This window comes from Lepus europaeus, chromosome X (assembly GCF_033115175.1).
Source record: "Lepus europaeus isolate LE1 chromosome X, mLepTim1.pri, whole genome shotgun sequence".
Taxonomy (NCBI): Eukaryota; Metazoa; Chordata; class Mammalia; order Lagomorpha; family Leporidae; genus Lepus; species Lepus europaeus.
This window is the reverse complement of record NC_084850.1, coordinates 19,488,175-19,560,263: the sequence shown is the minus strand read 5'-3', so window position 1 is coordinate 19,560,263 and position 72,089 is coordinate 19,488,175. Positions and strand designations below refer to the sequence as shown.

The 72,089-nt window shown below is 40.7% G+C and overlaps 3 protein-coding genes across 3 annotated transcripts in view; all 3 read left to right on the top strand.

The window, feature by feature from the left end:
• The first annotated feature begins 11,201 nt into the window (after positions 1–11,201).
• Positions 11,202–15,777, top strand: BRS3 (bombesin receptor subtype 3). Its single transcript, XM_062184266.1, has 3 exons — positions 11,202–11,635; positions 13,220–13,571; positions 15,367–15,777. The coding sequence occupies exons 1-3, from the start codon at positions 11,202–11,204 to the stop codon at positions 15,775–15,777; spliced, it is 1,197 nt and encodes a 398-aa protein (XP_062040250.1).
• Positions 15,778–21,331: 5,554 nt separating this feature from the next.
• On the top strand, positions 21,332–41,557 carry HTATSF1 (HIV-1 Tat specific factor 1). Its single transcript, XM_062183884.1, has 10 exons — positions 21,332–21,412; positions 21,660–21,854; positions 23,523–23,703; positions 24,502–24,549; positions 25,019–25,173; positions 28,255–28,418; positions 29,825–29,924; positions 38,029–38,118; positions 39,020–39,157; positions 39,997–41,557. The coding sequence occupies exons 2-10, from the start codon at positions 21,669–21,671 to the stop codon at positions 41,233–41,235; spliced, it is 2,301 nt and encodes a 766-aa protein (XP_062039868.1). The 5' UTR covers positions 21,332–21,412; positions 21,660–21,668; the 3' UTR covers positions 41,236–41,557.
• Positions 41,558–67,069: 25,512 nt separating this feature from the next.
• Positions 67,070–72,089, top strand: part of VGLL1 (vestigial like family member 1) — a 15,173-nt gene continuing 10,153 nt past the window's right edge. Inside the window, 1 exon segment of the mRNA XM_062182998.1 lies at positions 67,070–67,286. Coding sequence (XP_062038982.1) covers positions 67,070–67,286 — 217 coding nt within the window.

Below are 72,089 nucleotides of genomic sequence, written 5' to 3'. Positions count from 1 at the left end.
AGTTTATGGATTACAATGGCTTTCCCCCCATAACTTCCCTCCCACTCGCATCCCTCCCATCTCCCACTCCCTGTTCCATTCCATTCACATCAAGAATCATTTTCAATTCTCTTTATATACAGAAGATCGATTTAGTATATATTAAGTAAAGATTTCATCAGTTTTCACCCAAACAGAAACACAAAGTGTAAAATACTGTTTAAATACTAGTTACAGCATTACTTCACATTGGACAACACATTAAGGACAGAGATCCCACATGAGGAGCAAGTACACAGTGACTCCTGTTGTTGACTTAACAATTTGACACTCTTGTTTATGGCGTCAGTAATCTCCCTAAGCTCTAGTCATGAGTTCCCAAGGCTATGGAAGCCTTTTGAGTTCGCCGACTTCAATCTTATTTAGACAAGGTCTTAGTCAAAGTGGAAGTTCTCTCCTCCCTTCCGAGAAAGGTACCTCCTTCTTTCCATCCACTGTTTCATTTCCCTAGATGGCTGCAATGGTTGAGACTGGGCCAGGGAAAGCCAGGGGCCAGGAGTTTCTTCCAGGTCTCCCATGTGGTTAGCAGGGGCCCAAACACTTTGGCCATGTTCTGCTGCTTTTCCCAGGACATTGACAGGGAGCTAGATTGGAAATGGAGCAGCTGGGACTCGAACTGGTGCCCATAGGGGATGCTGGCATTGCAAGCAGAAGCTTTACCTACTATGCCACGATCACTTTGGTACTCATGGTTGTTGTGATTATATAACCTTTTCCAAATCTTCCAAGAAATCATCTTTGAGAGTAAGTAACTCTGCATCATGAAGTGTACTCTAACTCTGAAACAGTTCATTTCATTGCTCTTGTACAAAGCCATCTTAGATACTCTAAAATATATATTTCAAGGGTGAATGGTGGAATGAGTCTTGTTTTGATAGCCTTTTCCACATCCCACCTCTATTAAGCAAACTCAGGTAAATCTGGGGGTGTTTATACCCCCAACCTCATGTCCATCGTGGACCCCCTGGTTAGCTAAGGGCAATGAAATTCAGGCAGGCACTTGAAGCTCCTGATGAGCAGCCTGGCACATAGAATGACCTCCCTAGCCTTATATAGCTTCAAGAGGCAGGCCTGGACAGTTCCTCTGAGGGTAGGTCAGACCTATCAAACAAGAAGGGATAATACAAATGTTGGTGTTTGTAACAGTGGTGCACTGGGAAGACGTTGCCCAGCTGAGATCGTCTTCCTAGTGCAATGAACGCCTAGCTTATTTCTAGCTCTTCCTGGCTGCCCCCTGCTGGTGCTGAGTCAATGTTCTCCCCACTGGGGCTGTGAAAGGGCTGGCCTCCTTGCTTTTACGCGTGCCAGGTGATGCAGAGAGCTATTCGTCACATTGCTCTGCTGGAAGGAAAGTGAAAGCCAAGGGAAAAGCAGCTCAGAAGTAGCAAGAAAGAAAATGTGAATTAAAGTATAATTACAAATCCACAGTGCCACAGCAGTTCATCTTGCTTGGCAGGAGTCCATGGTCCACTTTGGTATTCTTGTGTGTCTCTGGAGCTTCAAAATCTCTTTATTATTCATGACTCTCAGCTCTGATCATCTTCATGTTTATTTGGCTAGTACTGCTATTAGTTTGGGACTCATGGCTTGTTTTATTACTCAGGTTCCTACCCTTAAATTGGAAATGTGTTATTGACACACAAATTATACTCAGTAATGAAAATTCAATGGGCCTGGTGTAGAGAGTCTGGGAGTCTATCTTCCAAGAGAGTGCTGTTCTGGGTGGGTAAATACTGTCCAGGAGAGTCACTCTTCTCTTGCCCCAGACTTTAAAGGGTTTACATGGCCGGGTAGATGGGCAATCCAGATCCTGTCACATCTTAGACTGAGACGTCCTCCTTTCCCCATTCCTGAGACCACAGGTGTCCCACTTATGCATTCAATCCCACACTTCCAGTGCACATGACTAGTCTTGGCTTTGAGGCAAAGGAGTATGTGAGGGGTCCTTAAAAATGTTATACAAATATGTATTATGAAAAAACTATGTATGAATTTCAAGATTTTTTTTGCAACAAAATAAATTTCTCATTTAATTCCAATTTCTATGAACTCTTTGAAGTGCTTTCATGTGTGGCACACTCACCCAGCATTGTGGGCTCAGCTTCAAGCTATTTTTCTTACTTTTGTAGCTCTGTCTCCGCCCTACCTGTCCTAAACTTGGACCCAAGTCCTTTGCTTGATAATTTGCAAAATACACTTCATCTGGCTCCCTAGATGAGGCATTCTCTTGGTTCTTGGGGAGGTTGGAGGTGGGTGAACTATAGGTCTGTGTGTTACTCTAGGGTTGTGGAAGAATCCCTTCAGGGGACTGGTGTTGTGGTGCAATGGATTAAGCTGCCACCTATGATGCCAGCATCCCATATGAGCACCAGCTGGAGTTCCAACTGCTCTGCTTCCTATCCAGCTCCCTGTTAATGATCCTAGGAAAGCAGCAGCAGATTGCCTGAGAGTTTTGGGTTCCTGCCACCCATATAGGAGACCTGGATGAATTTCCAGGCTGCTGGCTTTGGCCTGGCCCAACTCTGGACACTGCAGCCTTTAATAGATGGAGGATCCCTCACTCTCACTCTCTCCCTTTCTCTATAACCCATTCAAGTAAATAAATAGATCTTTTTAAAAAAACCTCCCATTAAACAGCTAGGGATCTCCAATCTCCATTCCCCCATTCCATAACGGTCCATCTTCTGTGACTGACCTGTTCCCACTTCCTCCAAAAGTCAGTTGAGAAGCTGTGGCTGCTTAGCTTCACTGTCGACCACCCCAACCCACTCAAACAAAACCAACTCATAGAAACCAGGCCAGATTCAGAGAGTTAAAACTTCCCCAAAGTGGGGAAGTCCCATGGCAGTGAAAAAATAATATTTAAAAAAAGATTTTATTTTTATTTATTTGAGGGCAGAGTGACAGAGAGAGGAAGAGACAGAAAGAGATCTTCCACCCACTATTTCGCTGCCCGAATGGCCGCAATGGCTAGGATTGGGCCAGGCTAAAGTCAGGAGCTTAGAACTCCATCCAGTCTCCCATGTGGGTGTCAGCAGCCCAAGTACTTGTGTTCAACATTCGCTGCTTTTCCAGGCACATTATCAGGGAGCTGGATCAAAAGTAGAGCAGATGGAACTCGAACTGGCACTCTGTATGGGATGCTGGAGTCGCAAGTGGTGGCTTAACCCACTATGCCACAAGGATAGCCCTAGGAATCTTATATGAAAATCATTCAGGTCACTAATCAAAAGGTTTATGATCTTAGGGAGTAGATATCTTAAACAGGAATGCAGTGCCCCTAAACTGTGCACCTTCACAAAAGGGAGTCCCCAGCACTGCCTCAACTATTATCAGCCTTCATTCCTTGATTCTGACTTTGTCCTGATGTCTGGCTTTGAACATAAATAAGAAAATGGAGCTTGGTCCTCTAAAGTTTTGGGTTTGAATTCTGGCTCTTCCATTTGTAGATGTGTGGGACCTCATGCAACTTTCCTTATCTTTTGAGCCTTAGTTCTTCACCTCTAAAGCACAAAAACAGATCATCTACATCTCAGAGCTGTCTCCAGATTAAATGGGATAACATACCTGCAGGACACATATAGCATTCAGCACACAGTGGGTGGGTGTTATTCCATCTCAAATCAAACCACTAAAGTGGTATCTATTTTGCCTCTATTTAAGGTTGGCATGGTCTAATGAGAGGACAAAGGAAAACATGTGTTTTGCTCTTCGTATTTGAACCTAGTTACTATTTTTACTTTCGCTAGAACACTGCCCTTGACAACTGTGTGGCTTAATCTTACCCAGAGACAGCTCTAGCACACAGGCTTTCCTATTGGCTTAGCCTGACAAATTTTGTTTTGAAGCCCTTCCTCATTCCCAGTCCCTCACTATATTCCAATAAGCCTTGCTTGTACTGGGCAGGCCCAGAAAACAGGGATCAGGTCTTAAAACTAAGTAAGACTTGGAGATAGTGTCATGAAGATAAGATGAAGTATGGGGGTGGACATTTGCCACAGCAATTAAGAGCCTGCTTTGGATGTCCACATCCCACCTCAGAGTGCCTTGTTTACAGTCTTGACCTTGCTTCTGATTCCAGTTTCTTGTTAACGTGCACCCTGGGAGGCGGAAGGTAGTGGCTCAAGTACTTGAGTTACTGCAAATTATGTGGGAGACCTAGATTGAGTTCCAGACTCCTGGCTTGGGTCTGGCACTACCCCAGCTATTACAGGCATTTGGGGAGTGAATCAGTGGCTGGAAGATATCTCTTTTCCTTTTCCTCTGCCATTCAAAAATAAATAAATAATTGTTTTTCAAAAAGAGATGAGGCATGAGCAGGTCACTGTGCTGTTCTGAAATGATCCCCCAGGAATATAAGAGCTCTGCCTTGGTACACCCCTCAGGTGTCGTTCAGTGCACCTATGGAAGGAGAAGCAGATACTTGTATGTGTTTGAAGAACCCGAGAGAATTCAGACACCTACTTTAATTCACTCAAGTGCATAGCCAAATCGCAAGTGCAATGTGGCTGCTATATCCCTAGATATATAACCAAAATAAACAAGAATGACCCCCTGTGTATCTGGCTTGAGATTGTGGAGATGGAGGTCTCCATCAATCATGCTGCTACACAAAAATTTGAGATAATTTCCTATTGCCTGTTGAATGAAGTAAAAACCCAGCCCATAGCATTCAAATGTTTTCTACAAGGTAGCCTCTATTGAGCCTTCCAGGTTTATTCACCTGGTTTCTGTATTCACACCCACACTGTGACGACTCTCAACTGTTCATCCCCTGAACATGCCTCTATCCACTCCCACTTCTGTGTCTGTGCTGGTCAGTTTTATGTATGACTATGTCCCTGTCCCCAGTCTCCACCTTCTGAAATCCTTCACAGTGCCTCTGGTAAATGGGCTCTCCCATGAATCCTTTCTGATGCCTCAGTCCTTCAACAGCCATGATCTCCTTCCTCTGAACCATGATAGAATTGCCTTTCTCTTTTGCTTGCAACTTGGGTTGTAGTTTGAGCCCAAATCGTGGCCCTTGCTGGGGCTCAGAGTTACACAGAAGGCCTGGACAGTTGAAGGAACGGTGGTGGAGCTGAGGGCCTCTAAGGAGAGAGCACTTTCCAAAGGGAGCTAATTACAAAGCATGGCAGAGCTGACTCAGGAACGAAGCCAAAGTTTGCAGTAGGAAGCAATTATTTGGAGTACAATACAATAGAATGAATCTGCCCCAGGACCATCCTCCCCAGGTGCTCACCTGTATCCTAGCCAGGGACCTATTTGTATCCATGAAAGAGGTTTGTGGTAGCAAAGCAAATGAGATACTGAACCCCTCTTCCTAACATGGCCCACTGAGAGATCAAAGGCATAAATAATGGGCAATAGCCCAGGATGGTCCCAACAAGGCCAAATTGCACAGAAGGAACATGGTGTAGTACTCTGAAAGGACATTTTCCATGGAGGAGGAATAAATCCACATCACTGGAGCAGGGCTCCTCTGAGGACACACAGTCATCCTGGACATCCTATGGATGCTTCTCAAAGACAAGTACTATATCTAAGCCACTAAGAGTCAGAACCCCCAGGGATTCAGATAGTTTTTCTCTAGGATATCTCTGGCCTGCATCTGTCAGAGTAACAGTGACACTTTGAAAAACCATTTTAATTAAAATGGATCAAGTCTTGGCCTGCGCCGCGGCTCACTAGGCTAATCCTCCACCTGCGGCACCAGCACCCCAGGTTCTAGTCCCTGTTGGGACGCCAGATTCTGTCCCGGTTGCCCCTCTTCCAGGCCAGCTCTCTGCTGTGGCCCGGGAAGGCAGTGGAGGATGGCCCAAGTGCTTGGGCCCTGCACCCGCATGGGAGACCAGGAGGAAGCACCTGGCTCCTGGCTTCAGATCGGTACAGCATGCCAGCTGTAGCGGCCATTTGGGGGGTGAACCAACGGAAAAGGAAGACCTCCTTTCTCTCTGTCTCTGTCTCTCTCTCTCTCTCTCACTGTCTAACTCTGCCTGTCAAAAAAAAATGGATCAAGTCAGCATTCTCTGCTGGAACAAACCAAAGCATGGGTGGGGACCACCTCTGTCTGATGAGATACTGGTTAGGACCCCAAACTCTAGAACCATTGACCTGGGTTCAGCTTGATCACTTGATTTGCCCTACACTTCAGCTTCCTCATATAAAAATGAAAACAATAGAATAAGTCAACTGAGAGCAACAAGTGGGACATACTTGATGTTGGCAATTGTGAAGCCCATTTCAAAAGGTGAGACTAAGTTGCCAATCCCCAGAAGACTGCATCAAACAAAATAGAGGACTATGGTGTGGGTATATGAAAGCAATGCTAGAGATTCTTGAGTCATTTAAAGAAGGGAGACCATTAGAATCTTCCTTGAAAAAATAGGTGAGGGAGGTCTCAATTCAATTGTAATTTTGATATTTAAGGATAAGAGATTTTATTTTTAATTTTCAGACTTGTCATCACTTGTCATGCTGACAGAGCCCAACAGACCATTGGTGATCACTGGAAAGGGATTTTTGTGCTTAGTGGAACAGTGGAAAAGACTACATGGCTTAGAGAAGCAGTGTGGAGACTGCAGGGCACAATGTGGAACAGCAACACTGACAGAGAAAATCTCTTTGCTTATGAGAAGAGGAAAGATCTCGGAAAAGAACTGAAGGACTCAACAATTGCCATTGTTTAGCCTCAAACTACATGTAAGACCCCCAGCCTTAGGCACTCCCAGAAGTGTTTGCGGTAGATGACTTGACAAGAAACTAAGCATCTTCTATGAATAATTGTATCAGTGCCAAAGAAATTCAGATTTCCTAGTTGCTTGTATCCTTACCTTATCTCCTTAAGTTCTGTGAGGACAGGTGCTAAGTCTTACTCGTCTCTATCTCCCCAGAACACAAAACTTCTTCCTGGCAGAGTGCTGTTGACACTGCTAGACATTTCTTATTCATCTCTGTCCCTCAATAGCATCTGGTCCTGGCCTTACTCTGTTCCCACCTTTTTAAGCTTCGTTGAGGTGTAATTTACATGACACAAATTCACCTATTTTTAAGTGAACGGTTTGAATTTTAATAAATTTATACAATCACACAACCATCATAAGCAACAGTTTAAATTTATTTATTTGTTTGAATTATTTATTTTTTGAAAGGCAGAGTGATGGGGTTGGAGGCAGAGAGAGAGAGAGAGAGATCTTCCATTCACCAATTCACTCTCCAAATGGCCACAACATCCAGAGCTGATGGAAGTTGGCAGCCCAAAACTCCCTCCATCTAGGTCACCCATGTAGGTAGCAGGGGCCTAAGCACTTGTACCACGCTCCACTGCTTTTCCTAGGCACATTTGCGAGGAGGTGAATCAGAAGCTGAGCAGCCAGGGCTCTAACAAGCACTCTGATATGGGATGTTTGTCTCACCCATAATTGTTTTTATTTATGAGAGAGAGAGAGAGAGAGAGAGAGAGAGAGAGAGAGAGAGAGAGAATTACCCATCTAACAGCTCACTCTCCAAATGTCTGTCAAAGCTAGGAACTGGGACCACCATCCAGGTCTCCCATGTGGGTGGCAGGGATCCAGCTACTTGAGACATCATCTTTGCCTTGCAGAGTCTGCATTAGCAGGAACCTGGATGGAGTTAGGAACCCGAGCCAGGAATCAAACTCAGGTACTCCAGTGTGGGACAAAGGCATCTTAACTAGCATCATATGGTTTTACAACACCGACATCATCCCCAGAATTTCCCTGTGCTCCTTGGCAATCAATTCTGTCTCAGGTTGCAAATCCAGGCAACCACAGATGTGTTATCCATCACTTTCAGCTTCATCTTTCTAGAAGTGTCATATTAAGGAACTGTACAGTATGTATGGTGTCTTATACTTCAGATGTTTAAGATTCAGCCATGTTGTCTTTTTTTATTGTTTTATAGTATTCCATTGCCTAGATAAGCCACATTTGGATTACCCATTTACTAATTGTTTGGCATTTGAGTTGTTTCCAATTTGATTTCATGAAAATGTGCCCATTGTTATTTGCATACCAGTCTTTGTGTAGACATGGGTTTTCAGTTATCTGAGGGTAGATACCCAGGAGTGGAGTTGTGGGGCCATATGGTAAATGTCTGTTCTTCATTGATTTGAAGCACCTTAATAGGGATTAACATTAGGAAGCTTTCTGAAAGTAAATCTCACAGGAATTGGACACAAGCAAGTCCAAGGAAAGGGAAGATAACTGAGAAGTGAGAAAGGCAGTAAGAGGGAGAGGCATGGGAGTTGTAGTCCAGAAGTTTAAACAGACGCTTGGGACACTTCCATTCCATAGCAAATTGCCTCATTCAAGTCCTGGTTACTCTGCACTTCCAATCCTTACTGGCTTCTGGCTCTTGGCCCACCCGTGGCTTCTGTAGGCATTTGGGGTCTGAAATCAGCAGATGGAGACACTCTCTCTCCCAGCCCCAAAATAAATTATACAAATATTTAAAAGGAAGAAATTCAGGGACTGGTGCCATGGCGCAGTAGGTTAATCCTCCGCCTGCAATGCCAGCATCCCATATGGGTGCCAGTTCTAGTCCTGGCTGCTCCTCTTCCTATCCAGCTCTCTGTTGTGGCCTGGAAGGCAGTAGAAGATGGCCCAAGTGCTTGGGCCCCTGTACCTGCGTGGGAGACCAGGAGGAAGCTCCTGGCTCCTGGCTTGGGATCGGTGCAGCTCCGGCTGTTGCGGCCATTTGGGGAGTGAACCAATGGAAGGAAGACCTTCCTCTCTGTCTCTCCCTCTCACTGTCTGTAACTCTACCTCTCAAATGAATAAATAAAATCTTTTAAAAAATAAAAAGAAGAAATTCAGATGCTCAGGTCCCATCCAGGCCCACCAAATTAGAAACTGCAAGTGAGACTCAGCAATCTGTGCTTAATCAGAAAACCCAATTTAAGAAAATTAGTAATCTAACTATTTAGTGTCTTTTTCAGTTAAAAAGATACACTAGAATTGTGTTACAACTGTTCAATCTATAACCAAGTAGTTTTGAAAATCTTGGAAGATTATATTGACAAATTATATACTAATGCCCCCCAAAAATTTCATCATGTTGCATAGTTTAAGTGCCCCGCAACTTTAGTTATAAATGATTAACTAGACATGGTTATGTTTTTGGGTGAATTATAAGGTTGTGAAAGAGGCAGATATAAAAGCAGGTACATTTAAATGATATACCATGAATTGCTGATTAGCCTGGAAATCTCTTGTCCTTGGGTTAATATAACATGCAGAAAACCTAAGTCTATGATGCCAAATGAGCAAATATGCCTCATTGTCAGGAGCGGAGTGTTTTTCAGCTCTTGTCTCTGATTTTAACCTTTCATAACCCAGGGAGAATCTGTGTTTCATTTTAACTCTGCCACCAAGTACTTGAGAGATGAGCTACTTTCCTCTTGTGGACCTCATTTTTGTCACTGAAAATTGAGAACATTTGATTTCATCATCTCTAGGGTCACCTCCATCTCTGATATTCTGGGATTCTAGAATTCTAGGGATCCAACACCCCCAATTCTCTGGCACCACTCTCTCATGACCTTTCCTTACCAGAAGGAAGAGAGAAGGAGAAGCAGGCTGGTGGCTGCAGCCTGCTGAAAGCATGACAGAACTTGGGAATTCAGATAATTTCAGAAGTCACATGCCAGCATCTGTTTCTTACAAAACAATGTTGTGTGGAGATCAACTGTGCTGTGAATTGAGAGATATTGTTTGCTTCTTGCTAAATGAGATGCAGAAATCCCAGAGGGATTTTTCACTGGTTTGGTGAGAACAAGATGTGACCTGGATAGATCCCCTTTTGGCAGGCATGGTCTTAAATAACCAGCCCAGTACATGAAATTACTTAAGTGATTATAATTAAAAACTTAGATATATAGATAGCTTATATGTAATATATGTAATATATTATATATAATATATATATATTTCACAGGATAGTTCTTAGCAAGTTTTATTATCAACTGCTTTCAAACTGCTCACCAACCACTCCCAAACAACCTGCACACAAGCCCCTAAGCACACCTAAGTGTACATACACACATAAATCACATGCATTTTCCATTTAAAAGGGCTTTTCTTGCTGATGCTAAGGTGATTACCTTAATTTTCTACTTCCTTAAGCTGATGTAAATGTCATCTATATGCCTATCATCTCCAGAGTAACTTGTAGCATTTCCTCATCTGGAAATAATGGTTTTCATTCTTACTAGTCCTTTTGTGTTGGGAACTTGAGTGGTATCCTATACTACTTTGTTTTGGAACAAGAGCAGTAATTTTAACCATTTCTAGATAAAAAAAAAAAACTCTAACCATCTCTTAAAAAAATCTGTGCCATTAAAGCAGACAGTCAGATAGTAAAATTGTTTTTATTAGGGCATTTAGATTCACAGCAACTAATGGTTTGCTTGGATTTTTCCTTTCTTAAAGGTTGCTTTGATGTTGTATAGCAGAGCCCCAGAAGTATGCAGAGTTGGGAATACCCATATGTCACAGTGAGGTAGCATGCTCAGGTCACCTGAATGGTGACTCCTGGGAGGTGGTATCAGTCCAGTTACTCTTGTGAATGACTTGTTGTCTCAACACCTCTCTGATATTAAATCTTGAAGAATGGGTTCAAGTTTGCATTGCAGGGGCCATTTACCCTTATTTATCATGTAAAAGACAATGCATTAGACTACCATGTGATTGAAGATGGAGAAATGGGGTGTTTTTTAGGAAAAAAATTGACAAGACCTATATGGACCACCCTGGGTAGAAGTGAAGACAGAGTGATTCTGACCAACAGTAGGGTGCTTTAATACTATGTATTAATTCAAAAGAGTCCCCAGTGGATAAGAATAAGCAACTGCAGAGCATTTCCTAGCCCCTCCCTCCCCTATGTCACAGAAACGCCAATAAAACTCCTCCACCTCCCACTCTTCAGTACCAGATCCGTAAGCGTTTAGCTAAGCATGCTGGGAGACACACAACCACTGAAGGAAAGGAATATCCGGATGTCTTGGATTTTCTTTCCATTCTCTTCTGTTCTGTTCTCCTGATACCACCTCATTACTAGACGTAGGCAATAGACGTGACAGTCAACTACATCTGAACTGAGCAGAAGAAATATTAAAGGCACACAATCAGGAGACAGGAGAAATGCCTCAAAGGCAGCCTCAGTCACCTAATCAGACTTTAATTTCAATCACAAATGACACAGAATCCTCAAGCTCTGTCGTTTCTAACGATACCACAAATAAAGAACGGACCGGAGACAACTCTCCAGGAATAGAAGCATTGTGTGCCATCTATATCACTTATGCTGTGATCATTTCAGTGGGCATCCTTGGAAATGCTATTCTCATCAAAGTCTTTTTCAAGACTAAATCCATGCAAACAGTTCCAAATATTTTCATCACCAGCCTGGCTTTCGGAGATCTTTTACTCCTGCTAACTTGTGTGCCAGTGGATGCTACCCACTACCTTGCAGAGGGATGGCTGTTCGGAAGAATTGGGTGTAAGGTGCTCTCTTTCATCCGGCTCACTTCTGTCGGTGTGTCGGTGTTCACGTTAACGATTCTCAGCGCTGACAGGTGGGTTTCTTTTCTCTGTTATATTTGTCGGGATGTGACATTTGACAAAAAGAAAGGGAAGCTTGTGCTTAGCATTTACTGGCTACTATTCTGCTTTTCTCACACTCGCTAACCTGGATGTAAGATTGGAAAATCGGGTGGCATTTTAAACAAACTTGGTGTTAAGTATGTTAAATTTCCTGCATTAACATCTGAGGAAAGGTTGCAATTGTATGCTTTAGGGATAATTTATTCTCTTTGAAATGTGATTGCTTGAAAGACTGTTGAATGGTGTTTTTATTTTCCTCCAGTTTATTAAGTAAGGGCAAATTGTTGCAGGTGTAAAAGAAAAGAAGTCATGCTTTATACATTAGTGCAGCCTAGTGGTACAATATAGTCAACATGAAAACATTAGTATAGGTGTGAAATTGACCACATATACGCTACTGCATACCAGGATGATGGTAAAAAAAAAATACATACATCTAATTGATTTGAAATTTAGCAAATTAGCTAATGGTAGAAAAATGGTGAGGTTTTCAGTTCCCTGGTAACTGAATGTAATGTCATCAGTAATTCTATGCATTTTCTCTATAGGCATTCAGTGACATTATCGTTTCCAGGGAAAGAAATTAATCCTGATTGACTTTTAGAGCTCTATGGACAGAGCGAGTGAGAACCTCTCTCTCACAGTCAGGGTGGTCAGACTCGGTGTTAGGATATTTTCAGTCTAAGTATCGTGTTTTTCTGTGTTCCTATTGTAGAATGATAACTGTGAAAGCATGAAAAAAATTGAGGCTCCAAATGTTAAAAGCGATGCTTTAAAAAGCCTTCAAGAAGCCTGTAAGTAATCAATGCCCAGTAGCACCAGAAGACATAGCTGCTTCAGAGTCTGCAGTCTGAGAGGAGGAAATGCTTTCCCCGTGTCTTTTTGAATTTTTACTTTGACTGGTCTTATATGCTATTAGAGGGCAGACTGGCAGAAAGGCTGGAGATTTTCGGGTAGATTTGTCTGAATGAGACGGCATCTTGCTCCAGCATAGGGCTTCCAATTTCACCCTTGCTTTGCCTAAATTTGCCCACTGATCAACTGGCTTCAGCAACAAATTAGCGCTTATGAATGGGGAAGAACTTAACTCTCCTCCTTACTGCGTAAATCCCTGGAATTCTTTTCTAGGAAGGTTGAAGACTTCTCACTCATGAAGAAAGGAGAATTAATTCGGTTTAACAGCAGTCACTTAACAAAAAGGAAGTCTTTTAGAGCACTGAAGGTAATACACAGGTGGTGAATTACTCTCAATGATACATAAAATCATGCCAACAAATATTTATTTGTCCTAAATAGGGGGCCTATGCATAGAATTATAAATTGGAAATCTGGAGAATCTCATAGGCATGAATAAAGGAAAAGCTGATTAGCATAAATAAAATACTGGGATGTAGTATGTATCTTTGAAACCATAACCAATTCTAGTTGGTTAATGTTGATGTGGCTGTGCACATATGGATAGAAGGTAGAGCTGATGACCACTGAGGTGACTTCTATCCCTAAGATTCTGTGGTTGTTATTAATTCTGACCTTTGCTTCTGATTATGTGTTTCTAGATACAAGGCGGTTGTGAAGCCACTTGAGCGACAGCCCTCCAATGCCATCCTGAAGACGTGTGCCAAAGCCGGCTGCATCTGGATCGTGTCCATGATATTTGCTCTCCCAGAGGCTATCTTTTCAAATGTGTATACTTTTCGAGATTCCAACAAAAATGTGACATTTGAATCATGTACCTCATATCCTGTTTCTGAGAGGCTCCTGCAAGAAATACATTCTCTGTTGTGCTTCTTGGTGTTCTACATTATTCCACTTTCTATTATCTCTGTCTATTACTCTTTGATTGCTAGAACCCTTTACAAAAGCACCTTGAACATCCCTACTGAGGAACAAAGGCATGCCCGGAAGCAGGTATGTATTAATCAGTACTAATACAACTGCGGTTTGAATTGAGAAGCGAAATTCCTACTTTTACACAGTGAGCAACTGTGCATTTACCTGTGTGTAAACACAAGAGGAATGTAGCATTTTTGTTGTGGGCATGGGCTCTGGTTTTAATCGTAAGTTTATCATATACTAGTTGAGCAATTGTGAGCAAGTTCTTTAATTTCTCTGCACTCCAAGCTCCTTGTCTGTAAAAATAAAGACAGGGACAAGATAATGTAGGTGAAATTCTTAGCATAGCCTCTGGTGGGGCAGCTATTTTTAGGGAGGGAACAGCTGAAGTTCGAAAGCAGTCAAAACTATTTTCCCTGTGGAATAATGAGGAACGTTGCATGAGGTGAGACTATAACGCAAAGCAGCTTTGGTTGTAGAAAGCATAACAGAATAGGAGAAATGGAGTAGAATAGAAATGGGATAGAAATTAGAAGTAATAGAGTGATAGAACTGGCAAGAACCCAGAACATTATTCAAGCCACTGACACACAGATGAGCAAACTGAGGTCAGTGTGTGTGTGAACCGGGGACATAGTGCCAATGACAAGAGAACATGGTGACTCATAGAAACTTAAGACTCTTGAAAGAGCCAGGTGTGCTCTTCTCCCAGAAATATAGACTGAGTAAAATGGATATTGCTAACACTGTTCTATTTGACTTTTTAAAAAGGATTTCTATCCTTTGGGGGAGGAGGGGAGGGATGGTTCCTTTGACCTTGTGAACAGTACCCAGAAAGCTGTGTCACCTTTTGGCACTAGTCCGTTCTGGTGATTCATGTAGGTTCAAGAAGCTGCAGTAGCATAGTGAATGCCCATATGAATATTTGCTCCACTGGTGGCCACAGGCTATATCTTTACTTAACCTGATTCATTTCTCTTGTGCAGATGTAGGCAGGATTATTTTCACATACGAAGGATACCACACTTGGTTTTTATTCATTTGACCATACGATTAGGATTCTGATAGATTAAAAATACTTCATGATACCAATTTGGCAACTTTCAAAAACCCTATAAGAATATTCTTATCTTGTCAGCCTCTGCTGATGGAGTGAAAGCAGTTTCGTATTGTGTCTTTCTCTGCTTTCAGTCCAATTAGAATTTCCGGAATTCCTGAATAGTCTTTGAGTTAACTGGAGACATCCTAGAGTATCTCAAAATCAGGGGAGGCGGGAGGTCTCTGAATTAAGGTTAATGAGACCAGGATCATGGAATACCATGCCAATTAACTTGCTGTATTCTATAGCCACAGGCTGACTTCCTGCATGTCCCAGCCAGTTAGCTAACAAACACATGTTCTAAGGGAGACCACCTATTTAACTGCAATTTTCTTTTTCTTAAAAAAAGATTTATTTTATTTTACTTAAAAGTCAGAGTGACAGAGAGAGAGAGAGAGAGAGGTCTCTGCTGGTCATCTGCTGGTTCACTCCCCAACTGGCCGCAATGGCCGGAGCTACGCCAATCCCAAGCCAGGAGCCAGGAGCCAGGAGCCTCCTCCAGGTCTCCCACACGGGTGCAGGGGCCCAAACTCTTGGGCCATCTTCTACTGCTATCCCAGGCCACAGCAGAGAGCTGGACAGGAAGTGGAGCAGCCGGGACTCAAACTGGAGCCCATATAGGATGCCGGCACTGCAGCTGACAGCTTTACCCACTACGCCACAGCGCTGGCCCCAACTGTAATTTTCTACATAAGCTTACAGAATGACTTTTAAAAATCTTTGCCAACTAAATGATTTTTTTTTTGGGTCATTTTTCTTCTTCTTCTGTAGATTGAATCCCGGAAGAGAATTGCCAAAACGGTGTTGGTACTGGTGGCTCTGTTTGCCCTCTGCTGGTTGCCGAATCACGTCCTGTATCTCTACCACTCATTCACTTATGAAACCTATGTAGACCCCTCTGCTATTCATTTTATTGTTACCATTTTCTCTCGGGTTCTGGCTTTCAGCAATTCTTGTGTTAACCCCTTTGCTCTCTACTGGCTGAGCAAAACCTTTCAGAAGCATTTTAAAGCTCAGCTATTCTGTTGCAAGGCAGAGTTGCTTGAACCTCCTGCTGACACCCCTCTTAACAACCTGGCTGTGATGGGAAGGGTCCCAGGCACTGGGAGCACACAGATGTCGGAAATTAGTGTGACCTTGTTCTCTGGGTGCAGTGTGAAGAAGGAAGAAGACAGAGTCTAGATCATCCTGTTCAAAAAGGTGTTTTTTCCCTCCAAGCGGGTATATCCAACTTTAAAGTGTACATAGGTGTATGGTGTCCGGATTTTTGTTGTTTGTAAATTGTGTTGAAATCTTAAGAGTGAAGGAACCCTATGAGTAAAAGACAAACCATGATTTTCTTCCTAGTAAAAAGAATAATATTATTGGGCTTTCTAAATAAAACGAAGTCCCAGTTAAGTGCAGGAAGACAAGTTTGTGTATGCCAGTAAATTGTAAGGGAGTTTGGATAGGAGGGAAAGTGAAACACAATGAAAGTCAAAAATCAAATTTGTCTCCATCACATCTCTGATGCCTCTAATTTCTCACAAATTTTCTCATGTTATTTGCATACAATTGTGTTTGTGTTTATTATGTGGTATAAATCTAGAGATCATATTATACTTTGTACATGAAAAGGGGATCAAAAGGAGAGAAAACATCTCATACAATTTTCTTAAAAAGCAAACCTTCATAGACTGACTGCTCTTTTCCATTCATCTTTACTCCATTATAACTAAATCAGTGCAATTGAAATGAAAATGTGTTGGAGTCAACAAGTAGAAATCACCGAGTAAGGTCCCGGGGCAGAGTGCTTGCCTTAACAAGGTCAACATTAACTGACTTAATGCAGTTTTATTTGCAACTGCCATTGATTAATAACCAGGAAATTTATTTCTTACAAATATTGTAAAGAATTTGCCTCATACACAGGCAAAATAAGCAGCTATGTTTGTGAGTGTCATTTGGACCCCCAAAGAGGACTGCTATCAAAAAAGTCTCTGATGCTGTCACAGTGTCTGAAATTCTTCCTTTAAGGAAATTCCTTTCTTTCTGGTAAGCAGTGCCCTCTTTCTAAAAACATGGAGAAGTACATGAAACTCCTAACACCTGAATCTGAGGTTGTTATCAGCTTTCTGATAACAAGCTTTCTGCTTGGCTTGCTGAAACCTGATTGGTGCCTAGGTCCTGTAAGTATCTGACTTATTCAGTCTCTCCTGTTGGAAATTAGACAGCAGGATCTCATGTTGTATCCTGTGTTCCTCCTACTTGTTAACACGATGCCCTTGTTACGGTCATTTCCCAAAACACTGTCAATAGATGTGTCAGATTTAGATGTGTGGTTTCAGAAAATGTATTCTTGGGGCAAATCAAAGCATATGTTTGGTACTATAGTTCAATTTGTATTTTAAACACTTGATTTTTGAGTATGTTTCTGGTAATTTTGAGCTTTCTCAATGGCTTGCATAGTTGTGAATTTTTGCTAATGATGTGGTTCAAAAAGGGGATATATATTAACACTAGACATCAAATCTCTGTAAAACTGGTCTGTTTAAAGTGGGGGGTGCCAATATTGTATAATATTAAGATAGACATTGTAAAAAGTAGGGGAAACAAATAAATATGAAATAAAATTTTAAATGACTTGTGAAGCTTTATAGTCTAAAAACAATATTTCTGACAGAATATAACAGAGAACCTATTTTAATTCCAAAAATTGTTTTCAAGCTCCAGAACCCCAAAATATTGTTACTGTTTTCCTCACCCTCAGCAAAAATTATACTTTTACTTCCTTAAGTGTAACATTTTAGAAATAACTTGATAGAAGCACCAGAATACAAAAGCCAAGAGAACACTTAGTAATCTGTAGGTGACTTAGAGATCTGATATAAAATAATTCCCTAAATGGTTTTAAGGGCATAAGCCAAGTCCCAATCAAACAGAAGAATTTATAATTAAAATTCACAGCCCTGTTTTGATTTTTGGGGAGGGGTGGCTTTTTTTTTTAGTAACAGATTATCTTTTTCAGTGCTCACCTTACAAATAGGACCAAGAATTCACAATTTCATTCATATCAGTTATTGTGATGTCAGAAATGCTCCTATGGAAGATTTAATTTCTTTGGAAAGTCCTAAAAAGGGGATAACAGATGGGACATAAGCAAAACAAATTTTGTATATATCACAACTTTGCTCTTTCCTGACCCAAAACTTCAAATAGGAACCATAATAGTACACTACAACACACACACACACACGGTCACAAAGGTAGGTACAACCAAAAGGCAAGTCTTCATCACTAAAGTTGAAATTGCTACAAAATCTTTAACACTGGAGTACATGCTGAAAATAGGAGAAATGAAACTCCTTCTAAGAAAAAACTCACTATTTTCAAAGACCAGTAGATTCCTGATATAGAAGGGTTCATACTGGGGGAATGCTTCAAACTTGGATTTGCTAAATCTTGAGGTCACAGAATGTGGGGAAAGGAAAATTCAGAAACAGAGTGGGTTTGAAAGGGTCATTATGAAAAAACTCTAGTTTGGTAAGGTTCAGGTATTTCCCCTAAAGATTCCCTAGTCCAGGTAGGTAACTTCTCTAGCCAAGCAGTCTATACTTTTGTAGTTTAATAGAGTTTTATCCACCAAGAAGGTCCTGGTCTATTAGGAGTCTAACACACATATTACAACACCCAGAGAGAGAAGAATGAAGCCAGAGAGAAGCTCGCTGTCTGGATTCCAGCTGGTTCCTCTTTTAGGTCTAACAGCTTTTCACGCAGGCTATCTATTGTGGTCCTAGAGTTTCAGGAAACCACCTCCTGCTTACCTTTTTAGTCCTATTTTCCTTGTTACCTTGAGTGTTTCTGTAACTTGCTAACAATCTTGAAGAAGAGAAGTTATAAGGATAGAGATGCTTCTAGATTGCTTCAGTTGCCAGGGAGTTACTTTATGACTACACAGGGAAATGAGAACAAACTGGAATGGGGCCTTATAGAAATAATTGTATTGCTAAAATATAACTCTCCAGGAAAAGCATTTGGTGCAGTGGTTAAGCTACAACTTGGGATACTCACATCCCATATGAGTATCTGAGTCTTGGCTACTCCACTACTGATCCAGTTTCCTGCTAATACACACCTGGGAGGCAGCAGATGATAGCTAAGTACCTGAGTCCCTGCCACCCACATGGGAAACCTGAATGCAGTTACAGGCCATTGGCTTCAGCCTGGCCCAGTCCCAACTGTTGTGGTCATTTGGTGGATGAACCAGAGGATGAAGATCTTTTTCTGACTTTCAAAGAAAGTGAAAATAAATAAAAAATATATACATAAAACTCTCCGGTCTCATGGCCAATAGAGTGCCATTGCAGGTACAATTATTTTTATCTCCCAGTTCCACTGCTTTATTATTATAGTGACTTGGTGACCCTCCATCTCTGCCTGTGATGTTTCTCTCTCTGTTTTTTTTAAAGATTTTATTTATTTATTTATTTGAGAGGTAGAGTTATAGACAGTGAGAAGTAGAGACAGAGAGAAAGGTCTTCTTTCTGTTGGTTCCCTCCCCAGATGGCCACAAAGGCTGGAGCTGCGCTGATCCGAAGCCAGGAGCCAGGTGCTTCCTCCTGGTGTCTCACACAGGTGCAGGGGCCCAAGTACTTGGGCCATCTTCTACTCTTTCCCAGGCCATAGCAGAGAGCTGGATCAGAAGAGGAGCAGCCAGGACTAGAACCGGCGCCCATATGGAATGCTGGCACTGCAGGTGGAGGATTAACCTACTGTGCCACGAAGCCGGCCCCCTGTGATGTTTCTCTTAACCCTTGGGGAACTTCTTCACAGCAGGTCACTGTTCCGTCTTTCACCTTTCCTACATGGGTCTCTGTGCTACTATGACCATACTCCTATCTGTTCCACACTCAAACTTCCTGGGAGGGGTTCTCATTGGCTCAGTTAGTGAAACCCAATCTAGAATGCAGAGCTCCCCTGCTAGGTCACCTACAGGCCTCTGGGCAGTCTTTGGACTAGGGTGGCTGGGCGATATGGAACTTATGCATGCATAAGGAACCTTTTTGGTCACCTGATCAGGAAGGTGCTGTGGATACAGCAAGCACTTAAGGAGTGTCATTTGCAGTAGGCTGGTGTAGCATTATCACCTATGCTGTGGACTCACTCAGGAATGAAACGGGAGCCCAATAACACATTGCTGAAAACAACTGTATACTATTTTTGGATCCAAGAAGACATACTTAGCAATGTTTAAATGAACCCAATAAAACTCACATTATCTATATTATGAAAATGCCTGCAAGTTCAGTTCTCCAATAGTTCTGACCAGAACAAGAATGTAATGAAAAAGAAATGTAACTTAAAACAAAAATATAAACAAATACACACCCAAACTACTATTTCAAAAACTGTGGTTATGGTTGAAACCATGGATTCACACAGTTGGCATGTGAGGAGCCAGGATTTTCTAGAATTCATACTCAGCCGCTAAGTTTAGAAGCAAATGTCACTGTAATAGTAGAAATAATTTTTTCTGAGGAGCTTTTCTCCATCCTCAATGAACACCTAACGGGTTGTCATTTTTAAATGGACTAATAAATACTCATTAAAATGACTTTTGAAAATAATGGTAAATATAAACCATATAAATAAAAACTCTTTGGACTCTTCAGTATTTTGGGGGAGTGATCAAAAAGTTTGAGAACTGTCTCTGGCACCCCATACCTCTCCTGTCGAATTTATCAGCCTTCCTGAGCCTGTTTCCCAAGAGCTGTGCCCATCGTGTTTACTGTTGAGTCACCAGAGCCTAGTACATTGCCTGACACTTACTAGTTCAATAACTGTTATACCAAGTAACAAATATGGACTTCTTCGTTCTCAGCAATGCATGTAATTTGCAGGGAAAAAAAAGTTCTGTTTACAGCAGAAGCATGCTGTATCTCTCTAAAGGAAAGACAAAGTTACTGGGCCAGTACAGGTCATGTTTATACTGGGATGTTTACGTTTAAGTTTCAAGTTTGGGGCTTGAGCACTTCTGAATCGTGGAGGACGAGGCAGGCAGAATCCAACTCTTCGTCCAGAGGAAGGCATGAGACGATCAAACAGGAGTCTGAGATTAGGTAAAGGTTGATCCTTCTGCCTATCCTTGGTTTGTTCGTTCATTCAGTCACTGCACACTAGACAGCAAATCCCGCAGCAGGTGCTTAGGCTACGAAGATGAGCCAGAGCCGGAGCCTATCCCAGGGCAATCAGAAACAAATAAGTAAAAGACATGACACCTAAGCAGGGAAGAGCTTTTGGGCGACGGAGACGCGACGTTTTTGCGTTTTAAGGAAGCGAAAGAAACCTGTCCTGCCCGTCCCGCCCACTCCCCCAAGATGGCGCCCACTGCAAGGCAGTATTCCCACGCCTTCCTTTGGGGTACCGCCTGGACTAGGTCAGCCAGGCCAAACCTTCCGAAGACCCACGGGGCCTAAGGTCCCCCAGGGGCTGCATTGCCCTAGAGGACCTCATCTCGTCCAGAGGAAAGCACGGTGGTCGTCAACGCACGACAACCGCGCATTCCCTGGCGCCCCGCCCCTTCGGACCCTGCGCCTCAGGCCCTCGTCGGCACCTTTTGACGTCATGGTAGGCGTGTCGGCGCGACACAGGACGTCACAGCGCGCCCACAATGGCGACTGCGTCAGCCTGAGGAGGGCTCCGTTTGAAGTCATTTCCTGACGCTGCCGCGAGAATTGCAGTCGTCTCAGACCCGATCGGCGGCGGCGGCGGCGCGCGTGCGCGCTCTCGCCGCGCCCTGGACCGAGCGGCGGCGCCGAGGCCCGGCGGTTCAAGCCAGGTGGGCGGTGGCGGGGCCGAGCTGGGAGGATCGGCGCGCGCGCGCGCAGTGGGCGGGCGGACAGCCGCGCGGAGCGAGGGGCGGCGCGGCGGCGAGCGGTCCCGACTTCCCGGGGATTGCTGGGGCGCCGTGGGGAGGCGGGCCGGGGGGCCGCGGGGCGGGAGCGGAGCACGGCCGACCTCCTCAGATTCCCCTCTCTGGCGTCTTTTCGGCCTCTTCGCTCGTCTGAACCCTGCTTCTGGGCTAGGTAGGAAACATGAGCGGCAACAACTTGGGTGGGAACGACGAGTTTGATGAGCAGTTGCGAATGCAAGAATTGTACGGAGACACCAAGGAGGGTGACACCCAGAACGATCCCGGCGGAGAACCCGATTCTTTCGGGCAGCAGGCGGCTGACACCCCGTACGAGTGGGACCTAGACAAGAAGGCTTGGTTCCCCAAGGTAAGGGAGTAGCACGGGCGCCACTGCAGAGTGGGCCGCCTGGCCAGCTTCACAGAGCACTTTTACGTTTGCTGTGCTCACTCAGGTCTGTGGTCCTCGCCCCCCTGGATGGTGACGCTTGTTTTTGTTGTGTCTTTTGCAGAACTGATGTGTAAAGGAACGTAAATCTTTCGCATGGGGTCTTAAATGCCTTTTCCGTGCTTTATTTTGTCTGTGAAGGTCACAGTTGGCTATTCCATTGATGACTGTTTTTTATTGCAAAGAGGAAAAACACAAAAAGAAAATTTCGTAGCTGATCATCTCAGATAGCCGCCCTCACTTATCGTAGGAATTCACGTTTAGCATATGTCTTCGTTTACAAAAAGTTGCTGTTTATATACCTGTGCTGAATGAACTTTGTTTGCTCCTTGCTTTCTCTGCCTGCTGCGTTTGTCCTTAGGCATGTGTGTTTGAACTTTACATCCACAAGAATACGATGAGGGATGCGCAGAGTATGGATGGAAAAGATGTGTGCATGTTAGTTTGGAGCACTGGGAAATTGTTAGATATTTTATTTCAGCTTGGAAGTAACATAACTAGTGAAACTTGGTTCTGTAAACTTTGCTGTAGAAGCACTCTGTTATTCTGAGTCTCCTGTGAAGGCCAGAAAGGCTACTAATAGCACACCAAGACATGCAAACCAACAAAACACAGCGTGTCTCCATTGTGTGATTAGACTGATCTGTGAAAAAGTCTTCATTTCTACTTTTCTTTCGCATTTTATATTTGTATATATTGAAAGTCCTCCAACTTTATAAAATTTGCTATTTTACAGAAGTACAGGTAGTGCCAGCTTGAGGCATTGGCTTTCTTCAGCCTTCTGAGTACTTTTAACAGTAGTCTCGTAGTGGATTAATTTATCGTTCTGCATTTTTGTGTTATTGAGGCCCTTACCTCTTCAAACTTTGAGTTTTAAATTTCCCCCATTCCTGTGTGTACTGAATGTTGATTGAATTGGTGTGATGCTATAAGCACTTTTCTAACATATAATAGTCCATTTTCCCCCAAAACTAGTTGGATTTGCCCTGAATTGATTCTGATTCTAAATTGTGATTTCATTAGTGATAGATTTCAAATGATCGTTTGGCTTTATGAGTCTCGTTCTTTGTATACCACATCGCACTTCCATTCTATGTGCTCTTTGCATTCAAATATTGAATAATTAAGTGGAAATATATGTGTGCTTCTGTACAGTAAAAAAAGTGGATTTTGTGGTTAGCTTATTAGTTGACTGTAGGTTTTATTGTTGTATTGTTTTATTGTTGTATTGTTACCTGGTATTTCCTTTGTTATATGTATGTGTAGCTTTAGTCAGTAGACTGTGGAGAGGTAGTAATTTATAAATCCATCAACTAGAAAAGGGACCAACATCACTTAAAGTGCTTTATTAGTACCACAGACTTTTGTCTTGATAATTTAAGTATTTGTATCAGGTGACCATTCTTGGATTTACACTTTAATCACTACAACTACAATTATTATTCACGCAGAGTCTTCGATGGTAAGTTATATAACCAAATAGTCTGTAATATGACACAGTTTGAAGTTTATGGGTGGAAATAACTGAATTTCTGTGCATGTGTGTGTATGTGTATGCACACATGTGCATGGACTGAATTTCTTGTTTAGATCACTGAAGATTTCATTGCTACATATCAGGCCAATTATGGTTTCTCTAATGATGGCGCATCTAGTTCTACGGCAAACGTACAGGATGTCAATACTAGGATTGCTGAGGAACCTCCACAAAGAAAAACCCCTGAACCCACTGATCCCAGAAAGAAGGGAGAAAAAAGAAAATCCGAGTCAGGCAAGTAGTTCTAGCTTGCAAAACATGAGTGTAAAAACTTAAAAGTGTGAATGTATACATAGAGTTTTTTTTGGAGATTTGTAATAGCTTTGAACAAATAGCAAGATAAGATTTTTTTAATTTAAATAATGGCAGATTCATAATTACCTGATTTGATTAGTTTATGCTCTATTTGTATGTTGAAAAGTTGCACTATAGCCCATGAAAATGTATAAGTAGGGACCGGTATTGTGGTGCAGCAGATTAAGCTGCCACTGGGAACCCGGCACCCCATATCAGAGTGTCGGTTTAAGTTGTGGCTCCTCGGCTTCTGATTCAGCTTCCTGTATCTGTATTCTGGAGGGGAACAGATGATGGATCAAGTCCTTGGGCCCCTGCTACCTGTGTGGGACACTGGGATGGTATTCTGGATTCCTGTTTTTGACCTGACCCAGCCCAACCTTGTTTGTGGATTTTTCAAGAATGAAACAACAGATGGAAGATATCTCTCTCTGTTTTCCAAGTAGATAAAAATAAATAACACATTTCAAAATGTGCAAATATTACGTACTAGTCAAAAATTTAAATAATAAGCAACAATCAAAATAAACAGGCCTATTTTTTAAGACAATACTGCATCTGTCAAAAGATTCAAACACTTTGAAAGCTGGGTAGTGCTTTAAATGAGTTTGTCTTAGTTTTCTAAGAATAAGATAAAGTTCTTGTAAGTTTCAACAGACTGCCACTGTTAATATATATTTTATAATATAAATCTTACATTACATTGTGTCTTATAATTTATTTCATTTGTATTTTTAGGATGGTTTCATGTTGAAGAAGACAGAAATACAAATGTATATGTGTCTGGTTCGTATACTTTTAATTAAACAAATTTGGGATAGTGAATACTTGGTTGTTCAGTTTTCTTACAAAGTGATTTTTAGTTTTCAGTTTCTTTAAAGTCCATTTCTTATCATTGTGCTTTGTTGTTGTTGCTCAGCTGTATACATTCATTAGGTGTATGTTTATGACAGAACTAAGAAAAATTAAGTATATGTCATTTTCATGTGATCGTTTTTGCCTACTTTAACTAAAGAGAAGTTTGCCAATGCAGGTTCTGTGAAGCCCGAGCAAAGCATAACTTTAATGCATGTTTGAATACACAAAAATGTGAACTTTTCTCTGTTTTGATGATGTGAGATTTTTACATCCGTTGAGGAAATCAACATAGTACTCACTTAAGTTGTAAATTTCTAACTTGCAGAATGCTAAGTAGCTCTCATCTTTATTATAACTGCCTTTAGGGATTTAAGAAAATTTTTTCTTAATGTTACAGGTTTGCCTCCAGACATTACAGTGGACGAATTTATACAGCTTATGTCCAAGTTTGGTATTATTATGAGAGATCCTCAGACAGAAGAATTTAAGGTCAAACTTTACAAAGATAATCAAGGAAATCTTAAAGGAGATGGGCTTTGCTGTTATTTGAAGGTTAGTTATATGGTCAGATAAGTTTCTTGTATCTCCATTTTTAACTGAGGAACCAGGACTATAATCTTTTATAGATAATAAACAAGAACAGGAACTGTTCAAAACAGGATATGAGGAAAACTGAAATTTCAGATGGTACCTGTATGTATCACATTGGAAAAGTTATTTACTTGTTTTAAAAGTATGTTATCAGTTCAAAATATTATATAAGCATGTGATATGCTTCTTTTGTCTTAAAAGCATTCTGACTGTGAAGGTCTTTTTATTGATACATCTAATCAATTTAGAACTCTATTTGAAAATTTACTCACTTAGTAGACCAGCATTCAGCAAACACCAACCTGGTACCCGTTTTTGTAAATAAAGTTTTATTGGAACACAGCCACATTCATTCACTAACACATTTGCCTTTGGCTATTTTTATGTTTCATTGGCAAGAGTTAAGTGGTTACAGCACAGACCCCGTGAGTCATGAAACTTAAAATATTTACTAAGTGGCCCTTTTCAAAAGGACTTTTCTGACCCTTGAATTAGACCATAAAGGAGATGGTAATTAATGCCTCGTGATTTAAAATACTTTTTAAATGGGAGAGAAGAAAGAGTATAGTTAACAGAAATTTAAAGAACCACATGTGGTAATGGTACTATAAATTACATGGGGAAAAGTTAGAGACAAAGGCAGCCATCGTCTCTGGAACATCTGCCACCTTAGGAGCATGTGTTATGTATTAGAGCAGGGTACAAAAGGAATGAGCACGGTGGCAGTATGTACATAGGTCATAGAACCCGAGAATAATTTCAAAGTAAAATCAAAATGATGAAACAGCAGACACCACAGGTGTGCTGTGAGTGTACAGGATTCCAGTAGGATCAGAGGAGGGTAGGATAAGCTGACATCTTTTTGGGAGATTGGTTTTTCACCTGGATCTTAAACATGATACGTTTAAGGGACATGAGCCGGGTCATTTTAGGAAGGTAGTTTGGTAAAGTTCAAATGTAAGGAGATTTGAGGGTTTTACAAGTTCTTTAAGGGTTGTTTTAAAATCTGTGTATAGATTCTTAGGGAGTCTGATTGGATGTTTAAGATTTTTAAAGAAAACAAAGTTTTGAGGAGCTTTGGATGTGTATAATTCAGGAAACATAAAAGTACAGCATTGTCAAACCAGTTAACTGGGTTCCAGAAAAATAATTATTCTAGGATCCATATTTGTACAAGTATCTTGAGTTCAGTTGTCCTTTTGTGATTTCTTTGGATCTTTGATGACTCTGTAGGACTGACAACTACTGCCTTTGTGTAGGACCCAGAATCCATAAATGTGTAATGTACAAACTGTCAAATAATTTCTTCTGTTTCTCAGTATTTTAGAGACCCACATTTTAGTTAGTAAAACAAAGATTATTAAAAAAAATTACTTGAAAGGCAAACCTACAGAGAGAGACTTACAGAGAGACAGCAGAGATCTTCACCTGCTGTTCCGTTCCCCAGATGACAGCAACAGCCGGGGCTGAGCCAGGACAGAGCCAGGAACCAGGAGCTTATCCAGTCTCCCATGTGGGTAGCGGCGGCCCAAGCAGTTGAACCATCTTCCACTGCTTTTCCCAGGCACATTAGCAGGGAACTATATTGGAAGTGGAGCAGCTGGCACACGAACCAGCACCCATATAGGAAGGCAGTGTTACAGGCAGCGGCTTTACTTACTATACCACGGTGCCAGCCCCCTTAAACAAAGTTTGGCTATGCTATTCCCAGTTTGTTTAATCATCTACTCTTTTAAGTAGGAGTATTGCAGGATTTAAAAACTAGAATGCACCTTAGAAATCATGCAAGTCCATTTGCCTTGTTCTACAGGTGAGAAAATGGGGCTTCAGGAAGCAAAATTGCCAAATAAGAATAGAATTTATTGAGTACCTACCATGTGCCAGTCTCTAGCCTTGCCATGCATTATTTCGTTTAATTTTGGTCAAGGACAATAAAGGGAAAACTTTTTAAGGTAAAGAATTAGGGCTTAGGGAACTTGAATAACTTGCCCACGTTTATATAGCTAGTTGGTTAGGGACAGCTGTGTCTCAAATGCAGGTTTCCTGGTTTGCATTCTAAAGTTCTGTATCACAAAGTAGGTAGTTCTGTTTAAATCTTTGTTGTTTGTTATGTCCCTTATAAATCTGGTCAGAAATCACTTTTGATTTTGTTAGGTAAGTTAACTAGTCTGTAGTAGGTAGAGTACTGGGTACAAGTGGTCCAAAGTAAGATAAAAGACTAAAAAAAAAAAACAATGCTAATTCTTAAAGAAGAAACTGGTTTATGCACTAAACGTTTTGTGCCTTGGTCTAATATTAACATGATGTCTGTGTAAAATGACAGAAATGAACCAGTGTTGAATCACGCTATGTTTTCCATCCTCTTTTGCATTAAACCAGATTGCTAAATGTATTCTTTCCAAGAAGCTGGATTGAATTTATTGTATACATTTGCTGTCATGTGTGACAGTTGTGTCACTGTTAGAGATTTCAGTAATTAAAATGGCAAACAGAGGCTTAAGTTATTTTCCTTATCAAGACTGTTCCTTGGAACCACATGATGATGATGGTGTTTGTGCTCTTGTACATTGGCTGTCTTAAGCTGGTGCAGTTTAGGGGATTCTTTCTAATGACAGGAAGGTACCGCTTTCCTCAACACTGTGATCTGACCTGTGACAAATCTGTACTATACACTATGTAAATGGCTAACAAGTCAACTGCAAACAAACTGAATGTACAAACCTTAGTGCTGGTGCTGAAATCTCTTCAGAGTAGTCATCATGATTTCAAAGTTTGTTTAAAGATTTGCAAGCATCAAGTGTCAATGAAACTGAAGATGAAACACTAATGAATGTTGAGTGCTCACGCTTTAGGTGTACTTCCTTTTTATTTTTCAGTTCTCTGCTATTTTACCGTAACTGTTTCATTTAAATTTCCTACACTCTAATAACTTCGTTTGTGCGATTGAAATAAAATTGCAGTATATAAAAAAAAATCTTTGTTGTTTGTATAACTTTCACTTCAGTTATAGCTTATGGACTGTTTTATTTTGCCTTTCTAAAGAGAGAATCTGTGGAACTTGCATTAAAACTTTTGGATGAAGATGAAATCAGAGGCTACAAATTGCATGTAGAAGTGGCAAAGTTCCAGCTAAAGGGGGAATATGATGCCTCAAAGAAGAAGAAGAAGTGCAAAGACTATAAGAAGAAGCTGTCTATGCAACAAAAGTTTGTCCTTTTTTTCCTTTTTGAAATATTTCATATAAATACCTTAGAGTATTTTGGTAATAGCTACCTGGTTATGTCTACAGATTGTTTTAAAGGAATTTCATTAGATCATCTGGAACCTTCAGTAGTCTATACAATGAGATGATTTGGCAGTGGTATGGTTTTTCCTTTTTTGGGTGCTTACATGAGCTGAGAGAAGCCAGCTCATTAGAAAATGCTTTACATCAAATTAAATAAAATATTTTATGCTTACATACCAGAACCATTAGTTCATTTTCGATGTGGATTAAAATCAGTTACACCAGGAGCTAAATTTTTATATGTAAGTTTGTTAGTAGAAACAGAAATTAGAAATGATAGATTTTATTTTTGTACTTACCATGTAGTCATATGTAATATATATATATATAATGTTCTAAAGTCATATATAGTATATATGTATGTATATATAAAATGTTCTCAAGGTATTTAATAAACTTTTTAAAATATGCTAGTTTAAGAAATTAGCTAAAGTGATGAATACTTTTATCATAGTAAATACTTAAAAGCAGTTAGTTGTGCTATCTCACTTTTTTACAAGAGTAGCTAAAATAATACCTACAAATTTTATAAACAAAGTTAGTAAAATTTAATATTGTAACAAAGAATGAACAGTTTTTCATATATCAGTGCAATTCTTTGTAATGACAAAATGCCTAAAAATCAATACAATGAAAAGATTTTTTTTGTCCTCCAAGTAAGTCTTAATCATTTTTTAAAAGATTTATTTATTTACTTGAGAGGCAGAATTACAGACAGAGAGAGGGAGAGACAGAGAGGTCTTCCTACCAGTGGTTCAATCCCCAGATAGCCACAATGACTGGAGCTAAGCTGATCCGACGCCAGGAGCCAGGAGCTTCTTTGGGTCTCCCACGCAGGTGCAGAGGCCCAAGGACTTGGGCCATCTTCTACTGCTTTCCCAGGCTATCAGCAGGGAGCTGGTTCGGAAGTGGAGTAGTCAGAACTTGAACTGGCACCCGTATGGCATGCCGGCGGCACAGGCAGATGCTTAACTTACTACGCCACGGTGCTAGCCCTCTATATCTTATCTTGAGAATCATAAATAGTTTCTAACTAATTAGAAATTTTCTAGGAATCTCATTGGACTTTGTGTAATGAAACAATTGCTCTGGAAAAAAAATATATTCTGGGAATTTCAGTAAGTCCATTTTCCCCTTGCTGAGTATTTTATTTCAGAAAGTTTTTTGAATGGAGCTATTACTAAATTACACAATGTTGTTTTAGAATCAAATAACTATCATTGTTAAGTACTCAAGAACTGGTGATATTAACGACTTGCTTTTTTTTTTCCTCTATGCAAGTCTGAATGAAGTTCACAGTTTCTTGTTACTGCTTTATTACAATAGGCAGTTGGATTGGAGACCTGAGAGGAGAGCTGGACCATCCCGGATGCGCCATGAACGAGTTGTCATCATCAAAAACATGTTTCATCCTATGGATTTTGAGGTAGGACTGATCACAATGCAGATATGCTTTCTTTCAAAAGAGCCCGCAGCTTTCCTTGCCTCAGCATTGTCATGTCATATCCTACCTGTTTGTGTTTTAGTTAAGGCAGGAAAATAGAACAAAGAATCAATCTAAGTTTTAAGATCTCCCTTTGTTTAGCTCAGTGTTCCTCGAATTGTAACCCATGTAGGCTGTGAACTGTGGCACCCAGCAGCAGCTATTTGGTGTGGGAAATCATTTAAAAATATTAGAAGCTGTATGGGAACTGTTTGTGGATTTTGAGTGTAGTTCAACAAGTATGAGCTGAGAATATGAGTCACACTTGCAAATGAAAATTTCACTTTAGTACCAAAAGTTTTATTCTGAAAAATTCCAATTAAATGTAGCCCCTGATGTTTAAATAGTGAAGATTATTTTTTCAGTGTCTAATTTTTAGGAAACTCTTTAGTGGCTATTAGGAGGATGTTATAATACTTAATGTCCTTATGAAAATTCAAGTACAGTGAATAAAGAAAGCTAACTACTAAAGAAGTTTAAGGAATACTAGTGAGTATTAATTATCATCAAGGTACCTTATGTTGTATTCTGTCTCTGTTCTTATCTCCATCTGCTGGTGTAAACATACAATCATTAGTGGACAAACGACCCTTTGTTCTTGTCTGGTTCTCACGTTGACAGCAGGATACACATGAGTAAAAAATTCGCAATGTAAAATTCCAAGATTACAAATGATCTAGTTGCAGCTGGTACACATCCTTGTTTCTTTTGTGCATTTAAACAGAGTCAAAATGGCAATATCATGTTAGCCCCGGTAGAGAGGGCCCCAGTTGAGCTCTATCTCAGCAAATTGGGCGTCTTGAGGTCATCAAGAAGATACATGTGGTCTGTTTATAAGGTTACATGATTTCTCATCTGTACAGAAATCCAGAATAATCTTGAAATAGAGTGATTTTATACTTGAAGTGGTAATGTCATGTGGTTAAAACACGCACACACACATTCATGCACACATGTACTACAGATGGTCCTCAACTTAATGATTTCTCAGTTTTATGATGGTGCAAAAGCAATATGTACTTAGTAGAACTGTTCTTTGAATTTTGATCTTTTCCTGGGATGCTGATACATGGTAGGATCCTTTCTGTAGATGCTGGGTGGCAGTGGTGACCCACAGCTCACAGTGAGTCATGCGGTCACACCAGTGTACTGTGCATTATTTAGTAAATTACTTGAGAGATTCAGTACTTTATTACAACATAGGCTTTCTGTTAGATTTTCCCCAACTGTAGGGTAATGTAAGGGTTCTAAGCACATTTAAGGTAGGCTAGGTTAAGCTATCATGTTCAGTAGGGTAAGTGAAATAAATGCAATTTTTACTTAAGATATTTTCAACTTAATAGTGAGTTTATCAGGGTGTAACCCCATTATAAGCTGAGATGCATCTGTAGTTGCTTTCTGAAATGCTGTCTTTGCCAGATGGGACTTTAAAAGGAATGCATAGATGGATAGTTATGCCTCATCTCCTAGATACAACTCCAGAATCCCCTAGGATTCATTATTTTTTATGCTCATGGTAAATAAGTGATTTGTTTATTAGGTGACATATTTATTTCTGTGACTGGAAGGCCTTGATTTTCACATTCGATACTCCTAACACTCCAAAGTGAATGTCAATACAAATTTCATTCAGAGATCTGGAATTTCCACATATGAAAATAAAAGAAAGTAAAAGAGTTACAGAGAGGCAGAGACAGAGAGAGAGGTCTTCCATCCATTGGTTCACTCCTCAAATGGCCACAACACCTGGAGCTGGGCTGATCCAAAGCCAGGAGCTTCTTCTGGGTCTCCCATGTGGGTGCAGGAGCCCAAGGACGTGGGCCATGTTCTGTTGCTTTCCCAGACCATAGCAGAGAGCTGGATTGGAAGTGGAGCAGCCGGAACTTGAACCAGCACCCATATGGGATACTGGCACTGTAGGCAGCAGCTTTACCTGCTATGCCACAGCACCAGCCCCTCTTGTTCTTTTCTTCCTGCTGGAATTTCTTATTCATTTTTTCTTGTTGAATGACTAAACCAGATGATGCTAGAAATGGTCTCTGGCATTTACTCGACTCTTCCCTGCTTAGCTTCGGGATGGGATGAATTCTCAAATTGGTTGCATTTGTCTCCTTGCCATCTTGTGGTTTAGGGTTATCTGGGCATCTGTGTTGGTAATTGAAATTGCTGTGGTAGCAGTGTCGAAGTGGATGCTGATCTTGAGTCTCATCTCCTTGAGTTTCCTTATCCTGTCTAAACTGTCTCTGGCATTCTTTGCAGAATCCTCTGTAAGCCCAACACATAGTCTGTCCCACCAGTTTGCCTTCTCCTCCTGCAGCATGACTGTCAGCTCTTCTATCTCCATTCACATACGGTCTATATATGTAGTGAGGTGGGAACCTTTGCCTGCAGTAGGCCCAGCACCGTTGGTCTTGACCTTCAGAAACAATCTCTGACCCTTCGTTCATTCTTCCACTCTCACTATTCTGAATTTCTGTTGGTCATTGCGTGGAGGAACCCTAAGGCGTAGATGGCATATATAATGGTTAAAGTATTTACTGCCTTGGACTGGAACTCCACCAGGGCCTGTAAGCTTTGTTGCCTCTGCACCCTTTTCTCCTTCAGCAATATCTAACACCATAGTCTCTCCATCTCCTACACTGTGAAAGGACTTGCTGGATTATTGTTTATGTCAGCCTGGTGTATAAATACGTCTTCCTTGGTGTCATTCCAGTTGATAAAACCATATCCATTTGTAGTTATCTTGCCCAGGCACCAATGATGTGAGGCCACTAGAGCCACTGCTCCCTGTGCCACTGCCCAGTGGTGCTGGGCTTGGTTTCGGCAGCGCTGAGGGCAGGGGTGGCAGGTGGCTGCTGGGTCTCAGCTTTGTTGCTCATGGTTGCAGTGATGGTGACTAGGGCCAGCTGTGGCAGCTATGGCTTCTCCCAGTATGTGATAGTATCAAGACTGAGGGAGTGTGGGGTGAGGCATGCTGCTTAAGGCTCTCTGGGGTCCGCTCTCTGCTCCAGCTACCAAGCATACTCCTGCCTTGGTCATTTACTTGCCTTATTTGAGTTTGTCTATCAGTATGAGCAGATTTAGCTTTTCTTAGCTTAACAAATACTCTTTCCCACAAAAAATGACTTTGATTTTACCTTGACCCCTACAAATTCCCTCCAGTGAATATTTTTCAAAGTAGAAGTTTCATGCTTATAAGTTCCTGATTGTTTAGTATAAACTTTATTTTGGAGTTATAGAGCCTTTATTTTACTCCATTTTGTTTCTTTCATAGAACTTATTTGTTTCTTCTGCTAGACCATGAGCTCCATGAGAGCCAGGACTTTGTCTGCCTCGTTTGCTGCTATACTTCCAAGTGCATAGAATTGTGGCTGGCACAAACTAGGCTCTCTGTGTATATTTATTAATAGACCCTCAATATTTATATGAAAATAATTGGAAGGATAAGAATGTGAATCCCCTGTTACTCACAAGCCAGGATCTTTTTATTCACCCAGTGCTTAAAACATTTTCTCTTTAGCATCTTTGCAAATCAGGGCAAGTTTTCTTTTTAGATGCCTAACATCACAAAGGGCTTCAGAGTTCATGGGCAAAGACATGCTTGCTGGCATTGTTTATGTTTGCCAACCTGCCTGGGCTCCTGTTGTCTAACTACCTTGATGAGAGCCTGTTAACAAGAGGGACATGTGTCAGTATAAACCTGCTCTGTCCAGCATGGTAGACTCCAGCCAAATGTGGATATTTGAATGTAAGATAATTTAAATTAAATCAGATTAAAAATTCAGTTCCTTAGTTACACTAAGCACATGTGGCTAGTAATAACCATATTGAATAATGCAGATGTACAGCACTTCTGTCATCACAGGAAGTTGTTTTGGATGACACTCATATAGATATTATGCAGCTCTCAAGTGTTAATAGTACAACTTACTTTTATTGACTGTTTTGGCAAAGTGTCTGATTTGATTGAAGACACCATGTGAACCCAAAGAACAGATACCAGCATTGAGCTTTTCAGTGGAAAATATAAGCTAATTCATCAGTTCACTCAGAAAGAAATCAGTTTGGGAGGTCGACTATATTATTATTCCAAACAGTATACTTGAAAGTACTCTTTAGTATCAGGGTAAATAATGAAGGCTAATGCTTTTAACTTCAGGGGGTTGTCAGTATTTAATTCAAAGCCTTATTTCAAAATGCATTGCTTGGAAATTTGAATACCAGGAGCTGAAGAATGAAAACTTAGATATAGAGGTAGATTTCTCATTGTTTATAACAGCACTGTCCAAGAGAAATATAATGTGATCCACATGTGTATTTTAAGCTTTTTTATAGCCACAATAAAATCACAGCATGAAACCAGAGAACTTCATTTTAAAGGCGAATTTTATTTAACCCTGTATATCCAAAATATTAATAATTTCAACTTTTAATAAATATAAAAATATTAATGAGTTATGTTACGTTGTTCTTTTTCCCTTTGGTACTAAATCTTCAAAATCTGGTATGCTTTGCACCCTTACAGAACACCTTAATTTTGATTCGGTGCGGTTCTTTTGCATGACACACAGTAGCTGTGTATGGATAGTGGTTACTAGCTAACTTCACCAGCATAAATTTAGATTGGAAAGGCACAAAAAAATGTGGTTTATTTCTTCCAGGGAAAAACAAAAGAATACCCTAAAAATCCTAAGGATTGACTACAGAGGGTTTTTTTTTTTTTTGGACAGAGTTAGTCAGAGAGAGACAGAGAGAAAGGTCTTCCTTTTTCCGTTGGTTCACCCCCCCAAATGGGCGCTGCAGCCAGTGCGCTGCGCTGATGCAAAGCCAGGAGCCAGGTGCTTCTTCCTGGTCTCCCATGTGGGTGCAGGGCCCAAGGACCTGGGTCATCCTCCACTGCCTTCCCAGGCCACAGCAGAGAGCTGGACTGGAATAGGAGCAACCGGGACAGAATCCTGCGCCCCAACCGGGACTAGAATCCTGGGGTGCTGGTGCCCCAGGCGGAGGATTAGCCAAGTGAGCTGTGGTGCCAGTCTACAGAGGGTTTTGCTGTTGTTGTTGTTGTTTTTGACAGGCAGAGTTAGACTGAGAGAGAGAGAGAGAGAGAGAGAGACAGAGAGAAAGGTCTTCCTTCCATTGGTTCAACCCCCAAATGGCTGCTATGGCCCGCACTGTGCCGATCTGAAGCCAGGAGCCAGGTGCTTCCTCCTGGTCTCCTATGCGGGTGCAGGGCCCAAGCACTTGGACCATCCTCCACTGCCTTCCTGGGCCACAGCAGAGAGCTGGACTGGAAGAGGAGCAACCGGGACTAGAACCGGTGCGCTGGCGCCGCAGGCGGAGGATTAGCCTAGTGAGCCGCAGCGCCAGCCAACAGAGGGTTTTAATACATGAATCTGATTTTAGTCTGAGGTCTATTGCTTGCAGTCTTTTTAGAAAATTTCTACGTGTACCCAGCTAGGTTAAAATAGTATTCCTAAAGAAGGGGATTATTATCTTTTAGCTTCAGCAATTAATATAGATCAGTTTTTCAAAGCTGGTATAAATAAAAATGGAGATCTGGTGAGACTTTGGCTAAGATTTGGTATCTCACAGGAAAAGGACCAAAAAGTTGCTTTAGAAATAAAGTTGATGCCTCCACCCCACCACACCCTACCCTGCACACCCTAATGAGAATGCTTAGATTTAAAATTGTTGAGTGTTTTGTTTATTTTTAAGTAATCCTGATTTCCATTGGTGAATAAAAGAGATATTAGGAACAATTTATCAAATTCTGAAAAAGCTTTTATTGATTGTTGGCTGTGTATGAAAGTCTGTACTGTAGGAGTTATTCTGCAAGGTATACAAAATGCAGTAAAACAAAGCTCCTGCCTTTCAAAAGCATACAGTCTCATAGTAGCTGACCAGACACACACATCACCAAAGGCTACCACATGACTTTACCAGTGACTTTAATGCATTCTTCTCTGGTGTTATAATTCTGTAGGAAACAAATTCCTTTCTTCAAAATTATATTTATAACTAGGGAAATCCAGAGTCTTCCAAGTGTAATTTCAGAAGCCTCAGATTTGTGAAAATGAGTAGAACTTTATATTTTTTATTTTGAATCTCATTTTAGTAAATGGCTACCTAGTTGCTTATTTTTGCATTTTGAGAGAACTTCAGGGCAGGAGTGCCATTTTTTTTGTAGTTCTTTGCACTTCTTCCTTAGTTGCTGAGAAAAAAAAAAAAAACTCTGTAAGAAAGATAGATACATTTAAGTGCTTCCCAGAAAGTGTAAGTTGACTTAAATAGAAATTCATAGAAGGATATCTTCTCTTCTATTTGTATGTAGTTGAAATTCAGGTTAATTTTCTTTTTCTGTCTTTTTCAGGCATTGGGGCTTAGAGAAAGATTTGTTAATTTCTACGGGGAATCTTTTTTTTAACTTTTATTTAGTAAATATAAATTTCCAAAATACAGCTTTTGGATTACAGTGGCTCCCCCCCCCCCATAACTTCCCTCCCACCTGCAACCCTCCCATCTCCTGCTCCCTCTCCCATTCCATTCACATCAAGATTCATTTTCAATTCTCTTTATATACAGAAGATCAATTTAGTATATATTAAGTAAAGATTTCAACAGTTTGCACCCACACAGAAACACAAAGTGAAACATACTGTTTGAGTACTAGTTATAGCATTACTTCACATTGGACAACACTTTAGGGACAGAGACCCTACATGGGGAGTACAGTGACTCCTGTTGTTGATTGAACAATTGACACTCTTGTTTATGGCATCAGTAATCACTGGAGGATCTTGTCATGAGTTGCCAAGGCTATGGAAGCCTTTTGAGTTCGCCGACTTTGATCTTATTTAGACAGTCATAGTCAAAGTGGAAGTTCTCTCCTCCCTTCAGAGAAAGGTACCTCCTTCTTTGATGGCCCGTTCTTTCCACTGGGATCTCACTCACAGAGATCTTTCATTTAGGTCTTTTTTTTTTTTGCCTGAGTGCCTTGGCTTTCCATGCTTAAAATATTCTCATGGGCTTTTTAGCCAGATCTGAATGCCTTAAGGGCTGATTCTGAGGCCAGAGTGCTGTTTAGGACATTTGCCATTATATGAGTCTGCTGTGTATCCTGCTTTCCATGTTGGATCATTCTCTCCCTTTTACTTCTGTCCGTTAGTCTTAGCAGACTCTAGTCTTGTTTTGATCCCTTTGACTCTTAGTCCTATCATTATGATCAATTGTGAACTGAAACTGATCACTTTGACTAGTGATACATTGGTACATGCCACCTTGATGGGATTGAATTGGAATCCCTAAGGAGAATCTTTAAACCTCTTGTTATGGGGAGGAAAGTCCACCTGAATTTAAAACTACTAGAAACAGTAGTGCTTGGATGTTCTTATTAGAGTTGTTCATAGTTGCAAGAAAGCAACAGCAAGAATGTATTTTATTGTCTGTTTAACATTGGGTGGTGTGCGATTCTATTGCAATGTGTTAGGAGACAAGATGAACAGGAATGCTCATAAGATTTACCCTGTGATTTAAAATAGACTCTTAGAAGCCTGAAAATCAATTATAGAATATTTAGTCATTGGAAAGTCTATGTTTCTCTGCATTCTAACGTTTCTGCAAGTATGAATCTATCCAAAACACAAAACAAAAGGCTCTCATCACTTCCATTGTGATGGCCATAGACAACATAGGAACTAGCAGTCGTTGACTCATGTTCCACAGTTCTCCTGCCATCACAGTTGATGTAGATTTGGAATTGCCATTGATACTTATCTTGGCTTTCCCTTACCACTGTACACCCCTTCTGCCATCTGCCATATTTATCTATTTCTTCTGTCTTAAAGCGGGACATATTGTCATAGTAACAGTGGCTCAAGTAGTCTAACTTCATTTGATTTTGATTTTGTTAATTTTATAAACTGTAGACAAGCATAACCAACCTTAAGCAAAACACTTTTTTATTCAATTAGTAAGAACAAGATATTTTTCAGGATTTATAGTTAAAGAAATGAGCAAAAATTCATTTTAATCATTTGTATTTTGGCAGGATGATCCTTTGGTGTTGAATGAGATAAGAGAAGACCTTCGAGTAGAGTGTTCAAAGTTTGGACAAATTAAGAAGCTCCTTCTCTTTGATGTAAGTTCATGGCTTGGACAAATGAATCCTAGATCAACCATTCTTCCCACTGAATAAGTGGTGACCAGACATTTAGATGCCCATGAATTTTAGATGAATATTTTATATAGACGACTTGCTATCTTGTGTTAGTCTTTAGTTAGTAATAATTAGATAAACATGGATTACAAGTCAAAGCTTTGATAGATTTGGTTATGCCTTGTTCATTTTTCTTCATCATCACTCTAGAATATGTGATCAGGTAAAATAAAGTACAAGAAAAATGTATGAGACCTTATGATTCCCTGTTTGCCTGCCTTTCTCCCTCTCTGGGAATTATTCTCTCCCTGCATATTTGAAACGATTAGGAGAGGTAATTCTTCTTTATGTTTCCCCTTTGTATCCTTTTTGTGCTTCCAAAATTAAAGCATAATAATTAAAAGTCACTATTGCTTGTGTACTACATAGTATGCTACATGTTATCCCATTAAATTCTCACAACCCTTGGGGGTATATAGGCATTATTCCACCCATTTTCTGGATGAGGGAGCTAAAATGTTAGAGATTGAACACTTTGTCCAAGGTCATTCAGCTGGTAACTAACAAAGCCAGGATTTCATTCCAGGGCTATCTGGCTTCAGAGTTTACAGTCTTAACCGTTATACTTTCTTGCCTCTCATTAGACAGTGTTGTCAGCAAAAGCATTTCCAAGGACATTGCTTGGTTCTTGCTAGATAAGACTAAGCTAAAGAAGCAGATGGCTACATTTTACAAGCTGTGATAAAAGAGAAGAAAATTATACATAAAGTCATTTAGCTTAAAGTAGCAAAGAGAACACTACTCCCTACCTACTGTGTCACATGCTTGTATGTCTTATGTTTTTATCTTATCGTTTGTTCCTTTTTTTTCCTTGTTTTTCTAGAGGCACCCAGATGGTGTAGCCTCTGTGTCCTTTAGGGATCCAGAGGAAGCTGATTATTGCATTCAAACCCTTGACGGAAGGTGGTTTGGTGGCCGTCAAATCACTGCTGAAGCATGGGATGGGACTACAGATTATCAGGTAAATTCTGCAGCTGTCAAGGGCACATCCATTGCATCATCACCAACAAGTACTAATACAGCAGCCCTTCACATTTAAGTTTTAGGTTCCATTTTATCTGTTTAATATAGCAATACTTATTTTAAATACTATTTTGCATCTGAAGGTTAGTAAGAGAAATATTTCAGTCTTCCAGTTTATGAGTCTGAAATTTTGAGGCTGGCTTAGGATAGTGATAGAAGAAGACATTGAGTCAAAATGTTTCTCTTCCTTTCTATGTTATAAACTATAGATGGAGCTAAAATATTAACTTTTGAAAAGGTGAGAAATTGCTACAGTACTGTGGTGTTTTCATTTATTTAAATGATCTTATTTATGGTAAACTGTGGTAAATCATGATGTAATGTTTTTTAAAATTAATTGATTAACTAGTTTGACAGGGAGAGAGAGATCCCCTATCCTCCAGTTCACTCCCCCAAATGTCTGCAATAGCCAGGGCTAGGCCAGGCCAAAGCCAGGATCCTGGAACTACAACTGGGTCTCTCATGTCAATGGTGGTTGGAACCCAAGTACTTGGACCCTGGTGGATATTAGCAGGAAGGTGGATTGCAACCAGAAGCAGAACTTGATCCCAGGCACTCCGGTATGGGATGTGAGCATCCCAACTGGCAACTTAACGCACTACCACAACACTTGTCCCAAGATGGAAATTTTTGAAAATTTAAGATGGAATTGTTTTAATTTCTGGAGAAGAGGTACCATAAAATTGTACTTTGATCAATATTAGAAATGCCCAGAGAGGTTATTTCTTTTTGCCTAAAAGTTTTTTTTTTTTAATGGCAGTTTCTATTTATCCACAGGTGGAGGAGACCTCCAGAGAAAGGGAGGAAAGGCTGAGAGGATGGGAGGCTTTCCTCAATGCTCCAGAGGCCAACAGAGGCCTTCAGCGATCAGATTCTGTTGTTGCAACAGAAAGGGCAGGGCCTTCTAGAGTAAGGCACTTTTCAGAGCACCCTGGCACATCTAAAATGAATGCTGAAGATTCCGCAACTGAAATGGCGCTTGAAGAACCTATTGATGAGAAGTTTGAAAAGGCAGAAGATGGGGGAGGCTTTGAAGAAAATGCTTCTGGAAATGATGCTGAAGAAGGTGGCCCCAAAAAAGAAGCCAAAGAAGAAGAATGTGAAGAGAACTGCCCTGAAGGAGAGTCTGAAGGAGACTGCCCTGAGAGAGATTGTGAAGAAGGCTGCCCTGAGAAGGAGTCCGAAGAAGGCAGCCCTGGACAAGAGTTGGAAGAGGCGACTCCTAGAAAGGAGTTGAAAGAGAATGGCTCTAAAAGAGAATCTCCAAAGAAGAGATTCAAAAGTGATTATGAAGAGAATGGCTTTGTGAAGGAGTCCAAGCAAGATGACGCCGACAAGGATTCTGAAGAGGAGGATGGCCCCAAAAAGGAGTCTGAAGGGGATGACTCAGAGAGAGAATCTGAGGAAGAACACTCAGAAAAACTGTCTGAAGATGGCTCTGAAAAAGAATTTGAAGGAAACGGTGTTGAAAGAGATTTTGACGAAGATGGCTCTGATCAGGAATCTCATGGAAATGTTCTTGAAAATGAGTTAGAAGAAAATGATACAGACAGATCTGAATATGATGAGGGCTCTGAGAGAGTGTTAGATGAGGAAGGCTCAGAGAGAGAATTTGATGAAGATTCAGAGAAGGAAGAAGGGGAAGATCCATATGAAAAAGTTTTAGAAGATGAGTCTGATGAGAAAGAGGACGAAGAAGCAGATGAAAAGGGGCCTGAAGATGCTGACGAAAAGGAGGAAGAAGCCAATGCAGATGAAAAGTTCTTTGAAGATTCTGATGAAAAGGAAGAGGAAGAAGATGCAGATATGAAGGCAGGTGATGAGATAGAGGAGAAGTTATTCGAAGATGATGATTCCAATGAGAAGTTATTTGACGAGGAGAATTCCAATGAGAAGTTGTTTGACGATTCTGATGAGAAAGGGACTTTGGGTGGTTTTGAGAATGCTAAGGAAGAAGGGCCCCTGTCCACAGGCAGCAGCTTTGTCCTCAGTAGTGATGATGATGATGATATTTGATCCCTTAAACTTGCTTCTTAGGGAGAGTCCTTCATCTCCATTTGCCTGTGCTTCAGGGTCATTACTAGTAGTGTTATATGAACATGTGCATAGTGGTAGGCTGCCATCATACTAATGCATTGGAGTTTTTTTCATTGTTACCTGTGCCTAATGATTTTAAATGTGTTCTTTGGCTGTTCAGTTAAAACTTCAGTTATGATGCAAGTAAACTGGATATTTGTCCTTTTGTCAGATTTGTTAAATGCATGCAGAATAATATTTTTAAAAGTATTCTGATTGAAGTTTGTGATATTAAAAAAATAAAAATAAGTTGATATTATGCAAAAACTGAAAATTAGACTTTGAGTTAAATTGAATTTGAAGTTCCTGCTATTGCTTTATTCATACTAAAGGTTGGTTTTTCTAAGGACTTGAAAAATCCTGTGGGAGTCTCTCTCTTTCAGCTTGTGTTAACCACTACAGCCCCATTTTCTTTCTCTAAACTGGAACTTGTTGCTAAGCCCATAAAGGAAATAACACTCGGGATTTTTTCATAGCCCAATCCTTGCAGGTTGCCTTTTATTTGTTTTCTACCTTTTTGTCATTAAAATTAACTGTTAGATATACACAAATGATCTTACTGGAAGTATAGGGAAGGATATTAGAATTCTACCCTACACTGTTTCTTGACCCTTTTGGGTTCCTTTAGAAGTTGATTACAGTTTTTGGGCTTACAGAAAAATGTACACATACACACTACACAGCTGCTTGTGTACTATTTGGGGAGGTTCATGGATCCTCTGAATTTAAGTACCTTTATCTTGCACACTTCAATTTGCTTTCATTTTTGTTTTAGAATCTCGGTGCCTAGCATTACACAGAGTTGTGTCGTACCAGTAAAATCGTGAATCTTTCTTTATATCCAAATTCAGAATTGATGCATTTAATTTTAGCACTCAGAAGGTTTTTTTTTAATTAATTTATTTATTTTTTATTTCATAAATGTGAATTTACAAAGTGCAACTTTTGTATTGTTGTGGCTTCCCCCCCCCCCAACCTCTCTCCCTCCCGTGGCCCTCCCCTCTCCCTCTCCCATCCCGCCCTTTATCGAGTTTCATTTTTAATTACCTTCATATACTGAAGATCAACTTAGTATATACTAAGCCAGGATTTCAACAGGCTGCATTCACACAACCGCACAAGGTATAGGGTATTGTTCGATTAGTAGTGTTTTTAAGTTTCATAGTAAAACACATTAAGGACAGAGATCCTACGTGGGGAGCATGTACCCAGTGACTCCCATTGTCGATTTAACAATTGCACTCTTATTTATGACGTCAGCAATCACCCGAGACTCTTGCTATGAGCTGTCTAGGCTATGGAAGTCCCTTGAGTTCACCGACTCTGAACTTGTTTAGTCAAGGCCGTGTCACAGTGGAGGTTCCTTCCTCCCTTCAGAGAAAGGCGCCTCTCTCCTTGTCAGAAGTTTTCTTATAAAACAGAAAATAAATTGTGTCAGTGTTCTTTCATTCTAGTGTCTGTAAGTGTAATCATTACCCTATTTAGAAAAGGACTGCTATACTTCAAGGTAATTTGTCTTAACACCTTTTTAGCTGTTCTCTGGGGGTTTCTTAAAATCCTCAGGATTTTCACCAGAGATAAGTCTGTAAGTAGTTAAAAGAAACTAGTTTAAGAAGTTAAAAAGAAAAATTGCATACCACATAGTGTTCCCTTTAAAGATAATCAAGAAGCATTTGAACATTTATTGGAGAATTGATTTCCTAAATGAAAAGAATATTTACACAGTGATTAGGATACATAGCTGTATAACAAATTAAGGTCATTATAAGGAAGGCATTTTCATCCACATGAAAATGTGCACTCTTGGGAATCCAGAATCTGTCAAAAGATAATGGGTACATCTAGTCTGTTCATATATTAACCATTGTTTAGTAAAGATTCCACCATTTGGGAATGGAAAATACATTAAGGATGTAGTAAACTTTGCTTGGGAACTGCATTGTCTAAAAACATTGCTAATCCTGGCATGTTACCATCTCCTGTGTAAGCAAACATTCTATGGGTGTGTGGAAAGAGGCTTCAGTTGGGAGGCTGCCCTCACATCTTGACCTCTTTTCTCCTGCTCTTTAATTTGGTTGATATTAAATACTCATGTTCTTTTCATATAAACACTCAAAACACCAAAGAACTATAAAGTGGTAAATAGGACATGATAGAAATTAAGTCATGAGGCACACAGACCCACATGATTATGAATTAGGTTTTATATTGGTTCTGAAAACAATTTATTGTAAAGCAACAATACATACTGTTATCAAAAGGAAATAAATTTTGGGAGGTGGCTTCCAAGTACAGAAATGCTGGAAACTTACCTGATAGAATTTCTAAATTTAATGCTCACTAGGCTATTTAATTTACACAAAATATTGAGTAATGCATTTAACCATAAATTCATGAACCAGAAGTTGACTTCTGGCATACCTTAAATGGTGTGAATGCTTTGCTTTCTGAGTCCATGAGTACCTTGTATGAGTACAAATGTGAAACTTCACATTATATATTTTTTAAAAAAATACTGGTCTTGGCAATATTACTGAAATGCTGAAATCATTATTGCTTTCTACAACAGAAACTTGAACAAGGCAAAATTGGAATAGTTTTTGTGAAGTATGTCTGTTTTCCTTTGCAAGTAGTAACTCTCCTTGTCACCCTGGGGAGCCAATGCAGTCCATTTGGAAGCCATTACCTCTTCCTTTTCAGAATGTAATCTATTTCCCTAATGTAAATTGTTTGGTTATTTCTGAGGCCCTGAGAGAAGATAGGAATTAGCTAATATTAAGCATTTCCCAAATAATAAGATGAATCACATTTTTTAAAGCCAAACATTTTCATGTAATGCAAAGAAGTGCTCTTAATTAGTTTGAACAAATCCATGGCTTAGAGAATAGAGAGGCTTGTAAATGTGCCCTTCATGAATATTGTCAATATTCTTTTTAAATAAAGATTTCTATCTGAAAGAATGAGAGCCACAGAGATCTTCCATTTGCTAGTTCACTCCCCTAAATGATTGCAATGACTGAGGCTGGGTCAGGCTGAAGCCAGGAGCCAAAGACTTTATCTGGGTCTCCCACATGAGTGGCAGGGGCCCAAGCAGGTTGATCATCTTCTACTGCCTTCCCATGCATATTAGCAAAGGGCTGGCTCAGAAATGGAGCCACCAGGACTGAAACCTTACCGGCAATGTGAGATGGGATGCCAGCATCGCAGGTGGTGGCTTAACCCACTGTGCCGCTGTTGTCAATGTTCCTATGGATTGTTTTTTCCCTATAAAGTTTCAGATGCATGCCTGTTTTTATATGCTCACTTCAATTCATTTGAAATGAGATGGTTTGGAGCCAGAATTATGGCTCCCTGCTAATGTGCCTGGGAGGGCAGCTGAAGATGGTCCTTGCCATCCACGTGGTAGAGAAGGAAGGAAATCCTGGCTCCTAGCTCCTGTCTTCTGCCTGGCCAGCTGCCTGATGTGGCCATTTAGGGAATGAAACAGTGGATGGAAGATCTCTTTTTTCTCTGTCTCTTCCTTTCTCTCTCTCATTCTGCCTTTGAAATAAGCAAAAATGTATCTAAAAATGAAATTTTAAAAATCAGTTGGCTCAAAGGATGTTTGCTTCTTACCACATCTCATGTTACATGACTGGATTTGTTTATAACTAAGTAAAAAACTTCTTGATACAAGAAAAAAAGTTCAACTTATTCCTTTCCAAAATCACAAGTTGATATTGCAAATAGCCTAAATTCTTGGATACCAGTTGGCACAGAAAATGACTACATAGCAGAAATACTTCATCATGTAAAGTTGACATTTAGTTGTTTGGAATTTTATAGGTTTATTTTACCAAGGTTTTTAAAGCAAGAAAATACTGATGTTATGGTGTTTAAGATGCATTACCCTCAGAAAGCATAAACAGATTGTCTTGTGTTCATATTTTAGTTATCTGCAGAACTTAAAGACTGTAATGTTAAGATACAGTGTTCATCCCAGGCTAGATTACAGAAAGCTAGGATAGCAGCAGCAGTATGAAAGTATGGCTTTTTTGCTGCCAGTCTTCTGCTTTCTGCACTACTTCTTAGTTTCTGCTGAAACAGTAATGATAATATTAGAAGAGCCAAGCTCAGAATAAAACAGCTTTTAAAAAACTTCTATTTATTTGAAAAGCAGAGGAGGAGAGGGAGAGAGAGACTTCAGTATGCTAGTTCACTTCCCAAATGGCCACGACAGCAAGGGTTATGCCAGGCTGAAGCTGGAAGCTAGGAACTCCATCCAGGTCTCCCATAGGATGTCCTATTCCATGGATGGGCAGAGGCTCAAGGACTTGTGCCATCCTCTGTTACCTTCTCAGGTTCCTTAGCAGGAAGCTGGATTGGAAACAGTAGGCAGGACTTGAACTGGTGCTCATATGTGGTATACCATCCTCCTGAGTGACAACTTAATCCACTGCACTACAACAGAATAAAACTGCCCCCCCAGAATAAAACATCTTTTCATTTACCATTTTCCAGGTTTATCCTTGAAATTAAACAAGCAATATTTGTAAACCTACATCTTAATGTAAATTTTCCATATTTAACTAAACATGTATGTCTGAATTTAATATTTAAAAATGTGGTTATCTTCTTTTCCCTAAAGCAACTTTATGCTACCTTGTAAATTAAAAAAGCACAGATGTGATTCTTAAGTAGTTACAGATTAGAATTAATAAAAATGTGTACAGCCATTTCCAATTTGACACCAGGTTTTTTTTTTTCATTTCCAATTATCTTTATATACAGAAGATCGATTCAGTATATAATTAGTAAAGAACTCATCAGTTTGTACCCACGCAGAAACACAAAGTGTAAAAATACTGTTTCAGTACTAGTTATAGCATCACTGCACATTAGACAACACATTAAGGACAGATCCCACATGGAATGTAAGTACACAGTGACTTCTGTTGCTGACTTAACAATTTGACACTCCTGTTCATGGCGTCAGTAATCTCCCTAGGCTCTAGTCATGAGTTGCCAGGGCTATGGAAGCCTTTAGAGTTCGCTGACTTTGATCTTACTCCGATAGGGTCATAGTCAAAGTGGAAGTTCTCTCCTCCCTTCAGAGAAAGGTACCTCCTTCTTTGATGGCCCCGTTCTTTCCACTGGGATCTCACTCGCAGAGATCTTTTATTTAGGTCTTCTTCTTCTTTTTTTTCTTTTCCATGGTATCTTGGCTTTCCATGCCTACAATACTCTCATGGGCTCTTCAGCCAGATCCGAATGCCTGATGAGATCTTTACTAATTATATACTGAATCGATCTTCTGTATATAAAGATAATTGGAAATGAAAAAAAAAAAACCTGGTGTTAAATTGGAAATGGCATAGAAAATTAATTAATTTTTTTAAAAAAATATTATGTAGGATCTCTGTCTTTAATGTGCTGTACACTCTTATTTAATGCTATAACTAGTACTCCAACAGTATTTTTTTCACTTTGTGTTGCTATATGGGGGCAAACTGTTGAAATCGTTACCTAATATATACTAAACTGATCTTCTGTATATAAAGAGAATAGAAAATGAATCATGATGTGATTGGAAGGGGAGAGGGAGCGGGAAAGGGGAGGGTTGTGGGTAGGAGGGAAGTTTTGGGAGGGGGAAGCCATTGTAACCCATAAGCTGTACTTTGGAAATTTATATTCATTAAATAAAAGTTTAATTAAAAAAATGTGTACAGCACTTCAGTGCTTCTGATAATTACCTTAGTGGAAACCTTGATTATCTCACTGACATTCTGTTAGACTATTGATCTAGTGTATTCACACTCACTATAAAATCTTTGAATAATTTGATTTAGCCAATTAGCAAGTCTATGTTGGGCTAGTGTGTGCCCAATTATATGCTAGATGAGATGTAGCAGTGAACAATATAAAAGCATGGACCCTCCTTCAATGACAGGTGTAATGCCTGTGTTGGAAGACACAGCTGAAAAACAATGTGACATTGGTCCAGCAAGACCAATTCTAGAGCCTGGACCAGTATCAGCACATAGTAGTTCAGCAAATGTTTGTTAAGTGGATTCATTTATCCTGATTCATGTGAAGCAGTTCATTGGCTACACCTACCTTGTCAGTCTTCTCCCAGTCTTACCACCTCTGCACAACTGTTCAAACCAAAAAAATCTTGCCTCCTTTATCTCTTATATTCAAGCCCTATTGACTGTAACTCCAAATATATCCAGACTCTGAATACTTTTCCCCATCTCCACTCCCACCACCTTGGTACAAACTACTATCACCTCTAACCTGCTTGCCTGAAAGAACATCCAAGCTGTACTACCCACTTGCACTTTTGCAGTATTCCAAGAAATTTTTAAAAGTATTTATTTGAAAGGCAAAATGACACAGAGAGAAGGAGAGACAGAAAGAGATCTTCCATCTGCTGGTTCACTCCCCAAATGGCTGCAACAGATGGGGCTGGGCCAGGCTGAAGCCAGGAATCTGGAACTCTAACTGGGTCTCCCACATTGCTGGTAAGGGCCAAAGCACCTGGGCCATCTTCTGCTACTTCCCTAGGTGCATTAGCAGGAAGCTGGATTGGAGGTGGAGCAGCTGGGACTTAAACCAGTACCTCCAATATGGGATGCTGGGATTGCAGGCGGCAGAGTAACTCTGCACCACACACTGGCCCACCAAGAAAAATTTTTACAGAACAACCAAGGACATTAAAACAAAAATCACTATCCCAATTGCCCTGATAGCTTTCTATTAAAGTGCTCCAATAGTACTTAAAATAAAATTCAAACACTGTGCTGGGGCTTGCTCAGAAAAAGTCTCAAAATATCTTGCTCCTGCTTGACTCTCTAAAAACTCATCTCAGAACTCTTCCTAGCCCATCACTCTTCAGGCTCACAAGCATTTCAGTTTCTCATGCCCACCTCTTTGCAGGTACCTCTGACTGGGAGGATCTCTAGCCAAACTGGACGATTTTTTATCCTTTAGACTGATTAAATATCAGCTACTTAGAAATCCTGACCCTCCTCTATATCCACAGTAACCCATCCCTCCTCCCTACCCAAATATCCTTTGATGCTAATACTGTTGAATCTTCTTCAGAGCAATTATTAAACTTACATTTTCATGTATGTTCCTTGTCGCTCTACCTCATGTCACACCACCCTAGCAGCATGCAAGCTCTGAATAGCCAAGGGCTTTGTCCTGATCTCTGCCCTATCTCCAGTGCCTAGAATGGTGACTGGCATGTAACAGACAAGCAAATAGGTTCATCAGGATTGGAAAAAATTATCCCAAAGTGTTGCATTCTGTTCAGAGACCCACGTTTTTAGAAAAATGTGAACTTCAAGTAGGTCAAGGGAAGAGGAACAACAAGAGTTATTTGTAATATAAAACCAATGAGATAAGATTCAGAGAACATAAGGCACAGTTAATCACTACTTGGGGACAGAACAATTACATTATTACAATTTCATTATATTGTTTTTCTTCACTTTCATAGGGAATTGGATTTGAAGTATAGCAAAAGGCCATGCTGAAATCCTAGAGATCCTCGAAAATTCATGGAAAATGTATATTATGAAAAAGCTATGTATGAATTTCAATTTTTTGTACCACAATAAACTTATCTTTTAATTTCAATTCTCCATAAGCCTTTTGAACCTTCTAAAATTTTCTGATATTTCATCACAGAGGATGCTCTGTGATCCTCATAGAGGAGCTTATGAAATTCTCATTTCTAGATATAAAACACCTTTCTTAAATAAACAGGGAAATGCCCCCTGGAACATCCCTTGATTTGATGTCTAAAATGATTTGATTCTCTGACTTCCCTATACTCTTCTTCTGTGTCATTTTATTTTTTCTATTCTCTGGAAAGCTAGAAATGTTGTCAAAGTTGTGTGTATTTACGGCTTGTTTGGATCCCTTGCAGCCCAACTGCATTTATCATCCTTAAGCATTAGGGGTAGCTCCGTGTGGGATTACAATGAAGAAATGATAGCCAGATTCGAATGCAGGTGCCAGTATTTCTGCTACAAACTTAGTCTTGTTAACACCAAGGCATTGAGCTTCATTTTCAGTTCTACTTCGATATGAATTCATGAGGAATGATGGCAGGCATAATGATGAAGTCAGCAGACAACTTCCTATGAGTGGGAGTATGCAAGTGTATCCCTGGAATGCAAGAACAAGCCTGCAAATCTAGCCACTTTAACCTTTTTGTATCCAAGCCTCATACAATTGGGAGTTTCTTTCGGAAACTTTCAGAAGTACTAAACTGTTCATTCATTCCATTAATACAGGCTGTGAGCCAGGCACTGTTCTATGTCTAGAAATACAAGAATTAACAGGAGGACACTGAAGAAAGAAAGATCGTGAGTATATATATATATATATATATATAATATTTATACATTTATATCATATTAAATATATATACTTAAAAGATAAAATTAGATGGTAGATGCAGGGAACCAATCAAATCAGGATGATGCTCTAGAGAAAACCTGCTGACAGAATGTAATTCTTTAGCTGGGGTGGGAAGGAGTGAACATCTCTGAGGAGGATCCATTCAAGTCAATACCCACATGATGGGGAAGATCCCAATCCCGCCAGATGAAGAGCTGGAGCAAGATGGTTCCAAGTAGAGAAAATAGGAAAAGAAAAGACTGAGGCATGAATAAGCTTGGTGTGTCCAAGGCCAATGTGATCGGAGCAGTGTGAGCAATGGCAGGAGGGGTGGCAGATGAGGTTATGGGAGCTAGACCAGGACGGAGCAGGGCTTGAGAGGCCTGCAGTGAGGGTGGGTTTATTCAGAGTGTAATGGAAATCCATTAGAGAGGTGAACAAACATAGACTAAGCAGCACTGCATTCTGATTGGTGTCTTAAAAGGATCTTCTTAATCGCTATGTGGAGAATGAACTAGAAGGAAGAGATTGGAAATGAGGCTATTTTATTACTACAGGCAAGCAAAGTTGGTGGTTTGGATCAGGATGGTAGCTATGGAAATAGTGAAAAGTGATTGCGTTGTGTTCAGGGCATATTTGGGAGGTAGCTATCTCATGGAAGGATGAGGATGTTAAGAAGTTTGGATTTTATAACCAGTACATGTATTTCTATTGTAATGATGCACCTGGAAAAAAATTTTCAAAAGTGTGTGCTAAATATAATAGGACTTGTAGCAAATGTATGGTTAGGGCTAACCATTTAAAACCCATGGAAGTTTGTAACTAGAACATTAAGAAGAGCAGTGCTAATTCCAATGATAGTAAATAGTGGAACTTTACTCACTATTTGATAGCACTTGTGCCCCATATCCCAGCCCGTTAATGATTTTGTAGCCTTAAACCCTGAGTCACTTTCCTCCAACACATGAGTCCTAGATGACATTCACTTGCAGTAAACAGCATTCTTGTCAACATGTAAAAAATGATATGGGACGTAGTGTTTCTCACCTTTTGTCAGTTAGCATAGGATTTTAAATGTTAACATTGTTTTACACACATTTGCAGCATCTTCATCTATATTCATAGCTTTCTCAGATGGTTTAACATAGAAGAAAATGTAGCCAATTCTTTAAAAAATTTCATAGCCAATATTTAAACTGCTAAGCTAAAGGAAGGTCTTTCTGTAGATTTTCTGAAATATGATTTTTTCAGTATATTAAAAGACATGAAAAAAGAATATTGCACTGAAAACATATTTCTGATTTATAACAAGATAACTACCGGCCAACAAGAAAGTTTTAGTAGGAACATTGCTTATCTGTGGAAACCTACAGAGGGACTGATAGCATTGGTGGTCTGCTTAATTTTAAAACAAAACTCAACTCAAGCAACCTAACGAATCAGTCTACAAAAATGTACAGTACAGCTGCCTCTTCATGAGGCAGCTAGAGCTAGAAGTGATTAAGTTGGTAAAGGTTGAGGAGAAAGGGCTACTGAAGTAAGAGAAAAACAGGAGTTGGTGTCATGAAAGCCAAGAGGAGAATTTTTGAAGAATAAAAGGGAGTAATCAAATCTGTTAAATGCATCCAAGAGGTTGAGTAGGATGAGGACTGAGAGGTTTCATTCAATTTAGTAACTCTGAGGTTATTGGCGACAAGAACAGGTACTTCAGAGTGCTGAAATGGAAGCTCCAGGGGAGCAAGTGAATGGAAAGGTGAGAGGGAGTGGCAGTAACCAACCATGGACAATAAGTTCAAGAAGCTCTGCTGTGAAGAGCGTCAGAGGAATGGAAATGGAGCTGGAGGAGGGGGTGTTAGAGATGGAAGATATATGACATTTTTGAATGGTGATGGGAATGATTCAGTAGAGATGGAGAAATTGAAGCAGAAGAGGGTAACATATTCAAAATAATCCTTAAACTTGATTATTTCCCCAATTCATAGCCAATTGTTTCAATATTATTAATTGATCTGTTCCTTACCAATTTAAAACTTTTAAAAATTTGAAAATCTCATTTATGATGGGTCTTGAATAAAGTTCATGGAAAATGCATGTTATGAAAAAACTATGAATGAACTTCAAATGCTTTGCATCAAAAATAAACATCTCTAAATTCCAGTTTTCCATAAACTTTTTGAAGTGTCCTCTTGCATTTCTGCTCTATAATCTATTCCATTTCTATTCCATGACTTAAGCTTTCAAACTACTGAAACACTTTTCAAGTTAGTTCCACTGCTTTTTACTAAGTTATGTTATTCCAGTAACTATGTTTTCAATTTGTTTGAATTTTGTCTTATTCTTTGATTACTGCTTTTTCATAGCAGACTAATTTTAGCCTATGATCTCAATATTCTCTTGGACATATCTCAAAATGCCAAATAAAATTTTTTGATGTTTTCTTTTTAAAATTTTTACTTAACCATAATTGTACATATTTATGAGCTACATTGTGACATTTCAATGTATGTATACAATTCATACTGACCAAATCAGGGTAATCAATATTTCCCTTTCTTAAATATTACTCTATGATTACAAGCTTGAAGTATATTTGTTAATACAATATATACTAGGTCATTGTGAACTATAGCCTTCCCTCTATGCTTCGGAACACTAAGAACTTATTCCTTCTCTCTAACTCTGATTTGTTACTCACTATCCAAACTCAATATCCCTGCCAGCCTCTAGTAATGAATATTCTGTGTTCAGATTGAGGTTTGTTTTTTAAGCTTACAAATATGAAGAATATGCAGGATTTGTATTTCTTGACTTATTGTTTTCACAATCAAGTGGGATTTATCACAGTGATTCAAGGGTGGTTCAACATTTCCAAAGCAATAAACATCATAAATCACATCAACACAATGAAGAACAAAAACCATATGATCATCTCAATAGATACAGAAAAAGCATGTGATAATATTCAATATTCATTCATGGTTAAAAAACTCTCCACAAATGTGCTATAGAAGGAACATGCCTCAAAAGCATAAAGGCCATATATGACAAACCCACAGCCAATATCATACCAAATGGGAAAAACCTTAAAAACATCTCCATTCAGATCTGGAACAATACAAGGATGTCTACTATTACAGCTCTTATTCAATACAGTATTAGAAGTATTAGCAAGATCAGTTAAGGAACAGAAAGAAATAAGGGCATATAATTTGGAAAGGAAGAATTCAAATTTTCCATGTTTGTAAATAACATGATTTTGACATAGAAAAATCTAGCCACTCCTCCAAAGGTCATTAGAAATGAAAAACCAATTCAGTAAAGTGGTAAGATAGAAAAATCATCATATAAAAACGGAAGCATTTTTATACACCAATAGTGATCTTGCTGAAAGGGAACTCAAGAAAACATTCCAATTTACAATATCTACATGAAATTTTAATATTTAGGAATAAATTTTAGCAAAAGAAGAGAAAGATCTCTACAATGAGAATTATAAACACTGATGAAAGAGATAAGCAAGGACACAGAACAAAGGAAAGGTATTTCTTGTCCATGGATTAGAAGAATTAGTATTGTAAAAATGTCCGTACTACCTAAATCAATCTACAGACTCAATGCAATCCCCATCAAAATAGTAATGAAATTCTTTACAGAATTAGAAAAAAAATCCTAAAATTCATCTGGAACCACAAAAGACTCTGAGTAGTCAAAGCAATCCTGAGGGGGAAGAAAACTGGTGGCATCATAATACTTGATTTCAAACCATACTCCAAAGTTATAGTAATGAAAATACACATGGAATGGTCAGAAAAACAGATACGTAGGTCAGTGGAACAGAAAAAAGAACTCAGCAATTAATCCATGTTCATGCATCCAGTTGACTTTTCACAAAAGTACCTACAATATACATTGGAGAAGGGATAGTCTCTTCCCTAAATGGTGCTGGCAACGTTGAGTGTCTATATGTAAAAGAATGAAATTAGATCCATACCTCTCACCATACACAAGATGGATCAAAGACCTAAACTTAAGCCCTGAAACTATGAAATTGCTGGAAGAAAATGTAGTGGAAACATCAAGACATTGGTGTAGATGATGACTTCAAAAGTGCAGGCACAACAAAAGCAAAACTGGAAACATGGGATTATATCAAACTCAGAAGCTTCTGAACACTAAAGAAAGCACTCATTAGAATGAAGAGACATCTTATAGAATGGAAGAAAATATTTACAAGCTGCTTATCTGACAAAGGATTAATATCCAGAATATATAAGGATGTCAGAAAACTCAACAGCAACAACCACAACAAAAACCAGTCTGGATAAGAAATGGGCAAAGAACTTGAATAGACAGTTCTCAAATGAAGAAATACAAATGGTTAATAAATATATGGAAAAAAGTTCAATATCACCAATCATCAGGGAACTGCAAATCAAAACCATAATGAGGTATCACCTCACTTTTTCAGAATGCCTATTATCCAAAAGACAGAGAGTAAGTAAAAAATGCTGGCAAGGATGTGAAGAGAGGGAAACGCTCATACACTGTGAGTGGGAATGTAAATTAGTGCAGCCACTGTGGGAAAAAGTGTGAAGATTGCCTAAATAACTAAAAATAGACTGGCCATATGACCCAGCAATCCCATTACGGGGTACATACCCCAAATTCTTGAACACAATGTATCAAAGAGATACTTGCACCACCATGTTTATAACAACACCATTCTCAATAGCTAAGATCATGGAATCAACTAAGGTGTCCATCATCAAATTAATCATAAAAAATATTGTATATATACACAATGGAATATTATACAGCCAAAAAAATGAAATCTTATCCAGCAATAGAATTGGAAGACATCATGTTAAGCAATTAGGAGTTTTTTAAAAATTTATTTATTTATTTGAAAGGCAGAGTTACATAGAGGAAGACATAGCGAGAGAGGAAGTCTTCCATCCACTGGTTCATTCCCCAAATGGCAGCAACTGCTGCAGCTGTGCCAGTCTGAAGCCAGGAGCCAGGAGCCAGGAGACAGGAACTTCTTCTGGGTCTCCCACACAGGTGCAGATGCCCAAGGACTTAGGCCATCTTCTACTGCTTTCCCAGGCAATAGCAGAGAGCTGGATTGGAAGTAGAGCAGCTGGGACTCAAACCAGTGCCCATATGGGATGCTGGCACTACAGACAGTGGCTTTACCTGCTATGCCACAGCACTGACTCCACAATTACAATTTTTTTTGACAGGTAGAGTGGACAGTGAGAGAGAGAGAGAGAGAGAGAGAGAGAGAGAGAAAGGTCTTCCTTTGCTGTTGGTTCACCCTCCAATGGCCACCACAGCCGGCACGCTGCGGCCGGTGCACCACGCTGATCCGAAGGCAGGAGCCAGGTGTTTCTCCTGGTCTCCCTTGGGGTGCAGGGCCCAAGCACTTGGGCCATCCTCCACTGCCTTCCCGGGCCATAGCAGAGAGCTGGCCTGGAAGAGGGCAACTGGGACAGAATCCCGTGCCCCGACCAGGACTAGAACCCGGTGTGCCAGTGCCGCAGGCGGAGGATTAGCCTATTGAGCCGCGCCCACAATTACAATTTTTAAAACATATCTTCTTCTGCTTTCCACATTAAGTTTTCCTTAGAAAGTCAGTTGTTTTCACTTTGTGTTTCTATGTGGGTACAAACTGTTGAAGTATTTATACTAAATTGATCTTCTGTATATAAATAGAATTGAAAATGAATCTTGATGTGAATGGAAAGGGAGAGGGAGCGGGAGAGGGGAGGGTTGCGGGTGGGAGGGAAATTATGGAAAGGGGAAGCCATTGTAATCCATAAGCTGTATACTGGAAATTTATATTCATTAAATAAAAGTTAAAAAAAAATCTTTAGACCTTATACAAAAAAAAATTAAAATTGAAATCAAATAAAAATTACTAATTTTGCTAAAATTATTACTAAAAATTATGTCAATAAAGTTGATTGCTATTAAAAAAAAAGAAAAAAAAGAAAGTCAGTTGTTTTGCATTGTCTTCTTAGTGTTTCTGTAGAATGCAGTTTTCCTTAAATGTCTAGTGATTGACCATTCATGTTGTGGGTGTCTCAACAAGGGGGTTCCCCTTTTTGAAATATGTATAGGGAACTGGTTGCAGTCTGACTAGTTAACAGTTCAGAGGTTAGTAAAGCATCTAATTATTATTGGATATATTGTGTTTTAGAGGTTGTCACTGTGATACCAAAGTCCCTTTTGTCTTCATATACTTTTGTGGCCCTAAAATTACCTAAGCACACCCCACTTCTGTCTCTAACCACAAAGTCCATCCTAGACTCCCTCTTTGTTCACAAGAAAGGCTTTATTTAGAAAGCTATTCTCACTGGCTATAGCCAGGGCTGAACACTACACTAAGACACTGCACAGAGTTGGAGAGTGGCCCAGTTAATTTGGCACACCTTCAGTGTACTTCTCTAGCTCCTAGCCACTGCTAACTCTGAACTTCTTCCGGGGCTCCATTTGGGAGTCCATGAATATTTCTCCAATATCCTTCTCTTACTTCCCTGTTAACAGGGTGTGAATTCAGTGTTATCATTTCCAGAATTGCTTTCTGTTTCTGGGAGGTCACAAAACATAGTGGTTTAGCATAGAGACACTAGAGCTAGACTTCCTGCTTTGCCAAGCTACGTAACCTCTCCATGACTCTATTTACCTCATTTAAAACATTGAATAACATGAGGGCACTTCAAAAATTCGTGGAAAATTGAACTAAAAGATAGTTTATTTTTGTGCAAAACACTTTTTAGGAATCCATGCCTAGTTTTTTTTTTTTTACAACATACATTTTACATGACTTTTTGAAGATCCCTTGTATAGAAATATCCTTGTGATAATATCCATCTTGTAGAATGATTTAAATGGCTTCATACATGTACACTGTCTATTGTAGTACCTGGTTCACTATTTTTCTCTGGTCTCTTGGTGATACCTTTTCTGACCTTCTAGCACTGCTCTGGTTTTTTGCTTTTTTGTGGTGGGAGATCTTCATATTTTTATGCATTTTGGCACTTTAGTAGGATCTTGAAAGGAGGATGAGATTAAAAACATTGGTTCTGTCCATCACCTTGAAACCGAAGTGAGTACTTCCATCTAGAAACACAATTAAATGAATCCTAAGTTGTGAGTTTTCTGCAGTTTTGAACTTCAGCTTTTCTGGATTTGCTTAGAATGGCATAGCTGCAAGACATTTGAAAGATTATGTAGTAGAGCGTCTTCACTTAAGAAATGGGCAAAAAGTGAGAAATAACATCGCCTAAGTTATGAATCTCTGATTGAAGTCAAGATCTCTTGTCTCCTAGTCTAATTCCTCTACCACTAAAAGTAAAGAAACAATATCTACCATATGCACCAAAATTATAAAACTACTGAGTCTGTGCCTATCTGAGGCCTCTTTCCCCTTTTATAAGAGAACAATGTTTCCTCCTATAGATAATAAATCCTTTCACCTGTACCTTGACCCTATCGCCTTCACACTATAATAACTTTACATTATTAATACACTTTCCCTCTGGTATATTCAACCTCTTGCTCTCAACCAGTTCCTTGCTGTTGGCCTATAATCATGTTGAATTCTATCCCTTTATGAAAAAGAGACACTTGACCCCTGCATCTCCCACCCTCAGATTCTGTTCTATCTCTCTATTCCTCCACCTCCAAACTCCCACAAAGCATTCCCTGTATTTCCAGTACCAGCCTCTTCCTCTCCTCTCCTCCCAATTTACCACTCTCAGATGTCTCTCCTGACTAACCAGCTCCAAGGACCCTCAAAATCAACTGCTTATAATAAGTCTTTCTTTTTGAGTCCCCTAAACAAGACATTCTTTCAGTGTTTCCTATCTCAATGAAGATGCACTTACTGATCAAATATACAACCCCCACATTTAGGAATTATCCTTGATACACCTCCTTCCCTATATTCAATTAGGGAAGAAATTTGTTGATTTTATTTTTTTTAAATTTTTATTTAATGAATATAAATTTCCAAAGTACAGCTTATGGATTGCAATAGCTTTCTCCCCCTCCCCCCATAAATTCCCTCCCACCCACAACCCTCCCCTTTCCTGCTCCCTCTCCCCTTCCATTCACATCAAGATTCATTTTCAATTCTCTTTATATACAGAAGATCAGCTTAGTATATATTAAGTAAAGATTTCAACAGTTTGCACCCATATAAAAACACAAAGTGAAAAAAATACTGTTTGAGTACTAGTTATAGCATTAAATCACAATGTACAGCACATTAAGGACAGAGATCCTACATGAGGAGTAAGTGCACAGTGACTCCTGTTGTTGACTTAACAAATTGACACTCTTGTTTATGGCATCAGTAATCACTCTCGGCTCTTGTCATGAGTTGCCAAGGCTATGGAAGCCTTTTCAGTCCACCGACTTCGATCTTATTCTGACAGGGTCATAGTCAAAGTGGAAGTCCTCTCCTCCCTTCAGAGAAAGGTACCTCCTTCTTTGATGACCTGTTCTTTCCACTGGGATCTCATTTGCGGAGATCGTTCATTTAGGTCATTTTTTTTTTTTTTCCAGAGTGTCTTGGCTTTCCATGCCTGAAATACTCTCATGGGCTTTTCAGCCGGATCCGAATGCCTTAAGGGCTTATTGTGAGGCCAGAGTGCTGTTTAGGACATCTGCCATTCTATGAGTCTGCTGTGTATCCTGCTTTCCATGTTGGATCGTTCTCTCCTTTTTTTTATTCTATTGGTTAGTATTTGCATACACTAGTCTTGTTTATGTGATCCCTTTGACTCTTAGTCCTATCGTTATGATCAATTGTGAACAGAAATTGATCACTTGGACTAGTGGGATGGCGTTGGTACTGTTGATTTTATTTTTGAAAACCTCTTGAATTCATCTGCTTCACTCTACTTCCATATCCTTCCCCACAGCTCCAGATGTAGCTGCCCTCATCTCTGCCCTAGACCATGAGAATGGCTTTCTATTGGTCTGTTCATGTGTGCTTATTCCTTCAGCCCTTTCTCTGCACTATAGCCAGCAGCTCACTGATGTTTGCAAAATGTACATCTTAAGTTATGTCATTTCTCCCCCTCCCAACACTCCTTGACACATAATGGTGTAAAAGTATTTGATAACTTCATATTATTCTCAGAAAAAAAGACAAAATTCCTTAATATGCATTGCAACACTCCTGTTACCTTTCCTGCTCATTTTGTACCATTCTCCCCCTACTGTCTCCACTTGAAACATACTGTTTTCTTTTCTCCTGTCACTCATATTGGCCTGGTTCCTCCCACCTCAGAGGTTTTGCACGTGCTGTTTCTGCCACTTGGAACACTCCTCCTTCCTCTCTTTGTTTGTCTAACTCCTTCTCAGACTATCAGATCTCAGCTCAGGCATTGTTTCCACAGGAAGGGTACCCAGTTTTCCATAACTAAGGATTCCTTACCCTACAGGCATTGATTCATCACTGTTGCAATTATACATTTATTTCTATGAATATTTTCTCCCTTCACTTTTTATCTGGTTAGTTAACAAATATTTGCTGAGTCTCCACTGTATGCCAAGCATTACCGTTCATATACATGGATCTTAAAATTATTTGAACCAAAATAAACTTATATTTTAATTCTATTTTCCACAAGCTTTAAAAAGTATTCCTCACATTTTATAAACAAATAAATACATATTATGAAAAATGCTATGAAGAAACATAAAATGGAGTGACAGGGTGGAATTTGAAGGACTGCTACTTTGAATAGAACAGTTAAGAGAATGTTCTCAGAAAAAGTGACTGAAGTGAGTGAACAAGTTATGAGGATGCCTGGGAGATGTACATTGCAGGGATAATGACTAGCTAGGGGGAAGACCAGAGAATATTTAACCAGTTTAAAGAACAGCCAGGAAGTCAGCAGGGTGGGCATGGAGTGAAGGGACAATAACTAGAGAGCAGGATGGAGGTGGAGCCAGAGGTTTATGATCTTGGAAAGGTTATAGGAAGAGAAGCTATTAAAAGCTTTTAAACAAGGAGTAATTGGATTGTATGCATGTTCTAAAATGATCACTGTGGCTGTCTTGAGGTGAATGGATTAGAAAGGGCGGAAAGAGGGAAGCAAAGGGTCCAGCTAGGGGGTTGTGCTGGTGATCCTGGGAAGAACTGCTGGCGGCTTAGACTATGGAAAGCATTGGGGAGGTGGAAAAAAGAACAGAACAGAAAGCATTTGGAGAAGAGAGCACTCAGAATTTGTTGATGTGTTCTTCCAAGCCCTCCAGTGAGTCTCCTTTTCACTTAGAGGAAAAGTCAAAGACTTCAGCCTGGACATTGAGGTCCTATGTGATCTGGCCCTGTCTCTTTCTCCCCTCACTCCCTCCCCTCCAGCCACACTGGCCTCTTCACTGTGCTGTGAACAGATTAAGCAGGGTCTCATAGTTTTGCATTTGGTGTTCCCTAGGGTGCCAGGAAAGCAAGAGTCCACATGACTTTCTCCCTCAGGGTTCTGGTCAAATGTCACCTTATTGCAGAATTCTTTCTTAACTAGCCTCTATACATTAGCACTCAGTCCAATTCCCCTTCCCCATTTCAACTCTCTTTACAGGACTTATCACCAGCTGACATTGTACATATAGTGCATATATATGTATGTACACACAAACATGTAACATGTATGTGCATTCATTCTGTGAAGGCAGAGGTTTGGTCTGTTTTGTGTACTCTGGAACAGAGTTCCCAGAATAGTGGGTGTTCAATACATATTTATTGGATCAACACTGTTGAAAAAGAGTAAGAAACAAGCAAAGGAATGGCTTCAGGGTATGGATCCTGAATGATGGTGCCACTGACTAAGATATTACTGAGGGTTTTCAAAATGAGAATTGGGACACTCTGCTTTAAACTTTTTGTTGGGGTCTATTGCAAATTCACAGAAGCCTTAAGCCTCCACTCCTTCTGCAGCCCATGGGAGCTGCAGGGTTCTGAGCTCTTCATTTCTTTCCATGGAGGGAGAGGAAGAAACTAAAGGTAATTCAAAGTGGCTCTCAGTTCTTGAGAGTGAAGTGACATCAGGTTGAGCTAAACCTCATACTTAATGATTTAGATATTATGGACCCTGTATATGTTTTCAGACAATTGGCCTCCTAGGTCAAGAGACAATATCACAAAGTGCTTTTTTAACACAAAAAGAATGATTTTTTGTCTAAAAAAGAGCTACCCCTTTTCCTCATTCCTGTAGGTGCCCAACCAGGTTGACTCGTTGGAGTGCATTTTCTGCATTCTTAATAGATAGCTAGCAGGAAACGCCTTTATACAGTCCAACTAGAGGGGTAGAAAGTAGCAAGGGGAGGGTACAAATGCCCAGCTTCTGCTTCCGCAAGCACTGAGCCTCTCTGGAACAGGCCAGGCAGCTCTGGCTATCCAAACACACCTTTGCCAGCTCTAGGATCTTGCCCTGTCTCAGGTGATGGTCCGGAACTAAGGTAGGGGAAATTGGGCAATTTTAAGGTGGGTGGAGGGATGGAATCTCAACTGGGATGGAATTGGAGGGTATCATATACTTTTCCCAGGGAGATACAATCTGGTCCCTTTGGGCCTTGGGATCCAAGAGCTCATGGCAACCAAGCCCTCTGACTGCCTATGCGACCCCCTGGGTACTAGGTATCAATTTGCAGAACTGCAGGAAAGCGTTCATGCAGGCAGACTGCGGGAGAGTTGAGGCCAAACTGCTGTTTTTGGATTCTGTATTCAAGGACATTTTGCAGCAGCTTGGGGAAAGTTTCCACGTCCACTTAGAGCATGTAGTGTCTTTTAAAAAAAGATTTATTTATTTATTTGAAAGAGTTACACAGAGAGAGAAGGAGAGGCAGAGAGAGAGAGAGAGAGAGAGAGAGAGAGAGGTCTTCAATCTGGTGGTCCACTTCCCAATTACCACAATGGTCGGAGCTGTGCCGATTAGAAGCCAGGAGCCAGGAGCTTCCTCCAGGTCTCCCACGCCGGTGCAGGGGCCGAAGCACTTGGGCCATCTTTCCCAGGCCATAGCAGAGAGCTGGATCAGAAGTGGAGCAGCCGGGTCTTGAACCGGTACCCAGATGGGATGCCAGCACTGCAGGTGGCGGCTTTACCTGCTACCCCACAGTGCCGGCCCCTGTAGTGTCTTTATATTTTGTGAGTGGTATCCCCTTAGATGCCGCTTCATAACATTTATTTCTCCTTGAAACAGGACCACCCCAAAATTCAGGCATAAATGAAAGGTGACCCTTTGTAGAGGACTCATTTGACGATGAAGCTGCACAAGTTTCTCCAGAGGTGCAGTGAGACTCAGTTCCTCTCAGGACTAAGCCACACACCAGTTCTCAGAATTGTTTCACTTTATTTATTTATGTATTGTTTTCTATTTGAGAGGCAGAGAGAGAGAGAGAGAGAGAGAGAGAGAGAGATCTTCCATTTGCTGGTTCACTCTTCAAATATCTACAAAATTTGGATCTGGGATTTGTCAAAGCCAGGGGCCTGGAATTCAACCCGTATCTCCCACAGGGGTGGCAGGGGCCCAAGTACTTGCCATCATATGCTGCTTTCCCAGGAGCATTAGCAGGGGGCCGGAACTGGGAGCAGATCCAGGACTCCAATCTGGGACACAGACATCCCAAGGGGTGTCTTAACTGTTGTGTGAAAGGCCTGCCCCACTTCTCAGTTTTAATATCCTTCAAGATGAGTACAGTTCCCTCCACTGTGGTCTAAGTTCAACTGAGAGAATTGCTTGTGAGAAGGATTCAGAGAAGTAGCCGATGGCTTTCCTTTTGAGTGTTGTGTCATGTGTTTGGGGAAGAAAAGAGGAGCAGAAATGCTTGTTGTGGTTTATTCAGGACCTGTAGTTTCCCACAGTCTGAGGCATTTGGGGTGATAGGACTGAATGATTACCTCCGACATTCTCTGTCTCTAACTTTCCTAGCTGAGGTCTCTGTAGACTCTCCTCAAAGGCACTACAAGTGTGCTTCAGGGTCCTGTTTATCCCAGGGTCCAGCGAGCTCTTTCCATTGTGGCTTCAGGGGGAGTTAGTAAAGATATCTTGCAAGCTGTATCAAGCCCAGTGCACTGATTGCGGGAAATTTTGAGTGAAGAGCACTAGACTTTCAAAGGCAATACCCAGCAGCCAGAGGCTTCCAGAAGAAGCCCTGAGGGAGCGGTCAGAGGTCTGCCTGCATTCCCTGGAGGAAACCAGATGGCCAGCTTAGGGTTTTGGCTTGAGGCCTGCTCAGGATTAGGGGCTATCCTATTCAATAAACAGGGAGACTGGTGCCTATAGACGGAAGGGACCATTAGACCCACCAAATAGGCAGCAAGCAATGGTAGGCTAAAGACAGACATTGGAGACACATAGACATGGGTTCAAAGGTCAGCTCTGGCTGGCGTTGTGGCATAGGGGGTAAAGCCGCTGCCTGCAATGCCAGCATCTCATCTGAGCCCTAGTGTGAGTCCTACCTGCTCCGTTTCCAATCCACCTCCTTGCTAATGGCCTGCAAAAGGCAGTAGAAGATGACCCAAGTGTTTGGGCTCCTGTCACCCATGTGGGAGACTCAGATGAAGCTCCTGCTCCTGGCATCAAACTAGCCTGGCTCAGCCTGACTATTGCAGCATTTGGGGAGTGAAATAGCAAATGGAAGCTCTCTCTGAGTCTCTTCCTTTCTCTCTGTGTAACTGACTTTTAAGCAAACAGATAAATCTTTTAAAAAAAAAGAAAAGAAAAGAGGCCAGCCTGCTTCTACCCTGCTATGTGGCCTGGGCAGTTTATTGTGCTTTCTCTAAACTCCTGTTTGCTCAACTGTAAAATGGGGATAATAACATCTACTCTGAGAATTGTAAAAGTTGGAGAGGATAGATGTATAACTTCTAGCCCACAGCAGGTACTATGTAAACTGCAGATTTAAAAAAAGTGGTGGGTGGACATTGTGACACAGTCACTTAAGCTGCCACTTAGGATGCCTGCATCCTTTATCCCGTATATCCCACAGGGGTGGCAGGGGCCCAAGTACTTGCCATCATTTGCTGCCTTAAAAAGCAAATCATTTGCTGACCGATTTAAGTCCAGTTACTGTATGTTTCTCATGCAGCTTCCTGCTAATGTCCCTGGGAGGCAGAAGATGATACAATCATTACCTGAGCCCCTGCCACCCACACAGGAGACCAAAATAGAGTTCCAGGTTCCTGGCTTTAGCCTGGTCTGGTCCCAGCTGTTGCAGACACTTGGGTAGCGAACCAGCAAATGGAAGATCTCTCTCACTCCCACTAGCTCTCCATCTCCCTGTCCCTTTCCCTCTCTCTCTACCTTTCAAATAAATAAGTAATCAAATAAATAAATAAATAAGTGCTTTTTTTTAAAAAAAAAGTACTGCCTCCACATTTACCACATCACTTTGTATTTTGTAACACCTTTGCTTTATTTCTATAGCTCCAAGTGTCTAAATATATCATGTGATTTTTTTTATTGGGTAAGAATATGTCTCAGTGAAATGCAAAGATTCTAAGTGTACAATTTGATGCATTTTGACAAAAGTTTATATCCATGTAGTAACCATCATCATCATCAAAATTTACGACATTTCTGACATCCCCTAGGTGCTCCCCTATACCCCTTTTTAGTCAATCTGCATCCCCAGGCAACCACTTTTTAAATTTTTTAAAAGATTTATTTATTTTTATTTGAAAGTCAGAGTTACACAGAGAGAGGAGAAGCAGATAGAGAGAGGTCTTCCATCTGCGGTTCACTCCCCAATTGGTGCAATGGCCGGAGCTACACCAGTCCGAAGCCAGGAGCCAGGAACTTCTTCCAAGTCTCCCAGGCGGGTGCAGGGGCCCAAGGAACTGGGCCATCCTCTACTGCTTTCCCAGGCCATAGAAGAGAGCTGGACCGGAAGTAGGGCAGCCGGGACTCAAATCGACATCCATATGGGATACTGGCACTGCAGGCAGCTGCTTTATCTGCTAGGCCACAGCGTGGGCCCCTGTTCTAACTTTTATCACCATAATGTATTTGTGCTTGATCCATGTATGTGAAATCCTATAATATGGGGCTTTTGTAGACACTTAAATAGGGTTTTTGAGGTTCATCCATGCAATTGTGTGGATTCATAATCTATTTCTTTTTATTGCTGAAGGTCATTCCATTGTATAAATATATCACAGCTAGTTTTTTAATTGCCATGGTATAGACACTAGGTCACATTCAGGTTTTTTTTTTCTGGCTACCATAAATAAAGCTGCTATGAACATTCATATACAAGTCTTTGTGTGGATATAGTTTTCATTTCTCTTGGCTGTGTGTTCCTACAAGTGAGATTACTAAGTCATATGGTAAGAACATGTTTTTTGAAAGACTAATTTTTTATTTATTTGAAAGACAGAGTTACAGAGAGAGGTAGAGACAGATAGAAAGGTCTTCCATCTGCTGGTTCACTCCCCAGATGGCCGCAACGGCTGGAGCTGTGCCGATCTGAAGCCAGGAGCCAGCTTTCTCCAGGTCTCCCATGTGAGTGTAGGGTTCCAAGGACTTGGGCCACCCTCCACTGCTTTCCCAGGCCATAGCAGAGAGCTGGATCAGAAGAGGAGCATCTGGGACTAGAACCAGCGTCCATATGGGAGGCCGGCGCTGCAGGCCAGGGCTTTAACCCTCTGCACCACAGCGTCGGCTCCAGAACATGTTTAACTTTATAAGAAACTACCTGTTTTCCCAAGAGACTATTCACATGAATGCAATGCATTTGTGCTTTTAGGAAGTTCCTGGTTAAGCTTAGCATGGCTGTCAATCAGGGGAAACAGAATGACAGTGCTCAAACACTTCTCCAGATAGCACAATCTAGTTACGTCTGGATCTAGAATAATTCTGAAAGGAGAACTTCTGAGAAGGGGCCCCTTGCTCACTGTCTGTTGTTGCTTCCCATTGTCCTCAATATCATCTGTTGACGCTTTTATTAGAATCATAGATAACTAGGCTACATAATTTATGTGCTCCAGTGCCCTTTTTTATCTAAGAGGAATATGGAGCCCAGAAAGGCCATGTAATGTAGTTCCCCCAAAGTTACGTAGACAAGGGAAACCCAAGATCTTCTGACCCCTTGTCTGGTATGATTTCTTTGCATTGTGCTTTCTCTTCATGAAATGGCATTCAGTCATCCAGCCATCATTTACTGATCCTGTGCTTTGTGCTATTTGTTAAGAATAAAGAATCACCGATCTTATAGACTAGAAAGATAGTTTGTTAAACTCTGATTATTTTCATCCTATTCAGAAAAATAAATAGATTAAATCCATGTTTAGCCAGAGCACATGGCAATTCAAATTGGGTTGTCAAAGGTAAAAAGATATGGACAGGCTACTTTCCTGCTTAGGGAAGGCCACAGTATGTCTTAAGTGTCCTATATGTGCTAAGTGCTCTTCTGGATGCAAACCAGTCGCCTCTAATCTCAAGGAACTCACATGATGGGAGGTGAAGCCAGTGATGGAGCCCCGGGTTTAAAGCAATTCAGCACATAGCTATTGAACGTCTACTCTATCCTAGGCACTGTTCTAAGTTCTAAGGATATATTCACTGTTCTAAGTTCACAGCATATATTGGTGAACAGAGCTGACAATATTACAATTTTCCAGGGGCTTTCCACCAATGGCGCCCAGATATATTAGCATAGAAATGTTTGCTGGAGATCTACATGTGGTTCAGAATATGTCTGGACACCTTAGAGCTGGTGTTGTTTGTAATTGCTAGTTTCTAAGAATGAGTATTGGTAGTTGCAGGACACCATCTTGCATAAATTAGGAAATTAGGAGGAGTAAGAGAATCAGATGTGTTTTATTCTCTTGCATGGAACTGGCCAAGACAGAAAACAATGCTGACCATGTAAGCTGAAATTGCCGATCTCCCAGTGGATTGCTTAGCCAAGCTCTCCAGGGAATCTGGTGTCTACAGATAACTCTGGCCTGACCTTGGCTCATTCAGTTGGAAGGGAGGCACCTCCTCAGAAGGCAAATATGTTACTATTTTGTCTCAATGTCCTTCTACTCACTCCCCATTTCCTGATGCTTTTCCCATGATGTTGCCTGATGATTCTTCTCATTTGTAAGGGGAGGCTCTTTTAAGCATTTTATGGAGCTTTGTTTTGATGTTTCCTGAACACTGATTAGATAAGATCAGTCCTCAAACCAGCATAGCATTGTTGTTGACCTTCAAAAACTCAAAGACTCCTTGAGACCCCAATGATAGCCTGTACTGGTAGGAGAAAACTGCTTGTCCCCAAAGATGCTGCTCATCCAAACGAAAGTCAAGCCACTTGATAACATAGTGCTAATGATACTTTGCATTTGATCCACAGCTGTCAACTTTGTTGCTCACCCACAATGGAAGAAATGAAGAAGACTGATGATGTCCAGCAGGACAGAAGTAGGCAGAGGCCTATAAAGACGGAATGGAATTCCCGGTGTGTTCTTTTCACGTATTTCCAAGGAGACATTGGCAGTGTAGTGGATGAGCACTTCTCCAGAGCTCTGGGAAATATCAAGAGTCCCCAGAGATTGAGTCCATCAAGCCCGAATGAAGATGTGATCCTAAGGAATGGTGAGCATGTTAAGAGGGAGGAGGCTGAAATTCCCTGTGAAAACTGTCACTGAAAGACCAGGTCTTTGATGTACTTGATGTGCTTGGAAATGTGTGTATTTGCTAAAGCCAAGTCCCCTTGTCCAGTGAGAAGTCACAGCTCTTCTTAGAAGTTCAATATAAAATGGACACTGTTTAATCAACTTAGTTTACCTATTTCATTATTTCCTTAATTGTGGTAAATGCTGGGTGTACTGCTGAGCATGCAATGAGAGCTCCATCACTGTTTACCCTTATCATCATTATCAATATTATTATTGTTACTATTATCATTAATATTGGCCATGATGAGAAAAAGAGTGTCCCATGTAGGTTGTCTTCAGGCTCTTTTCAACTAATACTGGGTGATTTGGTGAGCAAGGGCAGGGATCAGAGGAAGACACATGAAGAGTCCACATCCCTCTCCCACCTTTCACAAGGTCAGAGGTATGTATTGCACACATTATTTGGTAATTTTTTTAAAAAATAAGAATTCTTACATGTCAAAGCAGTTACTTCAAGAGAGAACACCAAAATATGCAGGTTTGGAGAAAGCTTTAACAATAAGCCAGCAGGGGCAGCAGTATGACTTTCATGGTCTCACATGCTTTCCTTCACTGGCCCCTTCCTCCCTAAAAATAGTAAAAATTACATTTTAGGACTGCATTAGTATAAAAATGAGTAAAATCCAGACTGGATTTATTTTTAAATATATTCAGTATCATTTTCATATTGATCTTTTTCATTCTGATTCCAAATATGGTAAAACATTTGTGTGGGCACCAGAAAGCACTCATGGCCCTGTGACTCCTGGACCTAATGGAGAAGTTCCCCCTGCCAAGCAATGTGAAGCATTGTGGCTCCTCTTTACCTTTCTGGAATGTGCAAATTCAGCAGGATAGGGTTAATTTTTAAAGAGTTCTTTATTACTGGTGCCAAAAGCACATGTTGAATGTCTTGCTCCCATAGGAGGGAATGGGTGCCTCCAACTGGGGTACTTGTGCAATGCAGATGAGCAGGCACTCTGCCTTTGGGGCAAGAGCTTACCTGTTTCTGGAAGCCAGCATACTGGCTGTGTTCTTTGGATCCAGACAGGGTGTTGGTGTGTATGTTATGTACTGACCTTGGCAGGATTCACTTCTCTCCTAGAAATTACTGTTCAGTGAAGTGATGTGACTTTCTTGTGGGTTAGGTCACCATGTGGAAGAGCATGTGGTTAGCAGCAGGTGCTAAAAGGAAATACTTTGAAACTTGGTGTTATAATGGGCACAAGGGGGCAGTGGAGCATGGGGAGGTGGTGACCCCAAGTGTTAAATAATCAGAGCAGGAGCAGGAATGACTGAGATCTTTAGTGCTTGGGAGGTTGACATGGCAAGAGTTGAGAAATGTGGTGTGTGGGATTCAGAAGATCTAACTAACTCCTTGATAGGGTCAAAATCCCAGGCACTTAACACACAGACAAGTATGCTGACTTTGACTATTTGACTCTGATTTATTTCTGAATGCACAGGCTTGGATTCATTACAATCATTTCCTTGTAAACACCATCAATCCATGCTCCCTCATTTCCTCTGTTCTATTTGCCCAGTAAAACCCAAGCTGGGATAAGACCAGTTCTTGGTGTATTACCTCATTTTTCTGCTTTACTTGGCAGCAAAATTCAAAAGTGACATCGAGGCACACTCAGTCCTCTTCCTCTCCTCTCATACTCTCTACGCTCCACTACATCCATGCTTTTATTTTCATGCAATCTTGAACCTTCACTTTTTTTTTGACAGGCAGAGTGGGTAGTGAGAGAGAGAGACAGAGAGAAAGATCGTCCTTTTGCCATTGGTTCACCCTCCAATGGCCGCCATGGCTGGTGCGCTGTGGCCGGCACATCTCGCTGATCCAAAGCCAGGAGCCAGGTGCTTCTCCTGGTCTCCCATGCGGGCACATCTCGCTGATCCAAAGCCAGGAGCCAGGTGCTTCTCCTGGTCTCCCATGCGGGTGCAGGGCCCAAGCACTTGGGCCATCCTCCACTGCCTTCCCGGGCCATAGAAGAGAGCTGGCCTGGAAGAGGGGCAACCGGGATAGAATCCGGTGCCCCAACCGGGACTAGAACCCGGTGTGCTGGCGCCGCAAGGCAGAGGATTAGCCTGTTAAGCCACGGCGCCGGCCCTGAACCTTCACTTTTAAAACCACTCTTATCAAGGTTACCCAGTGGCTTCCACTGTCTTATATTTCTCTGTCCTCAACTTACTTGGCTCATCAGCCTCATCTGCTGCATTCAATTGCACCCTTCTTCTAGAAACACCTCCTTCACTGGGATTCCATAGCATCACACTTTCTTGGTTGTCCAGTTACCTCCTTGGTTACTGCTACTTCTCAGCCTCCTTTGTGGGTGTCCTTTTCTCTTCAATTTCTAAATGTTCTGGAGCTCCAGGACACAAGTCTTGGACAGTTTCTTAGGTTTATCTACACTGATCCCCAAGGTGACTTCTTCCACTACTGTCACCTTGGTCCTAGAGACCATCATCTCCCCCTTGCATTACTTCAGTAGTCTCCTAATTGCTCTTACTGCTTCTGTCTTTCCTTCCCTTCCATCTGGTCTCAGGATAGCATTGAATGACACCATTCAAATGAAAATGGAAGTCCTGTCATAGCACTCTCGTGTTCAAAAACCCTATAATAGCTTCTCATGTCACCTGGAATTCAATCCAAAGTCATTAACAGGCCCCCATCTCATCTGGGCCCCTGTTATCTTCCTCATCTGATATCCTACCACTTTCCACCTCAACTACTTTAGTCTTGTCTCATCACTATGTGTAGTCTGTGCTAAGTACAATCCTGCCTCAGGGTTTCCCTTTGCACTTGCACTTGCACTTGATATCCCCTCTGCCTGGAATGCTCTCCCCTGAGCATCTGCATGATTTCCTTTTCCTTCATGTACGTCTCCGAGTTTTACCTCTCCAGACAGGCTGCCTCCTCTGAATGATCTGTGTACAAAATAGAAGCTCCTACTCTGTCACTCTGTCTTCTTACTGCATTTGATTTTTCTCCTTAGCATTTGTCACCACCTGCTATGTTACATGTTTATACATTTCTTTCATGACTGCCCTCTCCCCTTGCCTTAGACTCAATTCCATGGTAGCAGTGATTCGATCTGTTAACTGATGCTTTCCAGGTACCTAGAACAATGCCTGACACACACAGAAGGCGGTTAATAAATATTGCTTGAATGAATGAAATTATGTTTTGGATCAGAGAGCACTGAACTCACGGATAGGCTTACCATAAAAGGGGATGTGCTATGTTGTGCAGCTCTAAAAACAGGCCGATGGGGACCAGGTCCCCTCCACCAACAGTGTGATCTGAAGGCATATCTCTTCACCTCTTTGTGTCTTTGTTTCCTCACCTCTAAAACTGAATGCTATTTAACTAGAGGAGAGTTCTTGTGAGGAGTGTATGAGGCAATGCATGCCAAGTGTTACATAGCAAGTTCTATGTAGGGGTGGCTTACTTTTGTGGGAGTAGTGCCAAAGCTTGACACATGTTTCTGAATGGCTAGGAAGGATCTGACAGCCTGAATTCAAAACATTAGGATCACAGAACAGCAGGCCTTTCCCATAAGCCCGCAAGTGTTCTGAGGGTTCTGTTGTGTGACTGCTGTAGTGTTTTCTGTGCCTTCTGATGCCAGCCTGTATCACTGTGGGAAGCCTCTGCCCACTGAGGGAGCTTGGCTATGGCCCTGTTTCTTGTCCACAGCAACCCTTAAAGGCCACATAAAGAGGTGACTTTCTTCTCCTCCCACCTTCTGGGTTGTTGCATTTCCCTGTGAGATGTTGCCTCCCTCACAGAGTGTGCTGTGGCTCCGACAACTATTTGTTTGCTATGAAGGAAAGACTGTGTTTCTTAAGACCCCTCTTAATGGCAGCTAGGAGTCAAGTTTCTCTTAAGCTTTGTGACTCTGGGGGAGGGTCCCATGAAAGAAGCCTGATCCCAGAGAGGTTCTCCCTAGAGAGATTGTATGACATACGCTAAGCTTGAAGAATGGTGAGAAATCTATAAAGTAGCTTTTGTGACTGACCGTTACTCAGCATGCTCTCAACTCCTACAGCCTGCACCAGGCCACCCAGCCTCAACGAAGCCACACCAAGGAGAACAGGCCTTCATTTATGGGCTCCCATTACTGATTCACCCCCATTCTAAGGGCACTCTCTAAAGCCAAATGTGCAAAACCCAAACATAGAGACCTGTGTGGCTAGGAAATGCCATCGAATTTCCTGACTTTCCAAATCAAAGTTAGTTTTTAAAAATCCTTATGTATAATTTATCCTGCTGACTGTACTTCAGAAAACACACACACACATGCACACACATACACAAGTTGAAGGTGTCTTTGAATTACCCCCCTTTATAAGGACATGAAGAATTTTGGAGTTGGTGACTAGACAGGCTGTGTCAACTGTGATTTCTGGGGTGGATGAAGGGGCATGGTCACGGTGCACATCCAAGCTTGAGTTCTTTCTGTCCTACTCCAAGAGCAGTCCCAAGCCTGGCCACAGACCTGGTTATATGCTCCAGGGCTGCTCAGAGAAGGTGGGAGGATGTACACTTGAGCACCTAGAAGACTTTTATAGTTGCTCTCAAAGCTCCCACCTCCTTCTCTCTCACATCCCTTCTGCCATTAGTGGGGGTGGGAAAGCAACGCTGAGTTGCATTTTTACTGTGAGTAGCTAGCTACATGAGATCCAGACATGTTAGTAGCTTTTGGTCCTTGTAAATACTGACAAGTTTATGTCC

What these genes read in the sequence shown, in the direction of transcription:
- BRS3 (XM_062184266.1), top strand. Translation starts at nt 11,202, where the DNA reads ATGCCTCAAAGGCAGCCTCAGTCACCTAATCAGACTTTAATTTCAATC. An exon ending in ACGATTCTCAGCGCTGACAG is followed by an intron (nt 11,636 to 13,219) that starts GTGGGTTTCTTT and finishes ATGTGTTTCTAG; the next exon opens with ATACAAGGCGGTTGTGAAGC. An exon ending in AAAGGCATGCCCGGAAGCAG is followed by an intron (nt 13,572 to 15,366) that starts GTATGTATTAAT and finishes CTTCTTCTGTAG; the next exon opens with ATTGAATCCCGGAAGAGAAT.
- HTATSF1 (XM_062183884.1), top strand. Translation starts at nt 21,669, where the DNA reads ATGAGCGGCAACAACTTGGGTGGGAACGACGAGTTTGATGAGCAGTTG. An exon ending in AAAAAGAAAATCCGAGTCAG is followed by an intron (nt 23,704 to 24,501) that starts GCAAGTAGTTCT and finishes TTGTATTTTTAG; the next exon opens with GATGGTTTCATGTTGAAGAA. An exon ending in ATGGGACTACAGATTATCAG is followed by an intron (nt 39,158 to 39,996) that starts GTAAATTCTGCA and finishes ATTTATCCACAG; the next exon opens with GTGGAGGAGACCTCCAGAGA.